Source organism: Glycine max, chromosome 10 (genome assembly GCF_000004515.6).
Source record: "Glycine max cultivar Williams 82 chromosome 10, Glycine_max_v4.0, whole genome shotgun sequence".
In the NCBI taxonomy this organism is placed as follows: domain Eukaryota; kingdom Viridiplantae; phylum Streptophyta; class Magnoliopsida; order Fabales; family Fabaceae; genus Glycine; species Glycine max.
Window position 1 is genome coordinate 32,224,879 of NC_038246.2, and position 72,089 is coordinate 32,296,967.

At 34.2% G+C, this 72,089-nt stretch overlaps 5 protein-coding genes across 7 annotated transcripts in view; 2 read left to right on the plus strand and 3 right to left on the minus strand.

The window, feature by feature from the left end:
* Nucleotides 1-429: 429 nt before the first annotated feature.
* LOC100305669 (AMMECR1 domain-containing protein) lies at nucleotides 430-8,907 on the minus strand. The gene is made up of 5 exons (NM_001248101.2): nucleotides 8,660-8,907; nucleotides 7,781-7,900; nucleotides 7,518-7,632; nucleotides 2,463-2,556; nucleotides 430-955 (listed from the first exon to the last, which is right to left on the minus strand). Exons 1-5 carry the CDS (start codon nucleotides 8,761-8,763, stop codon nucleotides 753-755), a joined length of 636 nt encoding a protein of 211 aa, NP_001235030.2. The 5' UTR covers nucleotides 8,764-8,907; the 3' UTR covers nucleotides 430-752.
* A 12,622-nt stretch (nucleotides 8,908-21,529) lies between these two features.
* On the plus strand, nucleotides 21,530-22,056 carry LOC102669885 (predicted GPI-anchored protein 58). The gene is made up of 2 exons (XM_006590033.1): nucleotides 21,530-21,671; nucleotides 21,746-22,056. Exons 1-2 carry the CDS (start codon nucleotides 21,530-21,532, stop codon nucleotides 22,054-22,056), a joined length of 453 nt encoding a protein of 150 aa, XP_006590096.1.
* Nucleotides 22,057-32,453: 10,397 nt separating this feature from the next.
* Nucleotides 32,454-38,588, minus strand: LOC100779162 (U2 small nuclear ribonucleoprotein A'-like). Its single transcript, NM_001255574.3, has 9 exons — nucleotides 38,512-38,588; nucleotides 38,013-38,062; nucleotides 37,695-37,864; nucleotides 37,421-37,550; nucleotides 37,119-37,324; nucleotides 36,346-36,507; nucleotides 35,021-35,071; nucleotides 33,732-33,884; nucleotides 32,454-32,764 (listed from the first exon to the last, which is right to left on the minus strand). Exons 3-9 carry the CDS (start codon nucleotides 37,815-37,817, stop codon nucleotides 32,759-32,761), a joined length of 831 nt encoding a protein of 276 aa, NP_001242503.2. The 5' UTR covers nucleotides 37,818-37,864; nucleotides 38,013-38,062; nucleotides 38,512-38,588; the 3' UTR covers nucleotides 32,454-32,758.
* Nucleotides 38,589-56,707: 18,119 nt separating this feature from the next.
* LOC102670011 (uncharacterized) lies at nucleotides 56,708-57,067 on the plus strand. Its single transcript, XM_006590034.1, has one exon. The coding sequence runs from the start codon at nucleotides 56,708-56,710 to the stop codon at nucleotides 57,065-57,067; it is 360 nt and encodes a 119-aa protein (XP_006590097.1).
* A 7,862-nt stretch (nucleotides 57,068-64,929) lies between these two features.
* The window catches only part of LOC100785041 (chromosome transmission fidelity protein 18 homolog), a 52,543-nt gene continuing 45,383 nt past the window's right edge, over nucleotides 64,930-72,089 (minus strand). Inside the window, exons 13-24 of one of the 3 annotated variants that reach the window (XM_006588983.4) lie at nucleotides 71,371-71,439; nucleotides 71,169-71,263; nucleotides 71,002-71,083; nucleotides 70,837-70,915; nucleotides 70,661-70,748; nucleotides 70,406-70,559; nucleotides 69,569-69,757; nucleotides 69,414-69,473; nucleotides 68,551-68,858; nucleotides 66,985-67,090; nucleotides 65,598-65,666; nucleotides 64,930-65,403 (exon numbers count right to left, since the gene is read on the minus strand). In XM_006588983.4, the coding sequence (XP_006589046.1) occupies nucleotides 65,610-65,666; nucleotides 66,985-67,090; nucleotides 68,551-68,858; nucleotides 69,414-69,473; nucleotides 69,569-69,757; nucleotides 70,406-70,559; nucleotides 70,661-70,748; nucleotides 70,837-70,915; nucleotides 71,002-71,083; nucleotides 71,169-71,263; nucleotides 71,371-71,439 (1,287 nt within the window). In that variant the 3' untranslated portion in view covers nucleotides 64,930-65,403; nucleotides 65,598-65,609. Of the gene's footprint in view, nucleotides 65,667-66,984; nucleotides 67,091-68,550; nucleotides 68,859-69,413; nucleotides 69,474-69,568; nucleotides 69,758-70,405; nucleotides 70,560-70,660; nucleotides 70,749-70,836; nucleotides 70,916-71,001; nucleotides 71,084-71,168; nucleotides 71,264-71,370; nucleotides 71,440-72,089 lie in introns of all 3 variants that reach the window. The other 2 variants (XM_006588982.4, XM_003535168.5) reach the window with 2 other exon arrangements.

Consider the following 72,089-nt stretch of genomic DNA (forward strand, 5'->3'; position numbering starts at 1 on the left):
CAAGATTAGAGACTAATTTAAAAGGTTTTCTAATAATGGAGACACTACTTAGCATGACTTTTCATACTTTAATGACAATTTCCAATAATTTTTAGTAGTTTACGGACCACACAGGAGAGATAGTTATACTTCGAGGATGAAATTAGAAGTTTACTCTTCTATAAAAGTCAACAGCAGTCCAAATCTGTCTCTAAGTATTAGAGCAGTCTTACTCCATAAGTAAATTGTAATCTTTTATTTATTAGTCAGTTACTAACTAGTTGTAGTTTGTTTCAGGTAAACTATAGTCTATATAATTAACCCGAGGCAAACTACAGCTGTTATTAAGCTGTTATTAAGTAGAGTTAATATCTGACTAAGAGAAAGAAAATATTACAATGCACTTATGGAGTAAGACTACTCTATTAGTAAGGAAAACAAATTGATATATTTGTCAACATTGGAGAAATTGAAATTCCTGTTATCAATAAGATTGACATAAAACAGTTCAACAGTGCAGCAGTTTCATAAACTGCAGTGGTAGAGGACATTCCTAGGAACTAAGTCCAATGTTCTTAGTCTCTTCAAAAGCACACAAATTTGGAGAGCATAGAAAGTTGCACCAATCACTTCGGTAGTTTGGGTTAGACAAACAAATTGATTCCGACCCTAGGCAAGTGGGTTTTCTTTTTTTATTTTGTAATTCATTTGAAAACAGAATTCTTTTTTTTAGTAAAGAAATTATGCAGCCTCAAGAAAGGTAGGCAACATATTCAATAGTTGGGTGATTTAGCCGCAAGAATAGGAGCTTCACCTCTTCTCTCCTTCACATAGGAGACGTACTCACTATAGTGCATGGTAAATAAGGTGCTTTGGTATCTGGTTAGCTGTATTTGCATCCTAAGTTCATCGGTTATTGGACCATTGTACCCTGCTTTACGTATCAAAGAATCAACGGCTTCGGTTTTTGTCCAACCTGAAACCAAATCAAAGAAGGAAAGCAAGGAATGCATGTTCATTTCCACCCTTTTCAACCATAAATTGATGAAATTCAAAGAAAAAAAAATTGTTTGAGGAATTCCAGAAGACAATGGTTACAAGATCACCATGCAGTTAGAAAAAATATAAGAAACAGGAAAAGCCCAAGAGTACAGCTACGGCATACCCAGAAGTTGTACACTTTGGGCAACTTGAAATGGTTATTATGTATATTAAATTGTTAGACTTAATCATAAGGCTTGTATATAAAATTTCTATCAAGCAAATGAAATAATGTAAAAAAAAAAATTCGAATGCCCAATTATTGTTATTATTGAAGTTTTTTTAAAAAAAATTGACACTAATTTAGTTTATTGATTATATATAATAACATCTATTTAGTGATTTTTGGGTAGTAGTTTATACAAGTTAATTATTTTAACAAAATATCACTAATCTAATTCTTTTTTTTAACACACACTAATCTAATTCTTTAATCAAATAAACTTGGTATTATTTTTACTAAATCATAAAACTATAATTTATAAACCTACGTAAAATTGTGCTTAGATTTTGAAAAGAAGTTTAAATAAAAAAAAAATAGTTGCATAAAAATTGAGCAAATCAAAGGTTAAAAATGTTTATAGTATGAATTAGTTGAATGGAGAAGAGGGACAAGTAATTGCATTTGGACGAATAGTAAAATTTAGTTAGACACATAGAAACAGAAGAGGCGCAAATAAGTAACTTTATACTAGGATGAATACTATTTCTTTAAGGTTGGAAATGTTTATTCTTCATAAGCAGCAGGGAACTTGCATTTACACTGTAGGTGGCTTCTTATAATTGTTTAGAGTATTCAGTCAATATTGGGTGTTGATTTACTTTGAAATAGCTTTTGATTATTAAAGATAAAGGCTTGGGGAAAAAATGAGGCAATATTTTTAGGGCAATGTGTGGTTTATGCAGTCTTTTAGCATTTGGTTAGAATAGAATGCTTCTGTGTTTAACGGAGTCTCTCTACTTAAAAATTTACATACTGCTGGTAGTAAACCCAAGCCATACAAAGTGAGCATGTCATAATTCACTGGATTCAGTTAAACGTCAGCCATTAGATTAATTGCAAAATGTAATATACACAGTTGCTGTATCCACCCAAGGAAGATAGGAACTGCTCCTCTTTGTCCCTCAACTTGCTATGGTACAAGAATTTTAGCCTACAATTTGTAGAATACAGTTCTTGTAGCATAGCAAGTTACCATTTCAGATAGAGATTTGGTAGCTTCTGCTTTTAAAATTATGTTCTAATGTGTTACCTTTATGTTCTAGAGTATATTTTGTCCTCCTAATTAAGAACTTCCTCTCCTTTCTTTCTAATGAATTTAGAGAGCCAGGTGTGGAGGAAGTAATGCATGACAACTTTTATTTGTGGCATCTCAAATTGGTGACTCTGATGATGTCATTTCCAAAATGTAAAACAATATTCAATAGTGAACATAAGTTACCTTCATTGGCGGCCACTTCAGGCAGGTATGTAGCACTACACCTTGTGTTATAGACAGGATCAGAAAATTCAATAATTATACCATGCTTTTCTATCTGCAAGAAAGAAACTGACAGAATCTAAAAGTGCAAAATTATAAATACAATAGTGTCCTAGAACTAATACTTTATATCACTTTACATTTTACAATATCTTGCAAGTCAGTATTATCCGAGTATTTGAAAGACTAAACATCAACAATTAAAAAAACCAAGAAAACAACTGATTTACTTCCACATTATATTGATAGAACTTAACATTATATCATCACTAGTAAAATCCCGGAAAATATATACAATGCATTCTAAGTATTAACAGAATTAGTATAATACTTTTCTTCAACAGAACTGTAAAAAAAATCTCTACCATGTTAAAGTTCAGAATGAGTTTACATTAGGGTAGTGTTGCCAGACTACTTACGTATCGAGGTCAGGCACCTTCCCAATGGTGCAGTGTTGCTTAAGTCTCACCTACTCTACAAATCAAACATGGAAGATGATAAAGGCATATCTGCTTCGATCAGTCCATAGTAGGTTCCTTGGGATATGCCACTCTCAGAAGACCTGAGATTATTTACAGCCTTACAGGGATGAACAAGGTCTATCAATTCTTTCACAGACCCTGAGGAGAACTGGAAAGTGGTACATTGTATTCTTAAAGATACCTTAAAGGTACCATCATTCATACCTTAAAGGTACACACAGAACTACACTTGTTTTATGTCCAAGAGATGGTCATCAACATGAATCCCACTGTCTCACATAACAGCTCAAATAAGCTAACTGGTGTTGAGTTGCATGACAAACTTAGGGTATCCAACCCATTTTCATTAATCCATTCTCCTTGAGTGTGACAGGAATATTAGAGTAACCACTCATGTGGTAATTAAAGAAGTCAATTCCTAACTCCAAATATGTGTGTTTGGATATGACATTTCAAGCGGGTAAAGTAATTATCGGGGTATTTAAATTACTGTTTAATGAAATGCTCCATTTGGATACTCAAAGAATTTAAAGAATTCTCCGGAATTTCAATCTTTGTTAAAATTGGGAATTTGAAATTCCACTAAAGGAGGTGGAATGTGGAATTTCTAAAATTCCTCATTTGCAAATAGAAGAGTGTCTCGAATTCATTGATGTTTTTCTCCTATCTGCATATTTGCTTCCCTATCCCTCCCAACGCTCATCTGTTGTTGCTTTTCTTGGCGAACCTTCCTCACCGGAATCCCAACCCACCAACAATCATCTCCACCAAAGCCCTAACCAGCGGACAATCATTTCCACACTCTCCACCACAGAATCCAAATCGCCGGCAGAAAGAGTTGAACCAAACCACCGACGAAGAGAGAAGATTACAGCAAACCTCCCTTTATCATCTTCCTGAGCTTAAACACCACCACCAACCAGAAATCATCATGGTGGAGTTTCTTGTACTACAGTGGTGTTGGTGCAACACTGCAACTGCTGCAATGCTCAGTGTTTGAGCATGCTATGTTGCCGAGAGAGATAAAATCTTATTCAAAATCTGTAATTAATAATAATTTTGAATTTATGTGAAAATAGATTCAAAACTAATAATCCAAACAAGTTATTTTGTAATTGAAGAAATTTTAATTGCTTTCAATTGAATTACTTGCATTTCAAATCCCCTGTCATTCCGGAAATACTCTATCCAAACACAGGGTAAATGAATTTCTAGTTTTCATTGTAAAGTATGTCAATTCAATCCGTTACTTTCTCAGCAATAGAAAGCTCCCAAATTCTCTCTAAATATTTTCTTGCTCTTTCTCTCTCACTTTCCTTCCCTTTCGCACACATACTGTTTTCTATCACAGGTTGTCCTAAAACATGTTGCAAACAACCAATTTATAAGAAATGAAAGGACACCAAAAGAAACCTTCTCAGCATATAAGTGATAAAACCTGCTTAAACATACTGAAAATATTATATTCTATTTTCTTTTCTCCAACAGCAACTCCTCTCAGATCGTTAAAAACAGAACTTCATCGCATGACTCTATTAGGGCAGCTTGGTGCTATAGAGTTCCTTCTGCTCATAGGGAAGGACAAGACCCACTGCTTGGGTCTACAGTAGGCAGCCATATCTACCATTTGTAAGAGGCTGATTCCACAACTTGAATCTGTAACCTCTGGGTAACCTGACAACAGTTCCCTTTCTTACACAACACCACCAGGCTCCATCAAATTTTCCAACAATCCATTTAAAGTAAGGTCGTTTTTTAAAGGTTCATCCAAAAGTATGCTTCAATCGTCCTCTATCCCTATTAAGCAAACTATTTTATATTGAATCCACTTTTCTCTTGCAGTCTCTAATGGTCTTCTCCTTACAAGACCAAGTCACTGTCTTAAAAAGGAAGGAAACCAGAGGCATTGTGCTGAAACGGTGAGCCTGTGATACACAGCGGTGACTTTATTATACAGTCACAAATAATAAATACAATTTATTATAGGAGATTTCGTTTCCATTATACATTTATACCATAAATACAGAATATTCAGAATTGATTCTCAACACACTGAAGATGAATTAGAAAGTTATCACGTGATAATTAATAAATTCAACAATAAATTTCATACAAAGCAAAATTTAAAAACTAGTTTAACTATCATGTGAACTATTATTTGTTCTTACCCCATTTTTTTCTTTATGAATAAATGCTAGGTCAAGAACCAAATTAAAATCAACCTATTAAGCATTCAAACTTCAAATGTAATTAAATATTTTGAAACAATCAAGGTGGTCAACAAACAGGGTTTTTATTTTTTTTTTTTTTTATAGAAGGAGAATGAGCATTGTTGGATAAGTCAGTGATCATACAAGAAAAAATGGATCAAGGGTGGTTGTAATGTAGAGAAAGTCGGAATATCATTGATTGAGTGATCAATTGTATTATAATCATGCCAAAGATGGTTTGAACAAGTGAGAAGAAGGCCAATAAAACCAGTTAGAATAGTTGATCTAATGGGGCCATGAATAAGAGGTAGAAGTAGACCAAGGAAAACTCTAGGAAAAGATTAAAAAGGATCAAGAAGTAAACAACTTTGAATTTGATTTTGGATAGAACACAACAGCATCGTTTGATTCATGTAATCAATCCCACCATGTGAGAAAAGACTTTGGTTGTCGCTGTTGAACTAGAAGAATGAGCATTCTTCGTGGTATTCACAAAGACAGAATATTACTCCATCAAAGAGTGTTGAGAAAGATAACCGAGAATCTACAAAGAGGCCAGTCCTAGATATTAATACTCCTATTACTCTCACAAATAATTAACACATCATTACTCTCACAAATAAATATGGAAGTCATCAAAAACATATGCCTAACTTGAATGAAGAACAAAATATAGAAATAAATTTCTAGAGTCTCTACAAAGTGGCATGTGAGATATGACAGAATTTTTCCCAATTTATTATGGGACAAGGACCATGCTTACTTTTAATCACCTTATGCCAAAGACTTAAAAAAGCAAAAAGTTTCCAAAAGAAACATTGAAGCCCCCAATGACATTGCAAGCAGAAAATAATTAACCTACATCCTCCATGAGTGAAAACAGACCCTTCCTCCTTAAAAACTGTATGAAGAATAGCAAAATCCATCTTCACTTTAAAACCCATACATCAACATCTTTTACACCTAGCATTCTAGCATCATAACTAATTTGCAACAATTACAGCATCCAACAAGGCAACCTGACCAGAAAATAATTTCACAAATCCTTAACAGAACACAAAAATTCTTTACAAATTTTACAGACAACCAGGTTTATAATCCAAATACATAGTTCTTAAACACAAAAGTGTTATGTAAGACCTCCAGTTACCCACATATACACTAGAAAGAAGAATCACATGAGCAAGGAGAGGGAGAGGACAGTGATGAACAAAAATAAGATAGAATAAGATTTATCTCCTAATAACATAATGTTTAAGTTGAATAAGATAGAATTAGATTTATCTTCTTATAACATAATGTTTAAGTTGAATGAGTAGAAATAGGGAATATAACAGAATAATAAATAAAGATAAGGGAGTTTGTTATTGGTGAGTTAATTAATCTAAAGGGGAAAGCTAAAAAAAAGGGAGCAGAGGTATTGATTTGGAATGGAGGTTTCAGTCCCTTGAAGTGCTGCTTGTACAGTATTTACATTATTTTTCTATTCCATTATCAATTCCTTGTATACCTAATAGTGGCAGTAAGGGGATTTTTCTATTATAAATTCAACAAAATATCAGTTTCCTATCCATTCTCATTACTTGATTCCTAAATGCTAGAAGTTGAATACATATTAACAGTAATACCCAAACCAGTACCACCCACCAATACCGGGGGAAAATCCACAACAAAAGTACCTTAAGATCTCATCTGAATGGCTTATTCATCTTAAAAATAGGTCCAGAAACATACTTGTCGAATTCAGTGTTATCAATTGTGGATTGCAGAAAACGGCGGGAAGCCAATAATCCACTATATCATAGAGCAGATAGCGTTGCGGGCATGTAGTGGAAGTCACATAACAGTTGAAATATATCAAATATATATCAATTATATATGTATAAAAATTAAGTTGTATGCAAATAAAAACAAAATATATAAAATTCACTATAATATTAACTCAAAAGTTCAATAGGCTGGAGACTCATCATAGATGACAAGAGGATGCAGGACACATGCCACAACCACAACAATGATAGTGGCTGCAATAGCGGACAGAGTTACAATCATGGATCCGAGAAATTCTGCTATACAATAGTGCTGTAGCACCTCTATAGTGGCTATTTAACAACACTGCTCAACTTTAGTAATTTCATCTGACTGATACTAATTCCCTATTTATAGCTATCATCTCCTTCCAATTGTTAATCAACATTAGATGGCAAAGTTTATAAGACACAAATTAATACTATACAAAATGTGACCACAGGTTAAATAGCATCTCTACAATTAAGTCCTGCCAGCAATATCCCAGAAACTAAAACAAGTAAATCAGCACATACCTCCCAATCAAGGTAATGGTTAGCAGTTTCATAGTCAGTAAGAAGGGACACTGTACACTCCAAAAGCGGAAGCTCATTAACTTGTATGGGTGGAAATCTCCGGTCCCTGAGGGCACTGCAAGATATTGCATGCACAAAGCATAGACAAGGAATATACCAATTTAATAATGCAAGTGTGAACGACATAAAAATTAGTTCAACAAAATGCAAGCAAGCAAAATTTGCATTTACAAAATAAAAGATACCCTATAACATAAACAAACCTGGTCAGCGCATAATCTTTGAGCCCATTGATCAAGCTGCGTGCTTCCAGAGTTCCAATACATCCCCGAAGGCGAGGATCTCCACCATTCACCACTTTCTTCCATGTAACAAACAATGGACTAAAACAAAACATAGTTGCTTGAAACAAGGACACCATATTATATCATATTGTCGACTCAAGTATAGTTTTTTTATTTACTGCTAAAAGGATTTCCCCCTTACAAAATCAGAGATTAATCCATTTCAATGCAAAGAAATTGTCAAATTGGGCACATCCTCTTCCCCAAAATCCTTTTCCATAACTCAGCTCAGGTATAAACTATGACTTAACTAAAGGGAAAACAAATCTTTTCTTTCTTAAAACCAAATACGCAATATCTCTTCCACTGCTTCAAATTCCCATTTGTACTTAAGTCCTGTTTGAATAAACTTTTCTATAAGCACTTACAAGAGAAGAAAATAAGGTGCAATTAAGTAAATTTCTCCCATACATTAAAATCAACCTAAGCACTCAACTTCTACAAAAGTTCTCTCATCTAACTTCTCCATAAGCTGAGGTGCATAAACTAGTTTTAACATATGAGAGAGGCTCAATTCATTTTACAATCTTATTTCCTTCATTTACTTGTGCTTATGGAGAGATTTATCTAAACACAACCTTATTCACGCAAATTCCCATTGCAGAATCACTTACTTATCCGAGCAAAAAATTAAGAAAATTTCACCAACATCACAAAATTTAAACAGTGGACCATCTCATGAAATTAAAAAAAAAAACAGAACAATTTTCAAAAAAATATGTCTTACCATTTACAGAAAAGCGTATATAGTATTAATAAAAAATATTTATTAAAGAAATAAAAGATGAGAGGGATTACTGTTGAGCCTGATCGAAGGCAGGAGGAGGTGCTTCCGTGCTGTTGTAGTGAGCGAGGAGGGTGTCAAAGCAGTGCACGACCATCTCCTTGTTCGCCGACACCATTTTTGTGTAGTTCCAAGGTTTTCTTGATATGATGATGTAATTCTTGAAATCAGAATCGGTGCTTTGGGTCTTTAGGTCTGGAAGAAGAATAACAACAAAAAAACAGAGAAAAGAAGGTTCTCCTTTTTCTCTCTCCCTGTTTCTTGCTTGCAAGCAACCAGTACTTTAAATAAATAAATCAAATTAATAATTAATAAAACAGATGTTCTATTTCTACACTTCTATACTCACTTTTGGACTGGAGTAAAATAAAGCTTTAAATATATTTTTCACTCATGAAATTTTACTGTATTTTTCATTTTTATCCTTAAAAGATTCATTTAATTTCTGTAAGATATATTTATTTTATTTTTTATTCTTAAGATGTTTTAAATAATACTTTTAACATTAAAAAAATATTTTAAACAGTGAAAAAATCATTTTCTAACATATTTTAAGGAAAAGAAATAAAACACATACATGGTAAGGATCAAAACGAAAAAAAAACTATAATGACAAATTAAAAAAATATAATATATTAAACTTGTAAAAAATTGCAGCAATAAATATACAAACTTGAATATATAAAAGTGTGGTATGACATCTAATTTAGGTCATTTTATTATTAAATTTTAATATTCAAAGAGTATTTTGATATTAAGTTAATTTTTGTATGATTAATTTGATATTTTGTTGTAAAGTTTATAAACCATTAGATATAATTATCATATTTTTACATATTTAAATACGCAATAAAAAAGTGTGTTCTTTAAAAAGATTAAAATATCACTTATTTACATATTTATACATACCACGACTAAACTAATCATTTACTCAAAAAGTATTCGTGCTATCATCAAACATATGGATAATTAGCACAACATTATTCTGATCAATTTAACCAGATTGAGTTCTTAATATTTAACTTTGTTAAATATTTAGAGGATGTAAATCAGGCAAAACTTATTTAGAAAATAAGATAAATGAATGGTTTCAAAAGTTAATTTAGCTAAAATCAAGTTAGAATTAGAAACATGAAAAAAAAGTTTTAAACCCATCAAGCTGACACGTAATAAGAAAAATAAAAAACGAAACTCAAGTAAGTCTATAATTATTATTATAATATTTTGACATTATAAAAATACTTGTGGGGGTGACACTATCTCTTTCTAATTATATTGTGATTTCTTCTATTGACGGTGATGAATGAAATCATATAAATATTTTTCATTAAAAAAATACTTTAACTTATTAACCAACATATAAGTTTATATTTTTAAGTATATTTACAAAATAAGTTTTTGTACACTTAACAGAGAAGATTCGCTTTAAGGCAAAATTTTAAAATTGATTTTCAAACCAAGCTAGATTTTGGAAAATGATTCTTGGACATCTCAGTTGTTTATTCATTGAGAGAGATAAAAAGAAAAAAGAAAGAAAAAAAGATAAGTAATTAATTTGATTGATAATGTAATGTGAATTAATCCTTTTGCATAAGTAAATTAACATAAATAAATAGATAAAAATAATTAAATATAATGAAAATTAATTACAGATTTTCAAGATCATTAGATGTCCAAAATTTAATTATTTGATTAATAAGGAAAGTATCACACCTGAATTTACTCCTTTTTACATATCAAAATAACTTGTTAAGTCCTCAAAAATAAAACTTTTGAAGTCATTTAAAAAAAATCAAAATATTATTCATTTAATTACAAATTACAAATCAATCATAATTGAAGACTCAATTAGTCAAAACACATTGATCTGCATAACACATTAAACAAATTTGGCTGGAAATAAGATTAGGGATTCAAACTAAGATTCAGTCCACAATCAAAATAGCAACAAAATCGTGTATCACTTCCTTCCTTGCAAAGGCACCATGTGGCACTTGAAGTGTCAAAGTAACCCATGACCAACCATAAAGCACCGTGTTATCCGCATGTAGTTTTGTTATTAGTAGTGAGCCTATATAAAGGCTTATAATAATCTTGTAATTACCACTTCAATTGCAGTATCTCTAAATTTTCTATTTTCCTCTTTGAGATCATGTTTCCTAACAACATCATAACCCAATTAGGAATTACACATAAGGCAATCAACTTGCTTAAATAATTTGATATCATAGAAGGTGAAATAATCATACACCGCAGCCTTTTTATCTCTCTGTTGTACTATTTTACAGATTAAGAGGAGTTTTATCTCTCTGTTGTACTATTTTACAGATTAAGAGGAGGATACGCACCAAGCAGGAGCTAGAAATTATTATTAATCACATTATACTATTCAGGGTGGAAATTCATCACGACGCATTTGGCTAGCAACATTGAGAAATACAACTTAAAGGGCTCATGCACCAATCAGAAAACTGACAATAATAATAATGTCCAACAAAGCAAGTCAAAGGTACCCCTCATATAGTACCTTGTTACACATCTGCCAGATTGACCAGTTTACAGTATACAAAACAAAGTAAGCTACCCTATTGTAGATAATAAGCAAATTCATCATGTGGTAGAGCAACAGAAACACCAAGCCAAGCATAAATAGAAAGACCAAAGCTGATAAGATTTTGGGCAAGAAAAAAAAAAGTGATTTGAATTCTCAATCTTTCTTCCTTCCATCCCTGTGTATATCATGAAAACCCATGATGTGCTTGAAGCTGCGGTAGCAGATCTACAATTTATAAAGAACTTGTTTTACCTGAAAACAAACCCAAGCACAATTCAAGAAAGAAAGAAAAAATTAAGTAGCTCACACATTAGAAGGATAAAACTTAGAAAAAGCAAGATTGAACAAAATAGAGCAGTTAAAATTTCATAAGTGAAATGCTAAATTGGAAAGATCCCTTAGCTGCAATTTAAGCTTTAAAAAACTATTAACAAATATTGATAAGCATACAATTTAAGTTTTAATTAATTTATTGTTAGACCGAAAGTAGGACAAGTTGTTGTTGTTGTTAAAGTGTTCTTCGAACTAAGTGTCACCCATTCAGTAAGTGTCTGACCTCCAAATTCTTGAGTGATTTATTATTATCCAAAACAACTATTTACTCATTATACTCAACTCTATCAATAAAGTGTTTAAAGAGTCTGTTTATATTCTTACAAATAACACTAATTTAGGCCCATGACCCAATAACTAATCTATCAATTAGAAGACATTAAAATAATAATAAAAGGTGGTGCATGTTGGGCTTAATTATTATCTAATTAACTCAATTTTAATAGTCCATCAAAATTAATCAACTCAGCCCATGGATGCTTCTTGTTTTGTAAATTGGGTTTCTCAAAATGATTCTTCAAGTTGACCTTAAAATATCTTCATCAATTTGTAGGAGAGTGATCCAATTAGATGCAATCCTTAATTCACATTAGTATTCTTTCTCTTTGATCTTTATAATCAAGCCTTGCAATGTTTGCTTCATTCTCTTAGTCTTGGACCTTGTCATAGGACCTCCAATCCCTGTAAAGGATTATTAGATGGGTTGGTTGCACCTCTATCATTCCCTCCCTCTTCGAAAGGATTCATCCTCGAATATGATTCATTACTTACATCAAAGAAAGATATATTAGTCACATTAAAAGTAGCACTCATGTTACCATTTTCTCTTGGAAGTCCATCTTGTAAGCATTGTCATTTATCTTTTCTAGAACTTGAAAAGCTCATCTCCTCTTGGTTGCAACTTGAATTTTCTTTGAGCAAGAAAATCTTTCCTTCCTCGTATGAACCAGACCCAATCTCCTCGTTCAAACATAACTTTGACGCGATCCTTATTTGCTTGCTTTGCATATTGTTCATTCTTCTTCTCAATGTTGGCTCGAACTTTTGCATGCAACTCTTTGATATGATCTGCCTTTTTCTTACCATCAAAACTAGCATACTCATTAGAAGGCAAAGGTAGGATATCCAAAGGAGTCAAAGGATTAAAGTCATACACAACTTCGAAAGGAGAATAAGAAGTAGTAGAATGAACAGACCTATTATAAGCAAACTCAACATGTGGCAAGCATTTCTCCCAATTTTTCAAATTTTTTTGAATGATAGCACACAAAACATTGTTCATTAACCTCATGAAGGTACTGGGTGCATTAGTTAAACCAAATGGCATCACCAACTACTCATATAAACCATATTTTGTTTTAAAAACTATTTCCATTCATCACCTTTTTTCATACGGATTTGATATTCACTCTTCAAATCTATTTTAGAAAACACATATGAACCTTGTAATTCATCAAGCATATCATCCAATCTAGGGATAGGATATCTATACTTTATAGTAATTTCATTTATGGCTCGACAATCTGTACACATGCGTCATGTCCCATCCTTCTTTGAAACCAAGATCACAGGAACTCATCAACTTTTATTGGAACTCATCAACTTGCCTTTGAATCTCCTTTGCTTCTTCTGGACTTGACCTATAGGCTGGCCTGTTTGGAAGTGAAGCACCAAGAATGAAGTCAATTTGATGTTCAATACCTCTTAAAGGAGGTAATCCATTTCTTCTGGAAAAACATCAACAAATTCCTGTAACAAGGAAACAACCTCACAAGGCAAAGAAGAGTTAAGATCGTTAGTAAAATAAACATTCTTGTACATGAGTACAAGTAGCTACTTTCTAGCCATCAAAGCACTCTCAACCTCTCTTTTCTTTGCAAATGCACTCACTTTCTTATTTTTCTCTTCTTTGTTTTCTTTTTTATTATTTTCTTTCTTTTCTCTCTTTTTCTTGAATGCTCAATTGTTCTTCTCTCAACTTACACTCTCTTACAATTCTGATTTGATCGACATAGGCCTCAGTGGGCCGGAGAGGTGTTAACACAATGGTGTGATTGTTCAAAACAAAAGTATATCTATTTTTGTAACCATGTCTAACTTTTCTATCAAATTGTCATGGACACCCTGGAAGTATATGCCCAACATACATGGGTACCACATCACAAAGAACTTCATCCTTGTATTTGCCAATGGAAAAAGAAACCAACACTTGCTTGGTCACCCTTATGTCTCCACAATCATTCAATCTATATGGATTAGGGTGCTTTAATGTGGGTAAACCCAATTTCTCAACCAACAAGGTGCTAGCAACATTAGTACAACTTCCACTATCAATAATTAAATTGTATACCTTGTCTTTTATGTGGCATCTTGTATGAAAAATGTTCTCACGTTGCTCCTCATCACCTCCTACCTTAGGCTGCATGTTAAGAGCACACCTAGTAACAAGCACATTCCATTTACAGGTTCAACAACATCAACATCACTGCAATCCTCCAATGGTGGCATTTCATCATCACTTGAGCTTTCACTCTCTAGGTCTCCATTATCCAGCAATATCCTGGCTCTTTTATTTGGACATTGAGAAGCAATATGTCCAACTCCTTAATACCTGAAACATTTGATATCACGAGATCTAGAAGATGAATTAAATTTTCATTTTACCTATAGTTACAACAAATGAATTTTTGGACTTAGCTTCATCTTTTGACTTTGTCATAGATTTGTTATTTTTCCAATTTGACTTCCATGAAGAAGTGGAAGCAAATTTGGAAGTACTCTTAGCTTTCAATTGTCTCTCCATTTGAATAAATTTGTGCAGCAAGTCCTCCATCTCCACATAATGTTGCAATTCTACCACATCAGTTATCTCCTTCTTTAAACCTCCAATGAATCTAGCCATAGTTGTCTCACGGTCTTCTTCAACATTAGCTCTAATCATGGCTATTTTCATCTCCTTGTAGTAGTCCTCCATACTCATGGAACCTTAAGCTAGAGTTTACAATTTTCTATGCAAATCCCTATTATAGTGGCTAGGTACAAATCCCATTCTCATGACAGTCTTCATCTCCTCCCATCTACTAATAGGCCATTGTTAGTCGTTATTTACGACTAACTTTTGTATTGAATAGTTACATAAAATTAGCATCTTTCCTCCAATTTATGGTTCTTTTTGTAGGAATTGTACATATTTTCATGTTTAGTTTGATTTTATATAGTAGATACTCCCATTTTGTGAATTAATGTTGAAACCACTTTAGTTTCAAGCTAAAAGAAGAGAAGGTTCAAGTAGTTGGTGTCTCGCTAAGCGAGGCACATATGCTTAGCGAGTGACATCCGCTAAGCGAGGCATGCAGCTCGCTTAGCGTGCTAGGAAACCCTAGAAGAAGATCAATCAGAGATGTGTTCGCTCAACGTGTAGCAAGCTCGCCCAGTGAGTCGTTTGTCTCTTCTCGCGCTCAACATGCCCAGCTCGTTAAGCCAAATTTCACTTACTCTCGCTCAGTGAGCCAATCTCGCTAAGCGAGCCTTCAGAAGCTAAAACGTCCAAGTAGCCTTTAAAACACTGAAGTTGGCAGAAACTAAAGGAAGAGTCAAAAAACAGAGTCAAGAGAGAAGCTAGAGCGACAGAAACGAAGCCACCAAGAGAGTTTAGGTTAGAGGAGTGAGATTAGGGTTCTAGAGGTTGAAGGAGATATCCTCAACCCTTCTTAGCCATTTTTCTTCACTCAAAATCTGTTCTTCTTTGTATTGAAAGCTCATTACTTATAATGGAAGGCTAAAGCTCTTGGCTGGGAAGTTCTGCTGAACCCTTGATGTAACATTCTTTTACTATCTATTTAATGTTGTTTTTATGCATTCATTGCTTCTATCCATGCTTATTTTTACATGCTTGTGGCTTGATCACCCATTTGTATGTGTAGTTAGGATTTTTAGCATTCGAAAGTGCTTTAAAGGCTTAGAACTTGATAGAGCAAGCTAGAAAATTGTGTTTAGGAATGGAGTGCAGCAATCTAGTCCATATTATGCTATAGACTTAATGCAACTCTTTTAGGCTGAGTTTGTTGAGGGATCAAGGATGAGGTTTAAAGAGAGTTAGGCCCATTCACTTGAGGGATCTTGGTTTGGGTAATTTCTCAGCATAAGAACACTAGGATAACATTAAATAGAGAAAAACACATAACAACATCAAGGAAAATTCAGTAGAATGATCTAACGCTTTTTACTTGACTGTTTTACTTCTCAAATCTTTAGATATTTAGTTTATAGTTAAATAGATTTTTAGAACAAAAGCCCAACTTGATATTTACTTGTTTTCAGTTTATACAAATGTTTGCTCACTGAATATACATTTTCTTAGTGAAACAAATTCCCTGTGAACTCGACACTCAGTCTTACCGTTTTAATATATTACTTGTGCGACTCGGTACACTTGCTTAATAGCATCGCGAACAACAGCGTAACAAGTTTTTGGCTCCGTTGCCAGGTATTGAATTTCTTTCCTCTTAGATAGTATAGTTCAATTCGTAAACATTTATTCTTTATTCCTTGATTGATTTTGTGAATAGTTAGCTAGGATTTATTTTCTCTTGATTTGGTTAACTGCTGCTTTGTTTAGTACTTCTTGTATGTGAGGTAATTCTTCAGCAGGAAATTCAGCTCCATTAGATTTGGAGATAGAAGCCACTTGCAGGAGAAACAACGCAAAAAGAAGGAAGAAAGGACAGCACAGCCAAGTTTAGAGGGAACTCAATCATCTGAATCATCTTCAGCATTTCCAAACTTAAGAGAATCCGAAGTAGGTGCGTCTGAAGCACATATCATGGCTGAAGATCAACCACGGAGGGTGACTCTTGAAGATTATTCTAGCTCGATCGTGCCGCAATTTTTCACAAGCATTGTGCGGCCGAAAGTTGAAGCTCACAACATCATATATCATCATTCCTTGATCCAGTTGATTCAAGGAAATTTGTTTCATGGTTTGCCGAATGAAGACCCTTACGTATGCCTTGCTACTTATATAGAAATCTGCAATACAGTGAAAATTATAGGTGTGCTGGAAGATACAGTAAGGCTTAGCTTGTTCTCATTTTCTTTGGCTGGAGAAGCTAAGAGGTGGCTGCATTCTTTCAAGGGAAACAACTTAAAGACTTGGGAAGAGGTTGTAGAAAAGTTTTTGAAGAAATATTTCCCTGAGTCTAAGACAACTGAAGGCAAGGCAGCTATCTCCTCATTCCATCAAATTCTAGATGAATCCCTGAGTGAAGCACTTGAGAGATTTCGTAGCTTGCTGCAGAAAACACCAACTCATGGATTCTCTGAGCCGATTCAGCTAAACATTTTTATAGATGGTTTGAGACGCAGTCCAAGCAGTTATTGGACGCTTCTGCTGGAGGAAAAATTAAGTTGAAGACTCCTGAAGAAGCAATGGAACTTATTGAAAATATGGTTGTTAGTGATCATGCCCTTTTGCATGATCGGACTCATGTACCCACAAAGAGAAGCCTGCTAGAGCTTTCTTCACAAGATGCATTATTGGCACAGAACAAACTGCTAGCTAAGCATCTAGAATCACTAACAGAGACACTTAGTAAGCTACCAACCCAATTGCAAGCGACTCAACCTTCACATTCAACAGTTATGCAGGTTGGAGGTTGTAGCATATATAGAGGAGTGCATGAATCTGGTTGTTGTATACCCCTTGATGATGTAAAAGAAGTGAATTATATGGGAAATCAACACAGACCAGGGTTTAATGTAGGTGGATTTGCAGGTTACCAGCAAGGTGCCAATTTTAATCAGAATCAAGGGTAGTGTAGGTCTCATCCTGGGAATCAATTCAACAAAGACCAAGGAGGACCATCCAACAGGCCTCAAAATCAAGGGCCTAGCCTTTATGAGAGGACCACCAAGCTAGAGGAGACTTTGGCTTAGTTCATGCAAGTTTCAATGTCCAATCACAAGAGCACAGAGTCTGCTATAAAGAACCTAGAGATTCAAGTGGTACAACTAGCTAAGCAAATAGATGAAAATTCTTTTGGAGGTTTTGGGGCCAATAGTGAAAAAAAAATCCCAAAGAAGAATGTAAGGCTGTTATAACTAGAAGCAAGAAGGCAACCATGGAGGAAGATGAAGGGAGGATGAGTGATGAAAAGGAGTTAGTTGCTGAAGGAGAAAAAGAAAAAGAAGAAGATCAAATGAGGGAGAAAAAAATAAATGATGAGGAGAATGAAGAAAAAGAAGAAAAAAAATGAAAAAAAAAAAGAGAAAAAGAGGAAGTAAAGAAGACAAAAAGTGAGTTGGGTAGAGAAAAGAAGGAGGAGGTTGTCTCATATTCAGGGAAGGAAGCACCATACCCTTTGGTGTCATCAAAGAAAGACAAGGAACGACACTTTGCTCGTTCCCTTAATATCTTCAAGAAATTGGAGATAACTATTCCCTTTGGAGAAACCTTGCAACAAATACCACTCTACTCCAAGTTTTTGAAAGATCTACTTACCAAAAAGGGGCAAATATATCCATAGCGATAATATTGTGGTGGAGGGAAACTGTAGTGTTGTTATTCAGAGAATCCTTCCACCAAAATACAAGGATCCAGGGAGTGTCACAATCCCTTGCTCTATTGGTGCGATGTTTGTTGGAAAAGCCCTTATTGACTTGGGGCCAGCATAAATTTGATGCCTCTCTCCATGTGTAGAAGGATTAGAGAGCTAGAAATCATGCCAACAAGAATGACATTGCAACTGGCAGATCGATCTATTACAAGGCCTTATGGCGTGGTAGAAGATGTTTTAGTTAAGGTGCGACAATTTACCTTCCCTACTGACTTCGTGATCATGGACATTGAAGAGGATGTTGAAATCCCACTGATTTTGGGTTGTCCCTTCATGTTAATTGCCAATTATGTGGTGTACATGGTGAAATATAATCTAGAAATGGGAATAGATGATCAGAAGATCTCATTTGACTTGTTTGATGCAGCAAAGTACTCACTTGACCGGAATGTTTGTCCTAAGATGGATGAGGTTGAGAATGAAATGATTCTGATGGCTAGAGCCAAGCTTGCTCCAGACCCTTGAGGTAACATGCGTCAAGCTAATGATGTTAAAGAAGCACTTACTGGGAGGCAACCCAACTCCTTTTCTTTGTTTTCTTTTTATGTGTTTTCTTAATCATTGCATATAGTTAGGTTTTAGCTTGTTTGAGATTGTTAGAGTAAGACTTCAGCATGTTTTATATGAGAAAAACGGGGTGCTAAAGCTTCTCTGAAGTTGTGGATATAGAAATAACTTAGAAAATTTTTCAATCATCCACTCGCTCAACACGCCTTGTGCACTAAGCGAATCAGTCTTCATGCGCTGAGCGAGTAACCACTCCTGTTGAGCGCGCCAACCCCTACCATTGGCTGAAGGGGTCTCGCTAAGCAAGACAATTGCGTCCAGCCCAAAAACTTCTCTGGAATTGCATTTAATGGAATTGGGCTAACGAGCCAACTCACTAAGTGCAACACATAGTCTCGCTAAGCGCATCTGCATGCTAAGCGCAAATAACTCTCTGCTTGGACCCCCTTGTCAATTGGGCCAAGCGAGTCATACCTGCTAAGCCCAAATCCCTCTCTGGAATGGCATTGCACTAATCGAGACCATCTCACTAAACGCGATCCCACTACTGCATCTTAAGGCATTTAATTCGCTAAGTCGGCCACATCCTGCTTAGTGGAAGTTATAGACCAATCAAAGTTGTAGAACTCGCTAAGCGCGTACTTTCGAACTAAGCCCAAATCCTTCTCGGGTTTTCTAATTCTCGAATTGGACTAAGCAAGTTTGTCCCACTAAGAACATGAATTTAAAATCTGAAAATTCAAACGTCACTGAGTGCTCGCTTAGCGAGTCACTCGCGTTAAGCGAGACAGTCGAAACTGCTAAAAATAAGACATAACTGCCCTAGGTAGTTACTTTTGCATAATTTATCCATCATTGGCATTCACCATCTGCACTGTACTCATATTTTCTTGCTACCCTCTACTTCTTTTTGCCCTCATCCCTACTCACTTAGTTCATCCTCAGCAATCCAATTAAGTACTTCTTACTTTATTTTTTTTTTATTTCGTTTTTGAACCCTAGGGTAGAAGACAAATTGGCTTGCTCTGTAATTTTGATTATCTATTGATATTGCTATTCATTGCTTACTTGTTTGATTATATGTTGTTAGGATTTAATTTCGCGTATAATGTATGTTCATTTGATGGGTTTTGCTTAGATTTCCTATGCCTAAAGGTGACTAGGAAGTAGAAGCTTCGAAGCCCCAATTTTTCTGGAAATTTCAATGTACTCGCTAAGCGAGTTCATTAATTTTGGATGAATTTTTGGGTTTTCTGATGAAGTCGCTAAGTCGGCCCTGTCCCACTAAGCGTGTTCGTCATTTCTGTTTAGATTTATGCTTTTATGTATGAACTCGCTAAGCCATCGTTCTTCGACTTAGCGAGTGTTTAAAATTCTAGTTTTTAATTTCTTAGCTCGTATGAACTCGCTAAGTCGGCCCTGCTGTGCTAAGCGAGTTAGTTTACTTAGGTTAGAGTCTATAAGGCTTTTGGTATTCTGGTTGCGGCTAAGTGAGCCATGCTCGCTAACCCCATGCCTTTGTTGTTTGAGTAAGCCTAGGCTAAGCGAGTCAACCTCGCTAAGCCCAAGGCAATTTAGTGTTCTAAAATGTTGTTCATGCACTAAGAGAGTCATGCTCGCTAAGCACAATTTCTTCTCTGTTTTTAAATAAGGCTTAGCGAGCCTGCTCGCTAAGCCAACTATGTTACAGTGGTCAAGTTTGGCTAAGCGCCTACTGGCACTAAGCCTGTTTAGTGTGTCGCGCTAAGCGAGCCTGTCTCGCTAAGCGCAATTAGCTCTCTGTTGGAGAATAAGGCTTAGCGAGCCATGCTCGCTTAGTCATTGTGTTGTGTCAGCTAAGCGAGGGTGTCTCGCTTAGCCAGAGTCCTTATTTTTCAGTAGTTGCACTAAGCGCGCCCTGCGTCCTAAGCGTATCATGTTATTTTCTGAAGGCGCCCTAAGTGAGCCAATCTTGCTAAGCGCCCAGTTCATTTTTCTGTTTTATTTTTCTGCTTTCAGTTTTGAATAAAACCTGTCTAATTTTATTTCCTGTGATTCTTTTGATGCAGATGGCCTCTAGGAAGAGAAAGGCAACAACCTCTAGACCTTAGGAGCCCTACGACAAGACGAGATTCGTCTCCAAGGTCTCTTGGGAGCGCTATGAGCAGAACGTTCACTCTCGGAACATCCTTTGGGAGAGAAACATTAATTTATTTGTCACCGAGTTCGACAAGTTCCGCCGGGAGCTCGAGAGGAGGCGGTGGCATAAAGCCTTGACCAGGCAGCTTGATGGTCGCATTGATGTAGCCCTGGTCAAGGAATTTTATGTCAACCTTTATGGCCCAGAAGATAAGTCCCTGAGGCAAGTCAGAGTCCGAGGCAAATTGATTAAGTTTGATGGGATTCGCTCAACACATTCCTAGAGACCTCAGTGATTTTGGAGCCAGGGGAGCATTACACTGCTTACTCCAGATTCTGTCATACTCATCCGGACCCATAGGAGCTTTCATCAAAGCTCTACATCCCTGGGCGAGGATTTGTTCTTAATGCAGAGGGAGCATTGTGGAAGTTACTCAGGAAGGACCTCGCCACACTTGCACAGACATGGAGTGTCATTTCATACTCCAACCTCGCCCCCACCTCTCACACGTCCGATCTGAATATGGACAGGGCGAGGTTAGTTTATGGACTTGTGACGAAGATAGACATGGATGTGGGCTCGTTCATCTCTAGACAGATTTCACAGATGGCCCTGTCCAACTCCTCTCGGCTAGGATTCCCTGCACTTATTACAACACTATGCATCGCCAGAGAAGTGGTCCCTGACTCACTTACTTTTGAGTCCTTGAGCCCTGCCATTAATTTGGCATACATTAGGAAGAATTGATGGAACCCGGATGATCCCACGATCACATTTCCGGACCCGCAAGGCTTGGGCTCAAGGACCTATGGACGCTTCCACTTTTGCTCCTTCCTCCTCTACTCCCACACCTGCTCCAGCACCACCAGCTCCTCCACTCAGAGCACACCATGGCTTATGTCTGGTGATGCAGAGCATTCATGACTTGGCTCAGCATCGACACATTATAAGCATGGAGGATTTCATGGCTCAGGTGGCCTGGCCAGGAGTCCATCCTTCTCCTTTGGGGGAGGTGAGGCTCCTATAGCCCAAGAGCCGCAGCCAGAGTCGGAGGCGACACTCGAGGCCACACCTGAAGAGACGCCTGAAGACACCCCTGCTGCCACACCATCTGAGGCACCTGAGGAGGGAGATGGCGCTGCAGACACGGATTATGTTGTAGACATGGCAGCAACGCAGAGCTCCTGGGATCCCTGGCCTATTCCAGCACCGGATACATCACTACCAGCCCCCGATGCCCCCTCCACACCTCAAGATAATCCTACACCGGCACAGGATGGCTGAAGACATGACTTATTTATTTTTATGTTATTTAGATTCAGTTTTTAATTTTTAGTTTTTAGTTTTAGTTTATTTACTTATTTAGCAAATTTCACAGTTTTTTGAACAACTTACATTTATATGCACAGTGGCTTGTTTTGATTTTAAATTTTGGTGTTTGTGATTGGTTTTGAAATTGGTTGATTGCATGACTTGAGTGAATTGCGATGTTAGATCACGTGCTTTGAATAAGTATGCGGTAATTAGAAGAGAAAGAGCATGAATTAGGGGCATAAGTGAAAATGTTAGTTTGTTTGACAGGTAAATTGTGAAGGTAATCATTAGCCATAACTCGGTGAGTATGTGAACCTTAATTGTGAGAGAACGACTAGCATTGAGTGTTGATTTTTGCATGAATCTCTGAATACTGAATGAATGCATGATTTTTGAAATGATAAAGGTCGTGATTGATTGAATTAGCCACTTAGTCAAATAGCTTACCATGTTCTTGAATGATGAATCCTTTGCACCCATTTTGAGCCCAAATCTAATTGATTGAGTTGAACCCTAAGTCTATTGAATTATAATCTCCATCTACCTTTCTTTAGGTTGTAGGAGAGCATTATGGTTCAAGGAAAATTTGTCCCAAATTTGGGGGAAGGTATTGGGTGATGATAATTGTGGTAAGATAAGCAACAACCATAGGAAAGTTGTATAAAGAAGCAATAAGTAAAAACTGCTAAAAAAAGAGAGAAAATGAAATTTTAAGAATAAGCAAAATCTATGTGTGTTGTTGCTTAAGCTAAGTGCCTTATATAATTGTGGCAGTTCAATAGAAGCTGGGAATAAAAAGGAAAAGGTAATCTAAGGATGAATGCTCTCCTAGAACCTAAGTTTTTGCATCCTAGAAAAACCACAAATTGTTTGTAGCCCAGCCTCATTACAAGCCAAGAAAGTCCTTTAGATTCAATTTGTGTGCTTGTGATTGTATGGCATGAGTATAAATGCAAAAGTTGAGACTTGTGTTGGTTGTTAATTTGAAGAATTACCTTAAACATTTGTGCTTATCAGAGAAACAGTGACTGTGAGGAATAGGCTTGATGAACTTTCCTTGATACCTGTCTTACTTGCTAGCTTATTTCATTTGTGCTGCTTAATGATCATGTTCATATCTTTGAAATTCTACATATCTTTATGAAGGGTTGTTGGTTGAAATATTGCTTGCCACTTATGTTCATATGATTGAATGTTTTGGAACAAACACACTTTTGAGTAACCACTGTGAGTTCAGTCACTTAAGGACAAGTAAACTGTTATTTCTTTACTTAAGGAAAAGCAAAACTGTAAATTTGGGAGAGTTTGTTACTCGTTATTTACGACTAACTTTTGTATTGAATAGTTTCATAAAATTAGCATCTTTCCTCCAATTTATGGTTCTTTTGTAGGAATTGTACATATTTTCATGTTTAGTTTGATTTTATATAGTAGATACTCGCATTTTGTGAATTAATGTTGAAACCACTTCAGTTTTAGGCTAAAAGAAGAAAAGGTTCAAGTAGCTGGTGTCTCACTAAGCGAGGCACATGCGCTTAGCAAGTGACATCCGCTAAGCGAGGCATGCAGCTCGCTTAGCGTGCTAGGAAATCCTAGAAAAGGATCAGTCAGAGATGTGCTCGCCCAGCATGCCGCAAGCTCACCCAGTGAGTCGTTTGTCTCTTCCCGCACTAAGCGTGCCCAGCTCGCTAAGCCAAATTTCACTTACTCTTGCTCAGTGAGCCAATCTCGCTAAGCGAGCCTTCATAAGCTAAATTGTCAAAGTAGCCTTTAAAACATTGAAGTTGGTAGAAACTAAAGGAGGAGTCAAAAAATAAAGTCAAGAAAGAAGCTAGAGCGACACAAACGAATCACCAAGAGAGTTTAGGTTAGAGGAGTGAGATTAGGGTTCTAGAGGTTGAAGGAGATATCCTCAACCCTTCCTAGCCATTTTTCTTCACTCAAAATCTGTTCTTTTTTGTATTGAAAGCTCATTACTTGTAATGGAAGGCTAAAACTCTTGGTTGGGAAGTTCTGCTGAACCCTTGATGTAACATTCTTTTACTATCTATTTAATGTTGTTTTTATGCATTCATTGCTTCTATCCATGCTTATTTTTACATGCTTGTGGCTTGATCACCCATTTGTATGTGTAGTTAGGATTTTTAGCATTCGAAAGTGCTTTAAAGGCTTAGAACTTGATAGAGCAAGCTAGAAAATTGTATGTCTAGGAATGGAGTGCAGCGATCTAGTCCATATTATGCTATAGACTTAATGCAACTCTTTTAGGTTGAGTTTGTTGAGGGATCAAGGATGAGGTTTAAAGAGAGTTAGGCCCATTCACTTAAGGGATCTTGGTTTGGGTAATTTCTCAGCATAAGAACACTAGGATAACATTAAATAGAGAAAAACACATAACAACATCAAGGAAAATTCAGTAGAATGATCCAACGCTTTTTACTTCTCAAATCTTTAGATATTTAGTTTATAATTAAATAGATTTTTAGAACAAAAGCCCAACTTGATATTTACTTATTTTCAGTTTATACAAATGTTTGCACACTGAATATACATTTTCTGAGTGAAACAAATTCCTTGTGGACTCGACACTTTGTCTTATTGTTTTAAGATATTACTTATGCGACTCGGTACACTTGTCGAATAACATCGCGAACAAGTTTTCAGCGTAATAGCCTTTCACCATTCTTACGCCTACTGGTCAGAAGTTGATCCCACCAAATACTAGCATAATCGGTGAATTCAACAACAACTAGTTTAACCTTTTTCTCCTTAGAAGAATTATCGCAATCAAACACATGTTCAACCTTTCTCTCCCATTCCAAATACAATTCAGGATCATTTTTACCTTTAAACGTAGGGATTGTCATCTTAATGCTCCCCAAATGAGTATCTCTTCTTGGTTCGCCCCTTTGCCTTCTTCCATGACTTCTTACATCAGAATACTCCTCTTCCTCTTCTTCTTCTGAATTTGATTGTCTACGACTTCTAGATCGGAATGGAGATTGCAAGCTATCCAATCTTATGTTTAAAGCTTGAAATTGTTCATTAGCAGCTTTAACAAAACAACTTGAGATCCACTCCTTCTTCTCCACTCATGATTAAGATTGCTACAAGAATTGTGTTAGAAGTGATCGTAAATGGACAAATAAATATCCTCACACAAATACTCTTTCACATGTTTACACTTAATAATTAATTTTTTTCACTCGTGTTTCACTCTTTTTTGGCAATTTCCCTTTGATAGTCTCATCACTCTTGCCTTTTACCACTCAACTTCTCCTTCTCCTTATGAGCTCTTAATTAAGAACCTTTGGGGTTGATTATACATGACAAGACACAACAAGGGATCAAATCAATGAGAACTTAGTGAATAAGAACAAACAAAGGACAAGGAATAAGGGATTTAAGAAAGGTGTTTGTTTTTCTTTCTCTGCACTTTTTTTCCAGAAAATTCAAATTTGAATGCAAATACGTGATTAGGCATATCTAAATCTAGATGATAACGAAATTTTGATTCCAAATTTGAAAATCAAATTCAAATCCTAACAACTTCAATATCCAAATCTGGATTGCAACAGATTTTTGGCTCCAAATTTGAAAAACAAATTTAGATCCTAACAACTTTAATTATCCAAATATTGATTGTATCAGGCAACTTTAATTATCCAAATATGGATTGTAACATAATTTTGGCTCCAAAATTGAAATTGGATTTTTTTGCACAAATTTTTGATAATATATATAAAAAAAGAAGACAAAAAGATATTGATACTAGATAGAGTTCAGAAAAGAAAGATAGACTCAAAGAAATAAAACAAAGGAAGACGAAACAATAATATAGAATTAAATAAAAGGAAAAGAACAAACAAAGGAGGAAACACAGAAGAAGAAAGAAAACACAAAGGATAGATAACATTGGATTTCAAGAATCGAAGCTCTGATATCAAATGATAAGAGAACACTTAGGATCGTCTTAAAAACATGTATAAAAAGAAAGGAACTTGACCCTAACCACAACCTACCGGTAGAACCAAAGTTATCAAAAGGAGCATGGCCTTAATCCTGACCTGTCAGTAGAACCAACACTATCATTTCTTACCCCAAGAACAAAGGAAAAGCTCTCACAATATAGAAACTCTCAAATTTCATTAATCTTCCAAATCTGCCAACAACTAATCTAATCTATTTATACTCCTACTAATAATCCTAATTTAGACCTAAGGCCCAATAACTAATCTAATAATTAAAAGACTTTAAAATAACAATAAAAGGTTGTGTATGTTGGGCTTAATTATTATCTAATCAGCCCAATATTAATAGTTCACCAAAATTGATCAACTCAACCCATGAATGATGCTTGTCTTGTAAATTGGGCTTCCCAAAGTGGTTCTTCAAGTTGGCCTCAAAATATCTTCATCAATTTGTAGGAGAGTGACCCAATTAGGTGCAACCCTTAATTCACATTGGTCTTCTTTCTTTTTTATCTTTAGAATCAGGCCTTGCAATGCTTGATTCATTCTCTTAGTCTTGGACCATGTCATAGGACCTCCAATCCCCGATAAAGGATCATTAGACGGGCTGGTTGCACCTCCACCACGAGCAGTGGGATTTTTGTGAATAAAATTTCATTTTTAACATCGTTTTTCTAAAACCAATGTTAACAGGGTGATTTTCACATCGGTTATTTTAATAATCGATGTTGTCTAAGCACTCACAACATTGATTTTTAAAAAATCGATGTTAACAAAGAGATTTTAACTTTAGTTATTTAAAAATTGATGTTGTTTAAGCACTCACAACATTGGTTTTTTAAAAAATAATGTTAACAGGGTGATTTTAACATAAAGAAAACCCTAATAGTAGCACACGCACTACCTAAAAAACAAACATAATCCTTCAAAGTCGTCATTTTCTCTCTCCTCGTTCACATCTTCACCCTACACTGGCGTTGTCCGCCCAGTCGTCTTTATGTCTATCCGCGTCAATGACGAGTACATCATCAAAGGCTTCTCCTCAACCTCGGCGGCATCAACATCATTCTGCTCAACCTCGCCCTCAATCGCAACCGCATGAAATTCATGAAGGTTTCCTATGTCTTCGTTGGAGTCTCCTCCGTTGTGCTAGCTTATGTCATAAGCATGCTCTTCATCCACGATTTAAGAGCAAAAATCATGCAATTCACAAAGTGTTGATCTAGATTAAGCTATAAGCTTGTTAGGATCTCCGTGGCGGCATCAAATTTGCCTTCTGAAATTGCAATTGTGGCCCCCATTAGGGACTATTTGGAACTGATGGATTCTACGGAGGTGTTAGACAACATCGTAGAGGAAGTGGGAGACAAAGATGCAGGTTTTTGCGAAGTGATTAGGTTTGGTATTGTGTGTGACCATTCAGAAGTAGTGGTGGTGGTAATGACTGAAACGACATCATCTTCATTGTCTTCTAGAAGTTGCTTTTTTAGCTCCTGGAGACGGAGGTCTATTTGTTTCTCTTCCACCCCTGCTAATTTATTCATCTTTAGATATTCTTAATTGTGTTGTGTGATGCACTTTGTGTGTGCTTGGTTTCACAATGGACATCATCATAATTGATTTTACTTCCAGTCTAATGTTATTGTAGTAGAAAAGGATGCCTTTGGTGTTGTCTTTTTACTACTGTATGTGTTGGTGTGGCCTTGCAGGTTAGAGTTGATATTTATAATTTGAGTTTTCAATAATATTATTTTTGGATTGAATGTGAAGAACATATTTTTTATTAAAAAATGTTTCCAAAATTCATATATGTGTTGTAGTTCAAAAAAAGGGGTATATGGATTTGCAAGAAGTTGCAAAAGGATTCAAGTTGTGCTTCACCCTGCACCTGGGCTGCTTCTGATCCATCTTTATTTTTGGTTCGAGGAGAAAATTATTTACAAGACCATCAAAAGGAAGGATCACTTCTTTGACACACAAAATATAATAATTAAGACCAGGCATCACTTTAATATAATTAAGAATACAAAAATATTTAAGAAATTTATTTATTTTTCTAATGCATGTACAACTTATAAAAATAAGAATAAATATTGTTGTTACTAGCTATTGCATATGCTGAAATTATTATTTTTTTATCGAAATTGCAACTATTAAAATTCTATTTGAAATATACTATGCCATGGTATAAATCCTATTTGGTTAAGGAAGTGTGAGTTTTTGGTGTTGGGCGGTTGAGGGTTGTTTGGTTTTTCTTGTGATCCAGAATTGTGGACCTTGGTTATAAACATGTTCAACCACATGTGTACTTGTCTCAAAAGATGTATTAATTTGAGTGTGTTGCAGCATGATCATGTTGTTCATGGCTTCCCAAACACTACACAGGTCTCCAAGGCTATATTGTAATAGTATTTTTAAAGCGAATGAACAGATTCAACCTTGCATATGAAATACACAAAAAATAATAAACAAATACAAGTATTTGAATCCATTAAGTCCTAAAGCCTAATAAAAAAATGACAATTTTCATACCTATTTATTGTTGTGTTTCCTAAGTGCATCATCTTATTCATCTAGGCTTTAACAAATTTTTCTTTGTGGGGAATTATCCATGTTTGGTTGACATAGTAAACAAACATTGGCCATAGGGAACAAGCAATTTCACACTTCTTAAGGCAATCATCAAACTGATCCACGAAAGGACAATCACCTAAACTCCCTCAGGCATCCATCACATAATCTCATGCATTTTTTTACCAACCAGGGATTTACATTTTGCCTTGACATTCTTGACAATGTGAAACCTATACAAGTTGGTACACTTAGGGAATACAATTTTCACTGCATTCATCAATGCTAGGTCTCTGTCAGTAACAATAACTCCAAGGAGGGCATTACGTCTTAGAAAAAGACCTTAAAATTGTTATAGAGCCCAAACCATATTATTTAGATGTTCTCCCTCCAAATAAGCAAAATCAGCAAAGAATTTCATCCCCGTTGGTGTCACACAAACAAAGTCAAGAAACGGGAGCCTGTACTTGTTTGTTTTGTATGTACTATCTATCAAAAATACCAAATTACAGGCATTGCATAACTTCACTGCTTCAAGATGACACTCGAAGACATCACGTACAACATCTGCATCCTTTAATCTATGTCAATGAATATACTGATCTCGTTCAAGAAGCTTCATTAGTTGTTGCATTTCAATATCACTACCTCTTATGGAAGAATGGTATGCACTTGCATTGTATATTTGTTTGATTGTTGTATAACTATTGGCATTGTGCTCCTTCAAAGTTAGCAGAATATTTCTTGGTTTCACCATTGACTTTGTCATATCAACAATAATTATTTTTCATCCTTAGTCAATCGACCAGCATACAGATGTCCAACTAATGGCTTTGTCATTTCATGATTGTGACTCTCACACATTAACTTCACCATTCATCCTTGGTCTTCAACCACTAGTTTCCCACGAAGCTTAAAGGGATACCCACATTTCCTATTGTCAGTATCTCTTCTTACAAAATCTTTCTTCCTATACCTATACTGACCACTCCCTTCACAATCAATTAAGACAAATGAAGTTCTTCCTCTCATACCAGTGTTTGTGTCTGACCTTATAATCACAGTCACAAATCCAATTTCATAAGCAACAGATCGAGCTCAATGCAGAACATCATCTCGGGTAACAAACACCTACAATGCAATTCACACAAGTTTTGTCTTCAAGGAACATTCATTTAATTACTTTAATAACAATAAGTCATATTAATACCAGAGAAGTATTGAACGCATCAGAACAATCAACATGTTCTTCATTCACACTAGCTTCGTCTTCATTTTGTTCATTCATATCAACTTCTTCAGACATTATAATGTCATACATCTATTGATCTTCGTTTATCTTAACAAGACATTCAAAAATTTCAATCACAAACAAACGACCCCAAACCGCACCATACATATACTATCAAACAAAACCCTAGGTAATTTTTTTACTGCACATAATATTATAAAACATTAAAATTGATAACCCTATATATTAAAAACCAGTAATATCAAATTTTTCTACTTAAAATTGATAACCATATAATAGATAAAAAAATTATAACCTAACCATATGTACTAAAATAACTTATATTATTCAACTTAATTCTAATTCATGAAATTATAACCACAAAAAACAATCAATTTTAGACCACAACAACTCAAATAAATTATACATAAATTATAAGTGTAAATTATTTTACAATTAATATCATTTCCAAAATTTAAAAACAAATACTTACAAATTAATTATCAAACTACACTTCAAATAAACAAATAATTTTTTTACACATTCATTTTTATAACAATCATATTAATATATTTATAATTTAATAAAATTTTAAAAATTAAATATTTCTTTTAATTAAAAAATATTAAAAATCCGTATAACTCATACGGATTAACTAGTCCCTTATGAGTTATACGGATTATTCAATCTGTATAACTTATACGGATTGACAATCTGTAAGTTATATAAAAACTTACGGATTAACAAATCTGTATGTTTTATATAACTTATAAATTCTTTAATCCGTATTTTACGCAAGAAAAACAAAACAAATAATGTACCTCCATTAACAACCAAACCAATCACCGCCACAACCACCACCGACGTACCTTCGTAAAACTTACACCTCGATCGAAGCGACACAATGGACCTCTCACGACAGTGAAAAAACCAGAAGAAACTGAGAAAAGGAACAAATAAATGCGCTACTATAAAAAAAGTAACTTAAAAGGAAGAAGAAAACACTTAAGGGCATTTTTGAAATTTTCTTTATTGTTGGATGCACAAGTAATATGTTTGGTGCACCTAGCAACACCTCAAAGATATACATCCCGTCCAGCATCCAAAGCCCTAGTTTGCTACTAGGTTTGCTTCCCAAAACAAATTACAAATGTTTACAAGAAATGATGTGATCCTATCTCGCCATTTCAACCACCTTGTTTGCCAGTGAGTAGCAAGACTGAGTCCTATATTTTGAGTGTTGGGAGAAACATTCCGAAAGATGAAGCTACTGCACACGAACCAGATTGCATCCAAAATAACCATAAACAAGATGCTCTAGTCATTCCCTACAATGCCAGGCTTGGAGAGATTGTCATGTAGCCAATGAATCAAATCCTACGAGTCAAAGGAGTGCTGTTAGGTGCACCCAGCATTATTGCTGGTGCACCCAGCACTAACCGCGAAAAGACAAAAATACCCCTTACGGATCAACTTGATCCGTAAGTCTTTTACGGATCAAGTTAATCCGTAAGTTAATTTTTAAGACTTATGGATCAAGTTGATCCGTAAGTTTTTTACGGATCAAATTGATTCGTAAGCCTTAAAAATCAACTTACGGATCAACTTGATCCGTAAGGGGAGAAATTAGCAGGGACAATTTTACCATTTTTAAAGAATGTTGGATGCACCTAACAATACTCGAGTCAAAGCCAACGATATCGTGACCTACCAATAACTGAAACTACAATCCCGAATTAGGGCATGCAACGTATCTTCAATCTCATGCATGCACAAGGAACAAAAGGGATAAGAAGCAAGATGCTTCCTAACTCTTTCAGGATTGGTTTAAAAGGCTGTTTCGCCATTTAACTTTTGTGATTTAGGTATTAATAATTTTTTCTTTTACAGTTCCTAGTAATCGATTATGATTTGTTGATATATAAATGTATGAGGAATCACCAACATTATTACTTTGGTATATTTCTCTCAAAATAATTTTACTCTGGTATATAAAAGCAAAACAAAAAATGTGAAAGAGTTATATTCCATGCAAAGCCAATGAAATCAATGCAATAATAATCGGGGAAAAAATATGGATATGAAAGTGTAAATTTTGGTATAGAAAAGCAAAAAGAACCCCAAACGGTTTTAATCCCATATAAACCTATGGAAATCGATACTATAATAATAGAAAAAATATGAATTAGGAACGTTATTTCACTGGTTTCATTTGTGCATTATTTCCCCCTTCAAGGTAATCACATTAATCAATTCTAATTTGATAAGTAAAAATCTCAATATAAAAGCAGAAAGAATCTGTATTATATTTTTAATCCCTGAACTTTTCTTGTTTTTTTTATTTTTAGTTCTTAAACAAAAAGTTGAGTAGTCTTGTTCACTAAACTTTTGCTCTGTTTTTTGTTTAGTCTTTGTCGTCTATTCCTTCTGTTATCTGATGGTGTTGCAACAGCTGGCAAATACACTGTGGATACATGGCAAATCTGATGAGGTATTTTCCAGAGTGAATATTTTTAATTGACTAATATTAATACATAATTAACCCTTTACGTATTTTAAAAGAGTTAATAAAAAAACTAAAATCAGGCAAGTGCTTGGGTTGACGCTCATTCATTTCCCAAATTAGATTGAAATCAGAAACCGTAGATGTTTCTGAGAAGAGCAATTTTGAATCTTCTCCCTAACCTTCAACGAAAACGCCGTAATCATTCTAGTTAGACAATCCAATTTAATACATATATAACTAAAGCAATGATTCACCACGAATGTAATTGAAACATCCAGTTCTCAAGAATGGAAGATTCATCAAGTACACTTCATAGAAAATTACTAAGAGTTTGACTCTAGAACCTGACATTAAAGAAGTCCACAGTGCTAGGACTATTTGAAAACCTTCGCTCTAATCCTGCAAGAAAATAAAATGAAAAGTGAAGCATCGCTTACAATAATACTACCGCATGAAAACAGATAAAAAAATAATGGTGTGAAATATGAACAGATCAACAGAAGGAAAAATGACTAGAGACACTTTATGGGAGGACATAACATATACGCTATTTATGGTCATGGAGTAGAGTAGCACTTTTAAGTTATATCTTGAAAATATAGTTCAAATATTTTAATGGATAACCGGTACTATGTTAGTTTTCCTTTGTGTGCATCATTAAGTTGCACATAAAATAGTGCTAACTCTATATGCAAACATAAAATACACAATTCTACAGCTGTTCTCATGCATAATTTTATCGTTAAATGCCACTTAACTGATTATTATCTATAATTTAAATGGTAAAAAATATTTACAGTAAGGAGAGCATATAATGCAAATACCATTTTTCTATATTACATCATACTCATAGATGTGTTGGACTCAGGTAAACAAAATAGCAAGAAATGAGGACTCAATCAGGCTATGGCCTGAAACAGCCATTGGGGGGGTATTGAGATTGAGGTGAAAGACAGCAGGCATGGCCTGAAATGGCCTAAGGCCTCATGGTTGCTGGCAATGGTGAGCACTGGCCAGAGATGCAATGTCAGTTGTCATGTGGCTGGACAAGTGAGCCAGGCCAAACAAAGAGAAATAATGGGAAACAAGAATCTGAAACGAGGAAGTCCATAGACTCTGGAAATCGTAACAATATTCATTTTGATACATGTTAACTATTAGTTAGAACTAAAATTAAACAATGATTGAGTACATTGATCAGCAACTGTTTATATGTTCAAAAAAGTTCTGATATAATCATAGTTATAGCACAATAGATAACTTCTGGAAACAAACATATTAAATATGTATGATGGAGTAATAATGATTTGTCACAAAGATATAGAATTTAATGTTTTGATGGACACATGTCAATGTGGCCATATACCTGTTCCATTGAAGCAGAATCAGTATTTCTCTGCTCTTGTGTATCATTAGATTCTCCATCAGCTTGACCTCTATCGTCATGAATCATGTCCTCATGTTTTTCATCAACATTATCCAACAATAAATCTGCAGGAAGCTGGCCTGACTTCAATGCCTGCAATCATGTACACCGATTAGATGTACTGCATTATTACAGTCCTTTTCATAGTTAAGGTAATTAAATGAGGAGAGATCAGTTTACACCATCGTTGGATTGATCATGTCTATCATATAGCCCATATCTATAAAATCTTGCATTAATCCAAAATTATTATGCATTTCATCAATATACATAAAAATTAACATGATGTATATTTTTGAAATATATTAAAATAAGAACTATATAATTATATTATTCTTATAAATTGTTGTTCAACTTTTACAAACTGACACAAACTACCTAAGTAATGGTAAGAATTGTGTGTTACAACACTGAAAATGATAGCAACACTGCTATGGATGAAGTGTAGGACAACCAGCATGGGCACCAGCTGCGGAATATTCCACCACTTGTCCACTAATTCTGTTATTTGATTCTGTTATAACAGAAAGATATGCATTCTGTTATTTCTTTTCTTTTATTTGCTCAGTGGGGCAGCTGGACCTTGTTGGTAGCAGCCCTGTAGGCCTAGGATCATCTATAAATAAGGGAATTATGCAATGGGAATAGAGAGAAAATATATGGGAAATTTCCACTATAGCTTTTCCTTTATTATTTCTGCTTAGGATTAGAATCGTAGTTCCTAACAGAAAATCAATCCCTTCTCAATTTAAATTAGGAAGAGACAATAATTTTTAAGTTTGAAGATACAATATTATGAAACAAAAAAATAGCTAGAGAAGTATCATAAAAAGACTCCCAAAAGACCAAATGATAACAAATCTCAAAACAATTTCCCTCCTTATTTCTCAAACCACAAAAGAAAACCAAGAGGAACTCCTCATTTTAAGACAAACCAAATCCAATCTACCCCACATGACAAATAATCCAATCTACATGTTCTATGCCAGCCAGCAATTAGCAAGTGTTAACAGAAAAACAGAGAATATGGCAGTAGTTCTAAGCTCCAATGACACAAGAGACATTTCATGGGAGAGTCTCCCATCAGATCATCCCTCTAACAGCAGGTCATTAGTTATAAATTATCCTATCATATTGTTTACAGTAATTTCAATATCATGTTAAGCATGAGTATGACACAGAAACATTAAAATCCATTAAACAATTATCTAATTTAGAAAAGCAAGCACCTTTTCAAGTCTAGCAACCTCTTCAAGAGTCTGAGAATTCACAATGGCAGCCTGCATAAAGCAGAAACATGTCAAACCATAAGTAACCAGAATTAGTTGCTTGATGTACCAACTTCTAAGAGAAGGTAACTCTGGTATATGAATACAGTCATTAGCTATAATGTAGAATGGAACTGATTTCTTAGCTGAAGATAATATCACAAGAGCATGTAAGGTGATCTCTATCAGAAAATGATTTAGCAATAAAAAAATATCACATGGGCCAATGGGACAGCAGGTATATCTTACAGCATAATTCTAACTTGTAGGACAATGAGTTACACTTTCAACATTTCATCTAACACTTATGTGTTCAGGTGGATGGCATAAGGGTCAAGAGATGGCAATGTTGGTGGCTGGCTGTAGTTTGGTCCATTTGGCAGATGCAAAACAGAGTTATCTTCTCCAATGCACTTTTCAATGGCAACAAGTTGCTCGAGGATGCTATATTCTTAATGTGGACTTGGCTAAGAAACATGGAGAAAGATTTTACCATTCATTTTAATCAATGGTCAAGTCAAATTCGACAAGGATTTTTGTATTAGTAGGGGGTAGCTTTTCTTGAATTGCTAGCAGTTGTACTACTTATGTAGCCATATTTTGGTTCCTAATCAAACTGTAGCAGTTTCACTAAGGAACCATGTGTATGGTACTCTACTTATGTACATAGTACCTCTGGTACTTGTATCTATTCAGATATATATATATAATTTTTGCTGATCAAAAAAAAAAAAAAAGAGTTGGAGCCTGGTTAATTTAATTAACAAAAATATTATTTGGATATTCAGTGTATTTACATGTAAGAAACTAAGCATGATAAACTAAATCAATGTATTTTTCTTTACTGTTTAATGAATTAATACGGAGTAGAGCAACAGACATAGTAGGTCAGGTACTTTGGACAATGGTATTTAATAGGATTGATAGAAGGGACATGTTACATATTTGAAGTTAACATGACAATTTCTGGTTTAACCCACTTATTTTTGGACTACAGTGTGATCGAATAATCTCTTTGGAATCTTTGGTTATCACTGAGTGTGTCCTTCACTACTACATTAGACATGGGAATAGCTTCCAATGGTTTGCTGTAAAGTTGTGGGTAGAAGCAAGAAGGACATCTCATCTACAATTTTTAGCACACTATATCAAATGTATAAAAGGGAGAATGTATTAATTATAGATTATAGATCTGAACTGAGCATGAATGCATGATGGGTATGTCAGATGTTCAACCCTACAGTGATAAGCCTTAAATAAATTGATGACTTCAAGTATCATTGTACCTTAATAGCAATAATTTGCTCAGGTGTAGGAGCAACGACTTTGGGCATCTGTTGTTCCTCAATCACTTCAGAAACATTAGGAGTTTCACTTTTTGTGGGTGTCCTTTGAATTTCTTCTATAACTTCTTTTGAAGAAAACAAATTTTTGGCTTCCAACCGTTCCTATTAATTATTATTTATAAGAAACTATCAAATAAGGAAATATAATTGAAGGGAATGCATAATTGGAAATAAGAAATAAACCTAACTAGAGATAGAGCCCCTGATATGCACAGGCGGTTAGAGAAATTGAGAAAGAAAGAGAATAAAGAGAGATTAAAGTAAAAGAAAAAAAGTAAAAAACAGTGGGCCGTACTACATAAAATGGCACATGTGACAATAGCTGAAGAGACTTTATATTAGTATATAGATAATACACCACCATTCTCCTTTCTTTTCTAACATTACTACTTCACTAGATACATAAACCTTGCACCCAAGTTCTAGGTAGAATTTGAAGTCATTCAGTATACGAAAGCTTAAGCAAAGCAACAGCTAAAGCAGCCTGACAAAAAATTAGTCCATAGTCTACAGATATATATACTTATGCAGTAAATTTCCACATTTGGCCTTGGCATTCAGTGCCAACCACTGGCAGTTCTGCTTTTCAAGCTTAAAATGCTGAGTTATTACTTGAATGCAGACATTACCAGAACATCATATCTTTCATATTTCATTTCAAACAACAAGCTCAATTAAAGATACGTATGGGTAGAGGGAAAAAAGAACATTACCTTATTTTTCACTTTCTTGAAATCTAACACCCGTAGGGATTTCAGCTTGTTAATAACATAAAGCCTGTAATTTGGTTTCTTTGTAATATTGTTGTCCAGCAGACTAAGGAAGTGCAGCTTTGGAAGGGATGCTAAAGGATCAATTTCTACCAAGTTTACAATTCTGTTGTTTGTGAGAACTAGAGTGTGTAAATTTGGCAAGAACTCTGCAATACAAATGACAGTAAGATTTTGAGTAGCTTACAACTAGAAGGAAAGAGAGCACAAACATGAGAATGTGCAGTTCAAAGTTCAAACTGTACCTCCAATGTTGGGATTAATTCTAGTAATCCTGTTGTTGTTAATGAGCATTGTACCCAACCGGTTAAGATATGGTACATTTTCAAGTTTGACAATCTCATTGTCAGATAAGTCTATTGTGTCGAATTGGTCCTGCAGGAAAATCCATTGCAAATTTAAGAACACAAGGATGAATTTTTTTATAAATGAAGCACATATGAAGACAGAGTCATAACGATATATCCTTTCAAATATAAGGGGAAACTAAAAGGAAGGGAAGAAGATTAAATTGTGCACCTCAGTAGCACCCAAGTTCTCAATTACAGCTATCTTGTTGCCTCGAAGATCTAACTCACGCTCTTTAATCGCGTTGAAGAAATGAGGGCTTTTCCAGATCAAGTCAGCAGTGAGCCTCACCATGTCTTCTACCCACTCAGAGTACAAAAGGAACCGATAGATAGTAGAGACTGCAAGAATGGAACTTATCAAATTACAAAGCGTGCTTTGCTTTTACAAACCAAAAAATTTAATTTAATAACCACAGAAAGAATAGCCACTAGTTCTCTAAGAAATGGAAAAGAGAAAGAAAGAAAGTTAGCCCAAAACAACTCTTACAAGGTGGTTTTGCTGGTTTCCAGAGAGAGGCGGGTAATGAGGACTCAAACCTGTTGTTAAGTCATGGAAAAGGATAACACTGTCAATCATAAAGCAGCTTCAATAATTTGCTGCCCAAATTGTGTAACAATTTCAAAAATCAACTAGTAAATTACATCAATTCGACTCGAATTTTCATTGCATTAGTACCCTATTCAACTCTATCCCAACAAGGATGAAAATAGTTAATAGAAGGAAAATGAATACTAAGACATCGCAACTTAGAAATTCGTTCAACAGAAAATAAAGTGTACATGGTGATTACTAGACAAATGGGTAACCGAAAATCAAAACGCTTGAATCATTCTACCCAAGAATAAGAAATATGGTATTAATCTGCTACGAAATTGGGGATAAATCTAACAACCATAATCGTAGCCATTCAAAAGAAAATTGAAGTCTAATTTCCAAGCTATAATTTCGTGGATTGATTGCAGGAATGGGTTTTGCAGAATCTTACCGATTTGGTTTCTGAACGTTGCGTGCGTCTTTGAGAAGAACAGAAAGAGAGAACGAGAGAAGTAGAGTTCAAATGCTGCTGCGAGTGCGTGCGCGGTGCGTCTTTGACAAGCAACTAGTTGCCATCGTGGGCTGACCCTGACCCGCTTTTATTTAGGGCGGACAAAGGGCAATTGCTTCGTGCACCGGACACAAATTGTGCACCCAGCAATTTAAGTAATTTAAGTGAAGTGACAAAAATGTCCTTCACTTAAAAATTTAAAAATCCTTCTTCTCCTCTCCCTCACCCTACACACTGCTGCTGCGCCTCCTTCTTCGTCATCTTTGCTTCCTCTTCTCGCACCGTCTACACCCCAACTTTGATCGTTGCCGCCACTGCCTATCGTCGGAGTGCCTTCCTTTTCTTCTTTTACGTTTTGATCCTATGTTTGAGGGGTTCATTTTTTGAATTGGAATGTGTATATTGTATATAGATTATACGGATTAATAATTCGTATAATCCATACAGATTGTGGATCATACGAATTGTTAATTTGTATTGACTATAAAGATTGTTAATCTGTATAATTCATATGGACTGTTAATCCGTATGAATTATATAAATTTCCAATCCGTATAAATTTTTTATTTTTTAAATTAATATTTAATTAAACAAAAATTGAATAAAAAAATTAATTAAAAATAAATTTATATTTTTGTTGCAAAAATATTTTTTTAATAAATAAATATTATTCTATATTTTTTGTGCTTTTATTTAATTAATTATATTTGCGTTGGTTTTTAATAAATAATTTAAGAATTTTGTTTATTTACACACATACACATATATACACATATACTATATAAATAGTGGTTGGAAGTATAAAATTAAAATTTCTTCATTTGTTTAAAAATAATGTTAAAGGTATTGAAATTGAAATAGTCATTTATTAGAAATTAAAAAAATTATACTTAGATTTTGGTCATTAATTTAAGTTTATTAGAATTAGTGATGTGAAGTCTATAAATTTGAAAAAATAATTTCCATATTCATTTATGAATATATAAAGTAATAAAAAAGTTATTTAAAAAATAATAAATTTTTTATTTATGAATTATTAAATAGTAATTGATTAACGTATTATTTGAAAGATGACATTAATTGTTATTACTATTTAATTTTGCATATTATGATTAGAACCAGACGATTGCGTCAGACTTTAGGCATGGTTATAAAAAGAGTCTTAGGAATAAAAGTTAGTGGTGATGCGAATTAAGCCCCTTAGCGGCGAAGGCTGACAGCATCTGCACGTAGGCATCGGGCAGTTGCACCTGTTGTTGAGGATGTTGAGCATGTGAATCATGTAGCTAATGAGGTCCATAAACAGCCTTAGGAGACAGTTGTTGATGATGTAGTTGCTGATGCCAAGGGTTTTCCAAACGGACCCCATGATATATCAGTTTTGATGGACTATGTTCATCATGTGGCAATCACAGTTTGAAATCGAGAGGTATTTAATTTTTAAAATAAATAATATTTTCATAACCATTTATTATTCAAGTTGACATGATTTAAACTTTTATTTTCAGGAATGTCCTGAGTTGAAGTTGTCCTCCCATGGAAGGAAGGTTAAGAAATTTGGCAGGCCTGCTCCAGAGATTGAAGGCTTAGTGGCTGCCACAGGATTAAGTCATCTAATTGCATGTTCCTTAGAACTGGAGACAGGGGACTTATATTTGCTTTTGTGGAGAGGTGGCATAAGGAAACTAATAGTTTCCATCTTTCGGTAGAGAGGTCATTATCACCCTGGATGATGTGGCATTGTTGCTACATTTGCCTATTATAGGCCCCTTCCATAGCTTTGAGGCTCTTCATGTAGACCAAGTCGTGGACTTGTTAGTTGACTTGCTTGAAGTCAGTTTAGAAGAAGAAAGAGTTGAGACATTGCAATGCCATGGGACATATGTTCGGCTATCCTAGTTGCGAGATATATATCGTAGCAAATGTGACACAGGATAGTGGACTGTAGTAGCTCGAGCATATCTTTTGCATCTGGTAGGTTGCACGGTCTTTACTAACAAGAGTATCACACGTGTACATGTGGTATTCTTGGATGCATTTCGTGACCTCAGCCAAACAGGAAGCTACGCATGGGGAGCTACTGCACTCGTTCATATGTATGAGAATTTGAATGATGCGTTAAAGAGAAGCGCTCGACAACTTGCAGGATATATCACACTTTTACAGGTATTTATAATTTATTTGAAATTTAATTTTTAGTTTTGTAGTTTATATTGAGTATTGTTTTGATTTTTTTTTTGTTTTTTAAATATGTGCAGTGTTGGATCTACGAACATTTTCCTACTGTTGCTTCTTCTATTGTTGCTGAAGATTATCATGAAAGGAAATCACGTGCTTGTTGTTGAAAGTCTAGGAAGGTATTACCAGTGTCGACGAATTGTAAGCGGTTGGATAGATTAGCATCTAATGTTGTGTGCTAGATTCCTTATGGTGACCACTGTGCATTCAGAGAATTTGAGCTGATCTCATTATTTTTCAGACATATCAGATGGGTTCCCTCTATTGTCATACACCAACTAGAGAGGGTTGTGCGATAGTTTGGTTATGTGCAGACTATTCCTCTGCACCCTGTTGCTCCATCTTTATCTATAGAGGATATTGATGATAGATGGATTTAGTTTTCTGAATACCTTGCACCGGTGGGTCAAATTTGTATTGCTCCTAGGTAATGTGCAGCATACTACATCGAGTGGTTCCACTTCATATCTCATCCCTTCATGAGTCCGACACAACCTAGGGATCCTCCTAGACATCCACCTGTGGTGCACGATGATACGTTTATTGAACCAAATCCTCCTCAGCAGTCAGTCGTCGCAGCGGCTATGGTAGAACCACCTGCAGCTGCACCTGTTGATGTAGACATGCCTTGACATGCACTGGTATAATATGTTTTGAATTCTCAGTGTTACTTATTTTATGTGTCATGCATTAAGTGTTTACTTTTACCTTGTTGTCAATGTTGTAGGAGGCTTACCAAGCAATAGCAGAAAGGTTGGAACGCTTGATCAACTTGAAGGTAGTCACTAAAGGAACAAAAGTATACACTGTGATTGAGGAGTGCATAAGGATTGCCAAAAGTGTGACTGCGCAAGGAAATGTTTATGTTCGATCGAGACGAAGGTGGCGTATGCCAAATGCAGGAAGATTTTTAGGATTTTTTAGGTTTTATATGAATTATGTATGCAATATGACTGAACAATATTTATTATTTATTGTTATTAGATAAGTTTTTTTTTTTTATTTTCGTTTATGTAGTATGTGAATATTAAACTGTGGAAGCAATGCCTTCCAAGATTATTTTGATGATGCTAAAAGAATCAAGTGTCACGCAAGTGCCAAAGAATCAAGAGTCAAGCAAGTTTCAAGAATCAAGATCAAGATTCAAGTAAAGAATCAAGACTCAAGATTCAAGAATCAAGAGAAGACTCAATCAAGATAAGTATTAAAAGAGTTTTTCAAAACATTGAATAGCACAAGAATTTTTCAAAAAGAAAAATCTTTTACCAAAGAGTTTTACTCTCTGTTAATCGATTACCAGAAGGTAATAATCGATTACCAGTAGCCAACATTGTTTTCAAAACTGATTTACAAAGCTGTAATCGATTACCATAATCATGTAATCGATTACCAATGTTTTAAAACGTTAGATTTCAAATTTCAAGAGTCACAACTTGTGATAAAACTTTTTCAAATCATTTCAAACTTGTGTAATCGATTACACAATACTTGTAATCGATTACCAGAGTTTCTAAACGTTTTGATTTTCAAATTTAAACATGAAGAGTCACATCTGTTGATGTGTAATCGATTACACTATGATGGCAATCGATTACTAGTGACTGATTTCAAAAAATAAATTACCAAAAGTCGCAATTCTTAAGGTTACTTATTTCTGAAGATTTTTTCAAAAGTCACAACTTTTTAAGTGACTAGTTTTCATAAAAGTCACAACTTTTAAAAATGACTAGTTTTGAAGAAATTGCCAAGAGTCATAAACTTTTAACTTGAGTCATTAAATGACTATAAATATGTGACCATGGCACGAATTTCAATATATGTAAAACTGATTTTCTTTTATGCATAACAGATTTCCTTCATCTTTCTAAAAGTTTTTGTTCAATACTTTCTCTTTCAAGAAAAGTTCATTGACCAAAAACTTGTGTTATTCTTCTTCTTCATTCCCTTCTTTCTCTTGTCAAAAGATTCAAATGACTAACCTCCTGAGAATTCTTTTGTTTCTTCCATTCTCCCTCTTGACAAAAGATTTCAAAGGACTAACCGCCTGAGATATCTTTTGTTTCTTACAAAAGATTTCAAAGGACTAACCGTCTGAGATATCTTTTGCTTCTCCTTACAAAGATTCAAGGGACTAATCGCCTAAGAATTCTTTGTCTTAACACATTGGAGCGTACATCCTTTGTGGTACAAGTAGAGCGTACATCTACTTGGGTTGTTATACTGAGAACAAGAGAGGGTACATCTCTTGTGGATCAGTTCAAGTGGAGCGTACATCCACTTGGTTGTTCAAAGAGAACAAGGAAAGGTACATCCCTTGTGGATCTTTGCTTGTAAAGGATTTTACAAGGTTATTGGAAATCTCAAGAATCGGTGGTTGTTGGGGACTGGATGTAGGCACAAGTTATTGCCGAACTAGTATAAATCTTGTGTTTGTCTTCTTTTTCCCTACACTCTTTATCTTTCCAGTGTGTACTTTTTATTTCCGCTTTACTTTTGTCTAAGTTATTGTTTCTGTTCTTTACTTTCTCATAACTTAGTAGTAAAGCCTAATTGAATCTAGTAATATTAAGAAGGATAAATTTTAATTAGTCAAGACACATTAATAATTAATTTACCCCCCCCCCCTTCTTAATTATTCTGAGGCCACTTGATCCAACATAAATTAATGACCTAATTATATTATTATGTTAAACCAAAATTAACCCTAATTAGTCAAATATCCATAAACCCGAACTCAATTTAATTAGTCAAATAACCCTAAATAAAAACACTAAAACATAAATAATTATATATTATTTAATGTTTTATTTATTTCTCTAATATGATTATTTTCATAACCGATAATTAAATAAAATAAATAATTATATGAACATCCAATGAAACACGCATTAATGATCATATTACATGACAACCCCATAGGTATGTCACAACTATTGGCTTAACAGTAACTAAATGTTCAATCTTTCCCTAAATCAACAAAGTCTATTTTCATCCTCGTCAAATTGGTATATTGCTACATTCTACTAATATATGGTGTACGTCACTGTTTTGCTTGATAATGACAATGTGTAGACCATAACAAAGCTACTAGCGATAAGGGACAGCGATCTCTTAGAAATACATATTACATAAGGACATACACATTCAAATTATCAGAACACATTTTATTACATAAACCCTACTCAAACAAGATGATCATGCTTTTACCTAAACAAAATGATTTTCATACACATGACTGATACATATAACACGATGTACAAAACAATCTCTTGATGGTTGACTTCTAAGAGGAAAAAATATCATGCTTTGTTGGAGAGAAAGAGAAACAAAGATGACATTATACCTTGATACAATCACATATCCCATGTTGGTTATATTCATCCACTTATCCATGGTAATCTGCATGTAACAGTTTTAATTATATTTTATTTAAAGCAAAATTAATCCATCAAAACGTAACAAAAAAACTGATATACCATGGATAATCCATCAACAAGTAGGGATTGCTTTAATTCCTCAAATCTATCTATGCCACAAAGCAGGTTGATATACTCATCAGACCATTTTGCAAGTTCTTTAAGCAAATGGTTGTGAACCAAAGACAACGAATCTTCACCCATACCTAATAAGGCAGCAATTGCATGATTTTCACAATTACAATCAGTTTTGACATCGACAATGTTTTCAATGGAATCATGAATGCATGGATGAAATTGATCCAACATCGGCATGGTCCTTCTTAGTTTTGCTTGCTCTGATGATGATGCACTACGTTTGGTTGAAGATTTACTATTTTACACAGTAAGACGGATCACTCTTTGTTGATCTTTGATGTTTGGTCATTGGTTTCTTCTGAGTACCTTTTGTTTTGACCTTTTCTGGAGGAGCACACATAGAGTTTAGATCAGGGTAGGCAATTTTCCAAAATTTACTCTTTACAGTAGCTTTGCCACAAACATCAAGCTCTTCAAACCGCTTGGATATGGTTTCCATCTCTTCGGTTATGCTGACTTTGGGCTCAAATAACCCTTGGTATGAAAAACTTAGCTTTTGCCAAAACATATGGATTACGCCGAGAGGTATGCTACCGACAACATATCTAGCTAACTCGCATGCACAAGGAAGACCGTGAGTAGTTCTCATTACACATCCACAACGACAATTGCTAATACCAACATAACTTACATTGTCAAACTCAACAACAATCTGGTTTAACGCATACCTTGATATCATGCCAAGTAGTTTCTTGTATAAGATAACTTTAAAAATATATCCAACCACATGTGTACTTGTCTCTAAAAATGTCTTAATTTGAGTGTGTTGCAGCGTGATTATGTTGTTCATGGCTTCCCAAACACTACATAGGTCTCCAAGGCTATTCTGTAGTAGTATCTTCAAGGCCTAATAAGTGCACTCAACCCTGCATTTGAAATACGCAAACAAGTAAAAAAAACAATTATTTTTCTAAATATATTATTTTATTATTTGTTTGTAAATAGTTATTGTTTATTAGATAAATAAAAAATAGTTTATTTTGAATTATGATTTTAAATAGTTAGTTTATTTGTAATTGTAAATATATAAGTATTAATTTAGTTTTAAAAATAGGTATTATTTGTGTTTTTAATAAAAATAGTTTATTTTGAATTATATTTTGAAATAGTTATTCATTTTAAATGTAAATATATTAAATTTGTATTTGTTTATAAATAGTTTTTTTTGTATTAAATAAAAAATATATTATTTTATTATTTTTTTGTAAATAGTTATTATTTATTAGATAAATAAAAAAATTATTTTGAATTATGTGTTTAAATAGTTATTTCTTTTAATTCTAAACATATTGATTTTGTTTTTCTTTTAACTCTAAAATAATTTTTTGTATTATAATTGAGTTAAGTATTGTTTGAATTTTGACAAAAAAATTATGTATATGCAAATTTGTAGATTATGGTTAGAACTAGAGGTTTAGGTCGTGCCATAGACAGAGATATAGGAAGAGCCCTAGGGAGAGAGGATAATCGTGATTCAGATGATGTTCCCCAACGACGACGGCCCACAACATCCGTACGTAGGCAACAAGAAGTTGTCGTTGTTGTTAAGGATGCTCCTCACGTGGATGACACAGTTGAAGAGGTATTCCAACATGTCGAAGAAGCTGTTGATGACGTCGAGGGTTTTTTAGGCGGACCGCGTGACCCATCAGTGTTGACTGCCTATATTGATTATGTTGGAGTCATTGTTTGGAATGGAGAGGTATTTATAGTTTTTAATAAATTATATTTCAATAAGTATTTGTTATTATTGTTAAAATTGTTAAAATTATATGAATTTTTTCAGAAAGTCCTGAATTGAAGTTATCCTCCTATGGAAGGAAGGTTTAGAAATTCGGGAGGCCTGCTGCTAAAATTGAAGGGCTAGTCGCTGGCACAGGATTAAGTCTTTTGATCGCATGTTTATTGGACATTGACGATCGAGGACTTATATCGATTTTTGTCGAGAGGTGACATAAGGAAACAAGCAGTTTTCATCTTTTAGTAGGAGAGGTCACCATCACCCCTCGATGATGTGGCCTCTTTGCTTCATCTTCCCATCATAGGTGCATTCCACAACTCTGACACTCTTCATGTCGACGAAGCGGTGTTGATGTTAGTCAAGTTACTTGAAGTCACTAGAGATGAAACTAGAGCTGAGACAATACAATGTCCTGAGGCATACGCATGCCTATCGTGGCTACGAGAGATTTATCATAGTAAATGTGAGGCCGGACATTGGACTGTAGCAGCTCGAGCTTATTTGCTGCATTTGTTAGGTTGCACTCTTTTTGCTAACAAGAGTGCAACACATGTGCATGTGGTGTTCTTGGACACCTTCCGAGACCTCAATCAGAGTGGAAGCTATGTATGAGAAATTGCCGCTCTAGTGCATATGTACGATAATTTGAATGATGCTTGTAAGAGTGGCGATAGACAACTTGTTGGATATATCACACTATTACAGGTAATTGTTAATGATTGTTATTTAATTGTTTTTTATGTTTTTTAATATGTTCATTTGAAATTTATTTTGTTCTTATCAAATTTGTGTAGTGTTGGATTTATGAGCATTTCCCATCTATTCTTGAGGCTTTTACAAACCCAGACTATGATGAAAGGTCACCACATGCCCGCCGCTAGACATCTATGAAGGCCTCTACGAAGGCATTACCAACATCGACTTATTGGAAACGTCTAGATCGACTGACGACTGATGATGTTAATTTGTTGGATACCTTATAGTGACCACCGTGCAATTCGAGAGTTTGACTTCATTTCATATTTTTTTTGGACATATCTGATGGGGTCCCATTGTCATCATACACCGACCAAAGAGGGTGGTGTGACAATTTGGGTATGTTTAGACCATTCCTCCACACTCTCTGGGATCAAGGTTATCGTTCAAAGATATTGACGACAAATGGATGCATTTCTTTGAGTACCTTGCACCGGTGGACCAAATTTGTGTTGTGTCTGGACAATGTGCACTAGACTACATTCACAGGTTCTACATGATTTCGCATCCATTCATGACACCGACACAGCCCAGGGATCCACCCAGAAATCCACCTATCATGCAAGATGAGACATATGTGGAACCAGATATGCATGAGTTCTCAGTGGCGGCAACAACTATGGAGGAAGCACCTGCACATGCAGTGGTAACATATATATTCATGTTATTTTTAATTTCATTTAATTTAATTATGCAATATGGTAATACCTTATCCGTTGTTGTCAATGTCAATGGAGGCTTGCAAAGCAATTGCAAAAAGGTTAGAGCGGTTGCTCAACCTAAGGATAATGACTGAAGGCATAGAAGCACACGATGTCATGCAAGATTGCCTAAGGATCGCTAGGGGTGTCACTGTAGAGCGCAATGTTTTTGTCAGGTTGCGACGAAGGCGACACACAAATCACGCTTGAAGACATTTACAATTCTTTAAGAAAATTTTTAGACTATGTTTATCATTTTATTGTATTTGACATCATTTTCGTTTTACCAATTTTATTTGAATTTTCTTAATGTTACTATTAAGAAACATAAATTATTTAACCTTAAAGCATAACACTAAACCTTGGTTTTGACGTCACAGTTAACTCTAACAACGCACGTAAGACTAAACCCTAAGTTAAGGAGTATCCCTAAACAGTTAAGTTTAACATAAGGTATAATACATAATTACGTGAATATGCAGCGAAACAATTATATATTAATGTAGTACATTACAATGTCATCGGTATGTGAACGTTCATTGTCCGCTTAAATCAACATAGTCTTTTTTGAACATCATCAAATTTTTGTACTGTTGCATTCAACTAATATGTGGAGTTTACCACTGCTTTTCCTGAGGATGACAATTCCTAGACCATAACAAAGCTAGAGGTAGTTGTTCGGGTGGTCGACAAATGTACTGATTCGCAAAAGTAGTATATAAAATGGTATGACCGAGTATCGTATCCACAGGAAATTTGTTTCACCTAGACTATGTATATTTAGTATGTAAACACTTTTAAAGCTTGAAATAAAATAAATATTGAGTGTGAATTGAGTTCTACACTATTAAACTATTTGAACAAAAACAAAACATTCAAAGCTATGAAATGTGACAACTATCAAGTTAAAAGCGTTAGGGAGTTTCCTACTGAATTTTCTCTTGTTGTATAAAAGGTTTTTCTCTATTTAATGCTATCCTAGTGTTCTTACACTGAGAAAATACTCAGACCATGATTCCTTACATGAATGAGCCTAACTCTCTTAGCTTTCGTTCTTGATTCCTCAAAAAACTCGCTCTAACAGAGTTGCATTAAGCGCACAATGTAAAATAGACTAGATCACTACACTCCATTCCTAGACATACAGATTTCTAGCTTGCTCTACCAAGTTCTAAGGTTTTAAAGCATTTTCCAATACTAAAAAGCCTAACTACACATACAAATGGGTGATCAAGCCACAAACATGTAAAATAAGCATAGATAGAAGCAAAGAACGCAGAAAAATAACATTAAATAGATAGTAAGAGTATTACATCAAGAGTTTCAGTAGTTACTCCCCAACAAAGAGGCTTTAGCCTTCCATTACAAGCCAAGCATCAAAATACAAGAAAGAAACTATTTTTAGTGAAAGAAAATGGAAAAAGATGATGGAGAATGTCTTCTTCAGCCTCTCAATCCTAAATCTCTCAGTTTTTCTCGAAGGTAGGCTCTCCTTGTTGCTCTAGACCCGTCTCTTCTTTTTTTTTTTTTTAGTTCCCACCAACTTCAGTGTTTTAAAGGCTCTTGGACTTTTTCAGCTCCCGAAGGCTCGCTCAGCGAGCATGTCTCAAGTAAGTGAAAATCCGCTAAGCGAGCTTGGGTGCACTAAGTGCGAGAAGAGACAACATCCTCGCTGGGCGCACAGATCTCTGAATTATCCTCTTCTAGGGTTTCCCATTCGCTAAGCGAGCTGGATGCCTCGCTAAGCGGATGCATCTCGCTTAGCCAATCTACCTCATTAAGCGAGTCATCAGCAACTTTTACCTTCTCTTTTTTAGCCTGTAAACTGAGTTGGATTCAACATTAGGTTACAAAAATGGAGTTTCTACTCTATAAAATCACACAATAAAGAAAATATGTACAATTTCTACATAAAGAACCATAAATTGGAGGTACATTGCTATTTTTCTTGTAAATTTTCAATACCAAACTAACTTATGAATAACAACTAACAATAGTAGGACACATCGGTCTTTTAAATAAACTCTTGCACATGCACAAACAATTTCAAGTTATGATAACACAATTAATTTCATTAATTAAAAAATATGAACACGATGAATGTACTTGAACAAAATGATTGTCAAATACGTGACAAATACATATTAGGCGATGCACAGAAGAATCTATTAGTGGTTGACTTCTACGCGGAAAAAAGGTCATGCTTTGTTGCAAAGACAACAACACAAGGATAACATTATACCTTGATGCAATGACATATTCCATGTTGATTAAATCCATCCACTTATCCATAGTAACCTGCATGAACTAGCTATATGAATTACATGTATGTAAACTAAGTTTTTTTTTTAAAAAAAGAAAACATAAATTACATACCGTGGATAATCCATCAACAAGTAGGTACCTTTTTAATTCCTCAAATCTGCCTATGCCACCAAAAAGGTTGATGTACTCATCAAACCATTTGGCAAGTTCTTTAAGCAAATGGTTGTGCACCAACGACCATGAATCTTCACCCATACCTAATAACGCAGCAACTGCACGATATCCACAGTTACCGTCAACTTTCACATCAACAATGTTTTCAATGGAATCATGAATGCATGGATGAAATTTATCCAACATTGGCATGGTCTTTCTTTGAATTGGTGATGATGCACTACGTTTGACTAAAAAATTATTATTTTACACAGAAGGTAAAGCATCAACATACTCCCAATAAGACAGATCATGTTTTGTTGATCTTTGGTGTTTGGTCATCGGTTTCTTCTGTGCACCTTTGGTGTTGGCCTTTTCTGGAGGACACATAGAGTTTACATCAAGGTAGACAATTTCCCGAAGTTTACTCTTCAGAGTTACTTTGCCACAAACATCAAGCTCTTGAAATCGCTTGGATATGGTTTACATCTCTTCGGTTATGGTCACTTGCGGCTCAGATAACCCTTGGTCTGAAAAACTTAGCCTCTGCCAAAAAATATGGATTGTCTTAAGTGGGATGCTACCAAGAGCATACTTCAATAGCTCACATGCAGATGGAAGACCGTGGGTAGTTCTTATCACACATCCACAATGAGAAGGGTTTTTTTCCAGCATAATGTGCACGGCCATACTCAGCAGCAATCTGATTTAAAGCATACCTTGATACCATGCCAAGTAGCCTCTTGTATAAGGTAACTTTAAAAACATGTACAACCACATGTGTATTTGTCTCAAAGGATGCCTTAACTTCAGTGTGTTGCAGCGTTATCATGTTGTTCATGGCATCCCAAATAACAATGAGCAAATTCAACCCTACATTTCAAATACACAAAAAACAATTAAAATCCATGAATTCATCAACCCTAATAAAAAATGAACATTTTCATACCTGTTTGTTGTTGTGTTTCCTAAGTGCATCACCTTATTCGTCCAAGCTTTAATAAATTTTTCCTTGTGGGGAACTATCCATATTTCATTAACATAGTCAACAAACATTGACCATGGTGAACAAGAAATATCAAACTTCTTAAGACAATCATCGAACTGATGCTCGAAACGACAATCAACCAAACTCCCCTAAGCATCCATGACATACTCTTATGCATTTTTTTTTACCAATTAGGGATTTACATTTTTGCCTTGACATTCTTGTCAATGTGAAACCTACACAACAAGTTAGAACAATCAGGTAATACAATTTTCACTGCATTCATCAATGTTAGGTCTCTGCTAGTCACAATAACTCTAGGGAAGACATCACATCTTAGAAAAAGTCCTTGAAATCGTTCTAGATCCCAGACCACATTATTTAGACATTCTCCCTCCAAATATGCAAAACCAACAGAGAATGTCATCCCCGTTGGTGTCACACCAACAAAGTCAAGTAACGGGAGTCTGTACCAGTTTGTTTTGTAGGTACTATCTATCAAAAACACCAAATTACATGCATTGCATAACTTCATTGCATCAGGATGACACCAGAAGATATCACGTACAACATCTTCATCCTTTAATCTATGCCAATTAATATACTGATCCCGTTCAAGATGCTTCATCAGATGTTGCATTTCAGTATCACTGCCTCTTATGGAATATGCACTTCTTGTATTTTATATTTGTTTAATTGTTGTACAACTATTGGCATTGTGCTCCTTTACCATGTGTTTGGATGGGGGATTTAAAGATTTCTAAGAAATTCAAATACACATCATTTTGATTGTTTTGGCATTGTGCTCCTTTACCATGTGTTTGGATGGAGGATTTAAAGATTTCTAAGAAATTCAAATACACAGCATTTTGATTGTCTAGATTTAAATTCCTTTCATTTTGTAAATATTTTGTTTGGATGAGGCAATTCAATTTCTTGTATTTTAATTTTCTTGTTTGGATAAAGCAATTCAATTTCAATGAAATTCAAATTTCCATTTTTAAATATTTATTTAAAAATTAAATTTTTTATATTGAATGAAAATAAACATGAGTCATTTTTTAAATAGTTAAATATTAAAAATAAATTTAATGTTATACAATATATAATAATAATTTTTTTTAATATTTAATAATTAAATGATCTAAATAATTTTGAATCTTATACAATATTCTTGTAGTAATAGACAAAAAAACTTGGATTAAAGAGTACTACAAAATTAAAAGATGAATGATATGTAATTCGTTATTCTTGTTAAAAAAAATTAATTACCTAGTCTTGCAATAATTTTAAAAAACATATTAAAATTAAATAATTATGTAATTTAAGGACAATTATCTCATACAAAATTCAAATGATATTAATTTCATTGTTCGTAAGGGAAAAAATTCAAATTTCTAATAACACACCAACACATAAACATGAATCAACACAAGCATTACAAGGTCCATATTAATCAAGTTCCAAACAAAGATCTTAAACAAGAATTACAAGGTCCAAATTAAGATCAACTAACTGAGTACATAACAATCCTAATAACTAAAAGAAATTAAAAAACAATGTTCTTCATTCCATAATCTTCATTCATCATCAAGTGTAAAGGTCAAGGAGCCTGAATAATTAACATCTAATATTGTCATTTAGGGAAGAAGAAACAAGATAATATAAGTCACAACAAGAAAGACAAATAACTATAGTGAAAATATGACTTCAACTATGCATAAAAAAGGTTACTCACCAAGATTCATTCTCCAAGATGTGTTAAAACATAATCTGTCTTTTGGTGGATTGGAAGAGCTTTCACAATAGTTAACTGCTTTGGATCGTCAACTAACCATTTAATAGATTTGGCCCATTGTATCAAGTCTTTCCCATTCGTTGCAATTTTCTTCTAGGATGTCATCAAGAGGTTAATCTAGATGTTAATAGTATTGCTTCTCCATACATATCATCTAGCTACTACCAACCCAAAAAGGGTTTTTTCTTAAGTTATACATTATTCTCTACCACACACTTAAAATTCTTAGCAAATAAATTGAGAATTAAGATAACACCCCCACCAGGCACAAACACTACAAGCTAGACTAAAGTTTCGTTCCATGAATGAAGCTATCTCGAAGTCATGGAAAAAAGTTCATCTCTTAGAAGCAAAACAAACGGAGGGAGGCTTTCATGTTGGGGCGTCTCAAGTTGAAGCTTCCATGGGCGAAGAGAACAAATTCTTATAAACCCATTGGTGGTTTTAACTATGACCATTTAAGCTATGCTCAAAACTTTGACGAGGGATGGGTAGAGGATGATGAAGAATCTTTACATCGCGGGTTCTCTGCTAGATATGCAACACCTTCCTCACATAAATTGTTCAAGCAATGATAAGGTTCAACATTTAAGGTCAGCTAATATATGTACAAACAAACAAAAAACCATTCGTACGTATATTTCTTGGCTCATTTTACTTTACCTTCTAGTGATATTGATTGCATAAAATATAAATTATCACTTATGTTTGATGCAACAAATAAGTAGTACAAAGGGCAATAGTTAATCTGCACAGCGCCTATTTATAGTCAGTTTGTACACTAATAGAGAAATTAATATCTTAAAGCTCTTGTTAACTTAGTATTGGAAATATTTATATACTTACAATTTAGTGAAACAATTTCTAACTTTGATGCTCGATAATGATGATTGACTACTAAACTTGACTCTAGGACATTCCCCTGTTCCAACAGAATCTAATGAGGTAATCTTTCAATTATCCAAAACAACTAAATAAAAAATAAATCACAAATTAACAGCTGAGAATGAATTTTCTGAATAGATTGAGGGAGTTATTTAGCTGATCTAGTATTTATATACAATTTGACAATGATTATAAGGAGATTAAGGATGATCCTAGTTCCTTAGACAGTATACTCTAGTATAAGAATAGCTATGTACATGAATTTGAAAAATAATTGCTAGTTGCTACAGATTCCAATAGGCATTTAACTACTTTATTTTTTGTGAACAATAGGCATTTAACTACTAATTCCAATAGTTTTATTTTGAACATGTCCCCTCATGGAAGAGCCCTTTGGGCTTGAAGCAAGGAAAAATGTACAGGCCCTCCATACAATGTACTGAAATTCAAGTTTTGTTTAAGATGAATGGAGGTGAATAGAATCAAACATTACAATGCAAGAGCATATCAATCAAAATCAAAATAGCGAACGATACATCGTAATTGGAACTCTAACCACACAATTGAAACCCTTCAATTAATCCAAAAAATTTACAAACCAAAACCCTATCCCAGAAAAACATATTGTGAAAAGAAAGTTGTCATTGAAGAATAAACACAAAGTGAAGAAACCAAAGTTCTCATTGAAGAATAAACACAAGCACCTAGAGTGCAAGGTCTGTTCCTAACAAATTTGCAAAAATGCCCACAGTACAAATTAAAGAAATCAAAAAATGAGCAACGAAATCAAACAATGAGTACCCAGAGTACAAAACCAATGAAATCAAACAACTAAATAAAAAATAAATCACAAATTAACGAAAAAAAATGAATACACTTGACACAACAAGAGTGTGGATCGAAATCGCAAAGGAAACTTAGTTGCGTCTGCAGTGTGAGAGAGTGGCTGAGAGGATAAGAGCGTGAGAGAGTGACTGAGAGCGTGAGACAGTGGCTGAGAGGGGAAGAGCGTGAGAGAGTGACTGAGAGGGGAAGAGAGAGTGACTGAGAGGGGAAAAGCGAAAGAGAGCGTTTGCTGCGTGAGTGAGTGGCTGACAGTGGAAGAGAGGGATGGGGAATTTTAATTCCTGTGGTTTTTGTGAGAATTTAAAATTATTCTAATTTAGTCTATTAAAATGCTTTAGAAAATGATGACATTTTAATTACTTCTAAAATACTTTATCCAAATAGATTAAAATATAAGAAGCATTTTAATAGCTCAGTTAAAATACTTTACTCACTTTAATTGCTCCATCCAAACACAATGTTAAAGTTAGTAGAATGTTTCTTGGTTTCACCATTGACTTTGTCATATCAACAATAATTGTCTTCTCGTCCTTAGTCAATTGACTAGCGTATGGGTGCCCAACTAATGACTTGGCTAATTCAAGATTGTGACTCCACACATTAACTTCACCATCCAACCTTGGCCTCCAACCGTTGGTTTCCCACAAAGCTTTAAGGGACACCCACATTTCCTACTGTCAGTATCTCTTCTAACAAAATCTTTCTTCCTAGACCTATACTGACCACTCCTTTCACAACCAATTAACACAAATGAAGTTCTTTCTCTAATACCAGTGTTTGTGTCTGACCTCATAATCATCGCAACAAATCCAATTTCATAAACGACTGATCGAGCCTACTGCAAAACATCATCTTGGGTAGCTAACACCTACAATACAAGCCACACAAGTTTAGTCTTCAAAGGGACATTCATTTTTTGATTTAGTAACAATAAATCACATTATTACCTGAGAAGTATTAAACACATCAGAACAATCAACATGTTTTTCTTCATTCACACCATCTTCATCTTCATTTTCATCATTCATATCAACTTCTTCAGACATTATACTGTCATACATCCATTGATCTTCGTCCATCTTAACAAGACATTCAAAATTTTCAGCATCACAAACAAACAACCCCTAACCGCACCATACATATACTATCACACAAAACCCTACGTAATTTTTTACTGCCTACCATTTTATAAACATTAAAATTAATAACCCTATATATTAAAAACCTATAACATCAACTTTTTATACTTACAATTCATAACCATATAATACATAAAAAAATTATAACTGCAGCATATGTAGTCAAATAAATTATTTGATTCAACTTAATTCTAATTCTTAAAATTATTACTACATAGAACAATCAATTTTAGACCACAAACTCAAATAAATTATCCATAAATTACAACTATAAATTATCTTACAAGTCATACCATTTTAAAAATATAAAAAGTAATTACAAATTAATTATCAATCTACATTTTTTAAAAACATTTAAAACAATAATATGAATTATATTTCAAATAAACATATAATTTTTATTTAATATTTATTTTTATTTAAAAAAATAAAAAATTAATATAAACCACACGGATTAAGTAATCCATAAGCTTTAATATAACTTACGGATTACATAATCCGTATAAAACATACGGATTATGTAATCTGTAAGTTATATTAAAGCTTACGGATTACTTAATCTGTATGTTATGCAAACACAAAAAATTTACGGTGTACCTCCAATGTATCTCCGTTAACAACCGAACCAACCATCACAACAATCACCACCGACCAACCTCTGTAACACTTTCACCTCGATCAAAGCATCACCTCTCTCAACAATGAAAAATCAACACGAAAGGGAGAAAACGAAAAACAAAGCATAGCGTAACTGAAAAAAACTTCAAAATCAACTTAAAAAGGAAGAAGAAATCATAAGGGCATTTTATGTTTGTAATATGTTAAATTGGATTATGATATAAATATGTTTTTAATATGTTTATTTGACATTTCAAACATGTTGATGTCATGTTTGTAGTGTTGGATATATGAGCACTTTCCCAGTGTTCATGAGAGCATGATTGATGAAGGGTATGATAAGACGTCATCACGTGCCTACCGCTGGCTTACTACGAAGGCTTATTCAAAGGGATTCGCGACATCGACATACTAGACACGTATAGATGCACTGACGATTCCTGACGTATGTTGGATGCCTTATGGTGACCACCGAGTAGTTAGGGCGTTTGACCTCATTTCATGCTTTCAAGGTGAGCTTAGATGGGGTCCCATTGTGGTCACACATCGACCGGAGAGGGTGGTGCGACAATTTGGCTACGTTCAGACCATTCCTCCACCGCCTATTGGTCCCACCTTGTCATTTGAGGATATGGACGACAGGTGGATGCATTACTTAGACCATCTAGCAGCTGTAGGACAGATTTGTGTTGAGCATGACCAATGTGCAACAGATTACATGGATTGGTTCTTCGGGATATCTCATCCATTCATCACACCCACACAGGCAGTTGATCCGCCCAAACATCCACCTATCCCACAACATGAGACATAGGTGGAGCCAGATATCCCGAAGGTCCCAATGGCACCAGAAGCTGGACCTTCAGAGGCAGCTGATCTGCCTAGACATACAGTGGTAAGATGAGTTGCTTTAATGTTTTATTAAATGTTAGTTATTTTAAATACTGTAATAAATGTGTTTTTTTGAATGTCATAGGATGCTTGCAAAGCGATCGTAGAATGGTTGGAGTGTGTGCTCAACCTAAGGATGGTCACTGTAGGCACAAAGTTACATGACATCATGGAAGACTGCCTAAGGATTGCTAGGGGTGTCACCTCAGATGGAAATTTTTATGTTAGGGCACGACGAAGACGGCACACGAATCAGTGATAGATGATGTTTATATGTTGTATTTGACAACATTTTTGTTTTTCCTAACATTTTGTATTTGTTACATTATTTTTCTTATAACTTTTATTGTATGTTTATTCTAGTTGTGTGTGTGTCATACATTAATTTGGTTATAGCTTTTATTTTATGTTTTTCGTAACATTTTCTATTAGCCCAAATTGTTGCATTCACATGAGCGAGAATAACCTATTTAGTTGAAAAACTCGTGTTTGATTCTCATTGTGCACTTCGTACATAATTTTTCTGTGAGTTATGACAAAAAATAATAATTGTGAAATGGATCACTTGCAACTTTAATATTTGATCATGAATGTGCAAAATACTAAAAAAATAAATGTAAATATAATAAACTATATGATTTGTTAAATAAAGAAAGATAAAGAGAAATGAAAAAAATAACAATTAATTATTTTAAAAGAGTGTTGAGTCTATCAGAGTTGAATCTAGCTTTGTCTCCTACAACATGATATATTAAGATTTCAATTTGCTATTGAGAGAGATATTTATAGTGTTCGATCGTAGGTTGAATAGATTGTCTCAAGAAGAAATTGGCAAACTAGAATGGTATGTACCATATATTAGTATGCGACACCTCTATTTTGGATATACTACTTCAGAAATAGTGGACTATTGAGCATGTCTTTCTCCATGCAATTTTTGCGTTACGTGTTTCTGTTGGCAGTTAGGGCAGATCAGTGTTGATTTTCATTCTTATTTTTAGGGATACGTCTACATAGGGTATACCTTATATATTGGGGAAAAAGTTTATGGATAGGAAAATTTAATTAATTACCTATGTCATGGAACGACATCTGAAATTTGTGGTATGTACCATACATTAGTATGCGACACCTCTATTTTTTTAAAAATAAATTGTAAAATGAAGGTTATTTATCTACATTAATTCATGTTAGGGGATCAAAAGTGGTTTTAAATTTAAAATAATTCATTTTAAATGCAGTAAAAAATGATTTTAAATTTTAGAGACATACTAATCCACATTGACGTACTTGCAAACATTACATTAACTTAGTTTCATGGGTAAAGCAAATAGTGAACAACTTAGTTGAAAAACTAATGAACAACTACTCAAATTCAAACATTACATTAACATCCAGAAGCAAATAAAATTTGCATGAAAACTACAATTAACTAATATTAATTTTGCATTTAATCATGTGGCGAGCGATACACGTCGTCTTCTATTTTCATTACCTGTTTACTAAAAACAACTAAAATTTCTATTGGCCCAAATTGTTTCCAATAGTTAGACAGTACTAAGACCTTTAGTACGACATCGTTAGTTTTCAACTCAATAATTTCAAATTTGATAACTTTGTTTGAATACTCATAATGACCTGGTTGTCGAAAAAACAATCGCCTTACCGTTTGTGATTCATGAATACCACCAAGGGGAATCCCTTGAGGTGCAACTTGCTTGATCAAATCCTTCATTTCATCAATGGTACATCCAGAAGGAATGTCAAATTTTTTTGGATTTTTTCCTATGAACGAGTAACCGACAAAGTTGTTTTGGCGTGGCATGTTCCACCTCCCGTTGTAATATAGAAGGGCATCATGAGTAGGGGTCATAGTGGCTTGAAGTAAGTTTAATATACCATCTGGTGTTCTACCAATGGTGCATAATAACTCAATCGGACCAACACACGAAAATTGATGATTACACATTAACATTGTGTTAACATCATCATCATTTTTCAATTGCATACATTGAAAGCGAAATTGGTTACCTGTATCTGTGAATGACTGCCGGTAGTAAATTTCATCCAGATATTGTTTGTCGGTTAGCTGAAGGGTATTGTGTATTCTAGTTTTTAGCGTTGCAAAATCACAAGCGTTAGGTACTCAAATGGGTATTGGAGTGGAAGTTTGAAAGTAAACACCACTATCATTGTGAATAATCGATCCATTTGAAAAAATAAAACCCAATGTCGAGTTCACAATCTTCTGACTGCTAGTTTCTCCCAAAAATACCCTACTTTGTTCTAAAAATTGGGTTGGGAGAGAATGTGTGATTTTTTAGAGTGTTGGCGTGTCTCATATATATAGATGGTTTTCAGTAACATTGCTTCACTTTTTTTTAAAGAATAGAGACGCGTGCAAATGCTTTGTGTTTGTCTTTCAAACTAAACCAATGTGGTGTCAAGCTTTATCTTGCATTAGAATGTGTTGTCAAGTCTAACAATGTCGTGTCACGCTTTATCTTAATATGCATGCATTTGATAATGTGTTGTCAATTCTAACCACGATGTATCATACATGTGTGATCAAAAGTCATATTTAACTAAATACCAATCAATAACTTAAACGAATGAAACAAGACACCAATATTGAGGCAGAGGCATATGCCTCAAATTTTTATTATGCATAGTTCATCTAAACTACATAGTAGATGCCTCAAATCTTTATTACCTTCAAATCTAATTCAAAAAAATCACAAAAATCATTAACATTCAACCTTCATACGAACCATGAACTATATTATTAACAAATCACATAAATCATTATCAATGTCAAGCAATTGTACAATATTCGGCCCTCCACAACAAATTTAATCACATAATTAATAAAATTAGATAAACACATGTCAAAGTCCATAACAACCATGCATGTTCAGTCTTCATTTAGGTCGACATAGTCTCTTTTGAACATCATGAAGCTTCTGTACTGCTGCATTCTACTAATATATGGAGTTGGCCACTGCTTTGCTTAAGGATGAGAATTCCTAGACCATAACAATGCTAGAGGCGGTAAAGGACAACGATCTTTCAAATAAACATGTTGTACGTGAACAAACATTATTAACTCAAATGAACACAAATGATTGCTTAAATTTAAAAATAAGACTAATTATCTTCAATGTACTTGAACAAAATGATTTCCAAACACGTGACCAACACATATAATGCGGTGCACAAAAGAATCTGTTGGTGGTTGACTTCTAAGAGGAAAAAATGTCATGCTTTGTTGTTGGGACAACGGTACAAGGATTACATTATACCTTGATGTAATGACATATCTCATCTCCGTTATATTCATCCACTTATCCATACTAACCTGAATCAAACAAATATACACATCAAAGTTATTTAAAGTTAGTTCTTAAAAAAGAAAACCTAAACAACATACCTTGGAAAACCCATCAACAAGTAGGAACCGCCTTAATTCGTCAAATTTGTCTATGCCACCAAAGAGGTTGATATAGTCATCCGACCATTTGCCAAGTTCTTTAACTAATTGGTTGTGCACCAACGACCAAGAATCTTCACCCATACCTAATAAAGCGGCAATGGACTGATATCCACAGTTACCGTCCGCTTTCACATCTACAATGTTGTCAATGAAACCTTGTATAAATGGCTTAAATTGATCCAACATCGGGATGATCATTGTTGGCTTCGGCGGGTCAAAAGATGATGCACTACGCTTCACTGAAGAGTTGCTTTTTTGAACAAAATGAAAAACATCAACATACTCCTAGTAAGACGGATCACACTTTATTAATCTTTGGTTTCTGTTCATCGGTTTCTTCGGTGCACCTTTAGTATTGACCTTTGACGGAGGAGGACACCTAGAGTTTTGATCAGGGTATGCAATTTCTCGAAGTTTACTCTTGAGAGTAACTTTACCACAAACATCAAGTTCCTCAAATCTTGTAGATATGGTCTCGATCTCTTCCTTGATGGTGACTTCGACCTCACATAACCCTTAGTCTGAAAAACTAAGTCTTGTCCAAAACATATGGATTAAATCTAAAGGGATGCTGCCAACAACATACCTAGATAGCTCACATGCACAAGGAAGATCGTGTGTGGTTCTCATGACACAACCACAAGAAGAAGGATTATTGCCAGCATAATGCACACGCTCAAACTCAGTAGCAATCTCATTTAAAGTGTACCTTGAAACCATTCCAAGAAGCTTCTTGTATAAGGTTTTTTTAAATACATGTCCAACCACATGTGTACTTATTTCAAAGGATGCTTTAATTTGAGTGTGCTGCAGTGTGATCATGTTGTTCATGGCATCCCAAACACTACACAGGTCTCCAAGGCTATTATCTAATAAACATATACAATAATTAAATTCCATGAATTCATAAACCTTACTAGAAAAACTTGAACATTTTAATGCATGTTTGTTGTTGTGTTGCCTAAGTGCATCACCTTGTTCATCTAGGCTGTAACAAATTTTTCCTTGTATGGGATTATCCATGTTTCCTTAACATAGTCAACGAACATTGGCCAAGGTGAACAAGCCATTTCAAACATCTGAAGGCACTCATGGAACTGCTATTCAGAAGGACAATCAACCAGACTACCCCAGGCATCCATGACATACTCCCAAGCATTTTTTTTTATCAATTCGGGATTTGCATTTGGCCTTGACATTCCTTTCAATATGAAACCTGCACAACAAGTTTGTACACTCGGGGAACATAGTTTTCACTGCATTCATCAATGTCAGGTCTTTGCCAGTCACAATAACTACAGGGAGGCTATCATTTACCCTTTAGATATGCAAATCTAGCAGAGAATGTCATCCCCGTTGGTGTCACCCCAACAAAGTGAATTAGTGGGAGTATATACCTGTTAGTTTTGTAGGTACTGTCTATAAAAAACACCAAATGACATGCATTGCATAACTTCACTGCATGAGGGTGACACCAAAAAAGATTACGTACCACGACTTCATCCTTTAATCTATGCCAATGAATATATTGATCCCGTTCAAGAAGCTTCATTAGATGTTGCATTTCAATATCACTTCCTTTAATGGAAGAACTATATGAACTTCTTGCATTGTATATTTGTTTGATTGTTGTACAACTATTGGCATTGTGCTCCTTCAATGTTAGCAGGATGTTTCTTGGTTTCACCATTGACTTTGTCATATCAACAATAATTGTCTTCTCATCCTTAGTCAATCGCCCAGCGTATGGATGACCAACTAATGACTTTGCCAATTCATGATTATGAATCCCACAGATCAACTTTACCATCCAACCTTGCCCTCCAATCACTGGTTTCCCACGAAGCTTGAATGAACAACCACATTTCCTACTCCCAGTGTCTCTTCTAACAAATTCCTTCTTCCTACACTTATAACGACCACTCCTTTCACAACCAATTAACACAAATGAACTTCTTCCTCTACTACCAGTATGTGTGTCAGACCTCATAATGACTGCAACAAATCCGTTTTTATGAGGTGATCGAGCCCACTGTAAAACATCATCTCGAGTACCAAAGACCTACAACACAACCCAGACAATTTATGTTTTCTACAACACATACATTCAATCAAATGACTCAAAATAATGAACATTATTACTTGAGAAGTATTAAAAGCATCCAAACAATCAACATGTGGTTCATTCACACCACATTCTTGTTCATTTTCATAATCCATATCGACTTCTTGAGACATTATATTGTCATACATCCATTGATCTTCGTCCATCTTAACAACAAATCAAAAATTGATACATCATACACAAGTCTACATAATCTTTTAGTGCACACCATATTAGCAAAACTAAAATTCATAGTCATATATATCAATAAACAAAAACCATATATTAGTCCCTTCTAATACTTTTTATTTAGTCCTTAACATCAAAATTTGATAAATATCATCAAAATATATTAACTACATACATATTACCAACTAATACAAATAAATTCAAAATTTAGAACTAAATAATTTACTTATACTAAATACAAATTTTGCACCTACATAATTTAATTTTTTACTTATACTATATTTAAAAAAAATTGTAATAACTAAATAATTCATAATTTAAAAAAAAATTACACGATAGGGACTAAAAAAAACTATAACAAACTTTAGGGAACAACTAATTTAACTTATTAATACTTCAAATAAATACAAATTTTGCACCTAAATAATTTCATTTTTTACTTATACTATATTTAATATGTAATAACTAAATAATTCATAATTTCCAAAAAAAAATTCACTATAAGGACTACAATAAAAACTATCAAAAACTATACTGAACAACTAATTTAACATATTAATACTTCAAATAAATACAAATTTTGCACCTAAATAATTTAATTTTTTACTTACATTATATATAATTTGTAATAAATAAATAATTCAAAATTTTAAAAAAATACTATAAAGACTAAAAAATAAACAATAAAAAACTATAACATATTAATAATTAAAATATATATAAATTTTTGGTAATTTAAAAATAAATATAAAATAAATTCAAACCTTTACGGATGAAGTACATTCGTATAAAGCATACGGATGTAGTTCATCCGTATGCTTTATATGGATGTACTTCATCCGTAAGCTTTAAATTCCAACCTTACGGATGTAGTTCATCCGTATAAGACATACGGATGAACTACATTTGTAGGTATAAATTTAAACTTACGGATGTAGTTCATTCATATAAATCATACGAATGAACTACATTCATATGCTTTATATGGATGAAGTAAATCTATATGTTGTAATTCTTACTTACAGATGTACTTCATTCGTATATCATTTACGTATTTACTTCATTCGTATGTACAAAATAACAGATCTACTACAACACTAGTTATTCAAAAAAGCCAAAAAATGTATACCTCCGTCGAAAAAAACACAACACCAATAACACTTTCACCTCCACGGAACTATTAACTCTCTCAACAATTACAAAACGACCACCAACCACAGAAATCACACAACAATCACAAAACCAAGCCTTTAACACAAATAAAACAGCACTACTTGTCCCATTTTAAAGAAAAACAGGCAAAGCCAATTTTGCCATTTTAAAAATGTGTTAGGTGCACCTAGCAACCCGATCAAAATCCTCCGAGGACCAAAGACCACCTTCAGACCAAGGCTGTTATGCACGATGGAATTAAATGACCGACGACGAAAATGCTGTTGCCAAGTGGTATGAGTGAATTGAAATAGTTAATTCTAAAAGTTGTGGGGCCTGCAGAAAAATTCACTCTTCACAAAAATCTCCTTAAACAGTAATAATGGATTATTTGTCCTTAAAAATCAACTTTTTATGCTTAAAATTTTATTTTTTTCCTTGAAAATAAATCAATTGTGTTTTAATTTAATTCTCTTCCTATTTTATCCATACCAAACAACTTTATAATATTATTTTTTATTCTATTTCTCACATTTTCTTTTAATCAAACAACACAACAAATCAATTTACTTCTACTTTATTTCTCTTTCTCTAAAATATCACTTTTCTATCTTTTCTATTTCTATGATGATGTGTAAAATTGGACCGCAAACAAAGTCAAAGTCAATTTATAGAGCGAGCAAATAAATGAAATCTTTGGTTACGTGGAAGATTCCATAATAATAATAATAAAATATGGTCCACAGAAATTATAAAGGGAGCCTGTAGTCCTGCTTATTATGAACTGATTCTAGTAGCTAAATAAATTTAGAAAAAATTAAGAAAAATAACGACTGTTACTGAGTTATTTCAAATGAAGAGATATCTAACTATCACTCAATTTATTCATTACAAACGAAACGTATCATCCGAATCCAATGCACCTAAGCTTTGCAATTAGGAAGGAAAGCTAAAACAACTTGAAAAGTACACATTTTTCCATCCAATCAACAAAAAATGCATATGGAACTTACAATTATTGGTCGAATGTAGGACCAATTGTTTCATAGTCTGCTTAATAATTGCTATCTATATCATATGGAAGTTGCGTTGCAATTTGCAAAATGAGACAATTTTCTCTCAACTAAGAACTTTATATTACTGTATGGATACTTTGTGGATTCGGCGCATGTAAAGTAAGGAGTACACTTTGAAAGGAAAACTTGAGTCATAACTACAAATTTTTTTTTTCTCAATTAAAATATTAACACTGCACACAGTCCAAGCATGTGGAATATTTGTCGAAGTCAAGAGAAACATTAAGAGATCCCTTCGGTGTATCCTGGAAGTCAAGTCTAAGTGTGATGACTGGCAAGTATTTCGATGCTTATGTTAGTGAATTTAAGAAATAACAAAAATGAATGTATATTTGATTCTGAAGCATACAACAAAGTTAATCTAAAGGGAACAAGTGAAGTCCTTGATGATAAATCGATAATTCTAAGGCAATCAAGTGAAAGAAAGAATGAACATTACTTGTTAAACACATTATAAGGATAGAAATTCACGCATACGAACAGGCCTTTTTACTGCATTAGTAAAGCCCTGCAAAGCAATGAATAAGTCACAATTAGCATTCTGTTCTCGTGTAATTAAAAAGGGACTTTTTTTTTTTGGTAAAAATGTATGAATAGATACAAAAATAACTATTTCAACTCAGGTGATCAATTACTAGACTCGTCTTATTTTCAGGCAAACTTCTCATAGCACCAAGTGTTGATATGTGAAACAATAAGCAGCAGTGGTAAAATTTGTATCAGTTACAAACAAGTTCAAAATTGTGCTCTAAATCATTGTTTTAAAATTTGTTGGATCGGACTGTTCAAACCAACCTGACCCCATTCTGATCCAGGGCCAACCTTAAAACCACTCACAAATGGTTCAACCACCCAAAATCAGAGACTCAGACAAGTTTTGAAAACAAAACAAAAGATGGTTGGATTATCCGTGACACTAAATTTGGGACTTAATTTGGTCAAACATGAAGAGTGAAGAATATTCTTTACCGTAGATCTTAAGACTAAACTACCTTAAAAAAGAGCAGCATAACAAACAAGATTGGTTGTAAATGCAAATACAATTCTATTTGGAAAATTGCCATATTTATTAGTGAGAGCATAATAGAACACCAATTGCACACATTGCAGCAATACACTTGCCGTCCCAGAGACAAAAGTCTCCTATAGAGTATTCTCTATCCACAAATTGCAAAAGACTTTTACTCTTTTTAATTACACAACTATCTATCAAATATATACTCCTAATATCCAACTACCAGCGATTATTTTCTATGCATAACTGCCATCATGCAGTTTCTAATACAGAACTGCTCTCTAATAGATTTGGTATCCGATATATACTCCTAAATCCTAACAATCATCTTACGCAGAACTGCAATCTAATAGAATTACTATTAGAGAACCAGTTGTTTTCTATGACATGTAATCCTAATAATTAAATACCTCCAATCCGTTCAGAGCATGACTTTTTAATATAGCATATGCTCTACAAATGGATGCGTACAACATTTCCAGATTGCAATGAACAGCAAGAAAATCATGCAAGTAAAATTTACTAATATAGCATCATCACTACCAAAGGTAATAATTAACGTATCAATGAATCAACTATTGCTATTAACTTAAATCATTTCTCCATTTTGCTTAAAAGTAGTGAAACTACATGCAATGATTTTGCAAAAATGTTTCTGTTAACATATCCAACGCCTTGAATTAATGCCTTTAAGTTCACAACAATGTATTCTTATTAATTAAATGCAATTACATTTTATTTTTCTGTCAAGTGCCAAATAAAATAAAGAAACTTCCATTTTCATTCATTACTAAAAAGAAATGCAGTGTACCTCGTTATATTTAAAAAGTATAGGGTATCGATCTTTGTCCAAGGTAGCTTCTTCTGGTAGAGATCTGTCATTACTTTGTAAACCCTTAACATTTACTTTTTTAAACCTGTCCTCGAAGCAAACAAAGATCAGCTGGAGTAAATGATGACTACATAATGATAATCATTCAGTAAGGCATGCTAGCCATCCATAAATCCAATAGTACAACAAAACTAACCAATATAAATCAATGGACACCATTAATCCTATTATACCCAAGTCACCAGAATTTTTTTTAATTAATAGTAATCAGTTAAAGGGGAGGTTTTCATTTTTTATCCATGAAGCATGGTATCTTTGCCAGATTGTATCAAAGTCTAAATAAAATTCAAAGAAAAAAAGAAATACCTAAAAATAATTTTGATCCAGATTTGATGTCTAACAAAATCAATATTTTTACCATCATGTAGAGAGAAGACCGGTAGACTCTGTAGTGAGGAGAGTAGACCAGATGGAGAGAAGGCAAACAATTCGAGGCAGAGGAAGACCCAAAAAGACTATAAGAGAGGTTATCAAGAAGGATCTCGAACTTAATGATTTGGATAGAAGTATGGTACTTGATAGAACATTATGGCGGAAGTTGATCCATGTAGCCGATCCCACCTAGTGGGATAAGGCGTTGTTGTTGTTGTTGTTGTAAACATTTAGTGATACATTGTAAATATCTGGAATATAAAATAACTCGTTCTCATACTAAATCTGGCAAGATATAGGTAAAATGTTGGATAACTGGTATGGCAGATTAGACGAAAGAGATTTTATTTCACTGAAACTTCTTGGATCAAGGACTTTTGAGTGCATGATCTCTCCTAATCAATCAATTACAACTCCAAAAACTTCTTTAATTTTTCTATTTATAACAACTTTAACCAACTAACTTCCCAAAGAAGCTTCACCCAGTTAAAGACCCACTTGCATTGAGCCATTTTCTGTTTCTCCTAGTATACACATTCTTAATAGGAGGTGTAAGACATTATTTCATTATGTACATCAAACTTGAATTAATATATGCTGGGAATACTTTTTAGAGACAGAAATCATTTCCATGCAAGGTATAAATGCCAGGAAATGTCTAAACCTGCTATGGAAATTTATTAAGGAAGGCCTGTGACTCAGCTAGATTTAATTTTAATGGATCTATTTGTTTAAACTTATTTGTTTAAAAAACACATTTTTGAATAAAATAAGCAGTTTTCTACATTTCTGGTGTGTTTGTTTAAACTGTTTTTGCTTAAAAAAGTGTTTTTTTTTTGTTTTTTTAAGAAGCAAATCATATCTGCTTCTTAAAAAACCACTTTAAAAAATACTTTTTACTTTTTTTAATTTGAACAAACGGGAAATTCCAATTTCATGACACTTAATTAATTTTTCTAAATTAGAAGCTATAATAATACATGGATTGGTTAGCAGATATGATTCTCATATATCAATATTCGCTTTAGAAGTAACAGATGACACAAAAAAGTAGTTTTACTGTGTTATGATAGCGATTTACAAGGGACATAGAAATCACTGAGGAAGAATCACCTGTCAAAGAAACTTGAGGAAGTTCTGGATGGTTTTTTCACATTTCCCATGTTTAGTAGTTTCCCACAGTCTGCTGCAATTGAACTTTTATCGGAATTCAAGTTTGGTGAAACAGCTGTGGGATTAGCATTTAATTGCTGTGATAAAACATTAGCCTGATTTTCATTAGTTTTCATATCAACTGCAGTTGCATGATTGGTATTGGCTAATGGGATGTTGTTAGTTCCAGTTTCAATAACTTCATGCCCTCCATTTGTGAAGGCCCCAGTTTTGTCATTACTAACTTGTAAAATCTTATGCTTTTCAACCTGTGTACAAAAATGGAACAGATATAAAAGTGAAAAAAATGGATACAGACATCCCTAAAGCAATTGCCAAATTTTAAATGAATCAATTTGAAGGAAAAAGTTATTCGAGAATTAAGCCATTCATGATAACGTGAATAAAAAACAATGTAAGGTTTTACCAAGGTCTACAAGCAATCTCAAGAATGGAATTATAATTATAATAAGATTAAAAGATTACTGCTATAATATTAAAAAAAAATGAAAGATATAAATAAGCCTTATGGAGCCAGATAGTTATATTTGACATTTAAATTTCATTTTCATTCTTTCAAACTTGAACTTATAAACAAAACTAATTGTTAACCTTTCAGACACAAAAGCAAATATTATATGAAGACAGCAGTGAGAATGCTAGCGATGAGTATAATCATTGGTCAACAAACATTTATTTATTTATAAGTAATAAGTTATGCTACTAGTAAAGAGGTGAGACAAAGGAGAAGGTCTGAATATCCTCCTTAAATAGAGAAGCAAGAGAAAAATATGTAAAAGACATCAAAGTTAATGAAGTCTCACCTCATGTACCAAAACCTGCTTCATAGCTACAGAAAGCACATTATGGTTTGAAGTATAATCCTGCACAAATGTAGACAACAGAATAGATATCAAAATCTGGCTGAGATTCATATACTTCCACGATAGAAATAGGATTAATGATCCAAAGTCCAAACCTTGAAATTTATAAAGTCGCTGATAGGAGGAACAAGAGACAGTGCCAAGCCATCAGCTACTTCACACCTCTGGGTTTGAGGCAGCATATCTGATTTCACAGTTTTATACGTTATAGTGTATGATACCATTGTGCTAACTAATTGAGCAAGATCATTCTTCTCCTTATCTGATAGTAATTGAAATGCTACCTAAAGATAAAAGAAACCACATCAAAAAAGAGGGAAAAAACCTAGTGTAACCAGAGCTGAGCCAAGCTAATATGAGCAATGAAAGATTAGCTTAAGCTCAACTTAGCTATCAGACTACCGAGTTATTTACGAGGAACATCAGATTAAAAATCATAATCAAATTGAAGCTAAATGGTCCTGATACAGAGAAAATTTATTGATGAAAACAAGGTAAAAAAAAGAAATGAGAAGAGCTGTAGATAAATAAAAATAGAATTAAAGAAAGAACATAGCAATGCAGGATCTTCATATATAAATTTAAAAAACTGACTCAGTACTGCTGTTGCAAGACTGTGAAATGAGATTGGGGGTTTATAGGTTCTAGGGATTAAAGCAAACTGGACTAAAGTTTTGTTCAAACTGAATTAAATAATAAACTAAAGGAAAAAAGAGGCATTCTTTATCATGATACTTTCTTTCGCCTAATCATCTCAACCAATAATTTATCAAACAAGAACAGTGCGTCACAAACACAAAATTGAACATCAAATAACACAGGATCTGCAATTATATCTGCTCGAGCAATTATAGAGGAGGAAAACAAGGAGACAAAATTGATTAGATATATTCATAACAAACAGAATTAGTACATCAGAATTAGTACATCACCGGTCTTATAGTTGGTGGGGACAGAATATGTAATAATGGAGAAATTAAGTCTTCAACAAAGGAACTAGCTGATAAGTTCCTTGCAATATACGGTGGGATTTTGTGGTGCCAGGTATTCAAAATGTCCATCTTTTCCATCATCATTGTACGATATCTGAAGATTTTTATACAATACAGCATTAAGAAATTTTGTTTGGTAAGAAAAATACATTTTACAATTTATGCTAAGCCTACTAGCACAATAACAAGATATACCTCTGATGTGACTTTGGCCACTCAATGGTTGGTTTCTGAACTTGAGATACAATATGATGTACAGTAATTGCTACTAGGGGCAAATATACTGATGAAAGGAAAGATAGAGAAACAACAGTGATATTTAACTTGTTAAAAGTATTAAAGTAGGTAAATTATCTTCTTAGTGTTCTTACCATAAAGGGGCAACTGTTGTGTATGCATTATATATTGATGCATTAGATCATAAACTCCCAGATTGTTGAAGCACTCAACCTTCAAACAGGTAACAAAATTCTCAATGATTCAAAAGAATCAGTGAGTGAATCCCAGGAAATAAGTGAGATGTGATAAATGCTTACAGTTTTCTGCATCACTGGGTCATGATAATTGAGCCGCAAAACATTTTCATGAATCCCATCCAGAATCAAGTTACTATCACCACTGCACATTAATATTCCCATTTTACCAAGAAGAAATATTTGAACATAAGATGGAGAAATGAGAAAAACAGTAAAATATGGCCTACCGGTTTGACACAAGGGAGTACAAGGAGTCAAATTCAAAGGACTTGCCTCTATGAGATTTTCTTTCAATCTTTTTTGTTCGTCTCTTATGGAATATCTACACAAAGAATATCACTCAATGCTAAAGATGGTAAATTTTAAGTAGTACTTTTAGACAATTACTGGCTAGGAAATAAACAAATTTAAAAGAGTAGTGTATATTACTTCTTTCCAGATGTCTAGAACATTCTTTGACATGTCCTTCTGGCCAACAACTTGAGAACCAATATCAAACTGTGCACAAGTAAAGCAGGTGAATATTAATCCAGCATCTAATGAACAAAACACATTTTCTTCATTCAAGCAAAATATACTCCAAATTTTGAAGTGAAGGGCCATAAAGTCAACAAAAATATTGTGATATCAATTATATGGCCAGGAGCTTTCTAATAGGTTTCTGATATATATACGAAATGTTGCCAGGAGCTTTCTGGCAAAAAAAACTAGCAAACTGTTACCAGACTAACAGTTAGTCCCTGTATTAAGGTTGCGAATTCACAAGAACATGTGGAATGAAGTCACACTCGAAACAATGAAAGCAAATCGACACATTGTGGCCAAATTTATGCTACACCTCACACTGAACATACATTCTCCCACCACGGGCTACAGAATGCCCTGCAATGTGGCCACTACGGCCTCTATTGAAACCTCCACGACCACCAAAAGGCTGGTAATCGAGATTTGATGACCCCGAGTGAAGCGGTTAGGCAAAATGTGCTTGGGGAGGATTGTAAGAGGATGAGATAAGGAAGATTCTGAACAATATACCAATGTCGCTGCCTTCTTTCTGAACTTTCTAAGATAAGCTTTGTGTGCAAGAAGCAAGGTGTTGTAAATATCATTGAATACTGATATTTATTTTTCTTGATATAATCTCTTAT

Coding starts and splice junctions, on each gene's coding strand:
- LOC100305669 (NM_001248101.2), bottom strand. CDS start 8,763: ATGGTGTCGGCGAACAAGGAGATGGTCGTGCACTGCTTTGACACCCTC. Junction 7,633..7,780: donor AAAGATTATGCGCTGACCAG/GTTTGTTTATGT, acceptor AATATCTTGCAG/TGCCCTCAGGGACCGGAGAT. Junction 2,557..7,517: donor ACCATTACCTTGATTGGGAG/GTATGTGCTGAT, acceptor TCTTTCTTGCAG/ATAGAAAAGCATGGTATAAT.
- LOC102669885 (XM_006590033.1), top strand. CDS start 21,530: ATGATCCCACGATCACATTTCCGGACCCGCAAGGCTTGGGCTCAAGGA. Junction 21,672..21,745: donor CAGAGCACACCATGGCTTAT/GTCTGGTGATGC, acceptor TTCATGGCTCAG/GTGGCCTGGCCAGGAGTCCA.
- LOC100779162 (NM_001255574.3), bottom strand. CDS start 37,817: ATGGTGAGGCTCACTGCTGACTTGATCTGGAAAAGCCCTCATTTCTTC. Junction 35,072..36,345: donor AGCAAATTATTGCTATTAAG/GTACAATGATAC, acceptor TGCTTTATGCAG/GCTGCCATTGTGAATTCTCA. Junction 33,885..35,020: donor AGGTTGCTAGACTTGAAAAG/GTGCTTGCTTTT, acceptor ACATGATTGCAG/GCATTGAAGTCAGGCCAGCT.
- LOC102670011 (XM_006590034.1), top strand. CDS start 56,708: ATGCCTTATGGTGACCACCGAGTAGTTAGGGCGTTTGACCTCATTTCA.